General features: G+C 54.1%; 2 protein-coding genes across 3 annotated transcripts; one reads left to right on the top strand and one right to left on the bottom strand.

Moving 5' to 3' along the window:
- Positions 1–3,368: 3,368 nt before the first annotated feature.
- Positions 3,369–17,725, bottom strand: BOP1 (BOP1 ribosomal biogenesis factor; the record flags this gene model as incomplete). The annotated part of the gene is given in 14 exon segments (XM_089668002.1): positions 3,369–3,744; positions 3,821–3,840; positions 3,842–3,929; positions 6,473–6,557; positions 7,543–7,831; positions 9,851–10,031; positions 10,872–11,004; positions 11,097–11,166; positions 12,584–12,664; positions 12,743–12,904; positions 14,655–14,867; positions 16,812–16,913; positions 17,003–17,120; positions 17,502–17,725. Coding segments are annotated over 14 exon segments (1,920 nt in total), but the record flags the coding sequence as incomplete, so codon positions are not given.
- Positions 17,726–20,051: 2,326 nt separating this feature from the next.
- On the top strand, positions 20,052–38,677 carry SCX (scleraxis bHLH transcription factor). 2 transcript variants are annotated; one of them, XR_016311269.1, is made up of 3 exons: positions 20,052–20,954; positions 37,659–38,516; positions 38,583–38,677. XR_016311269.1 is itself a non-coding variant. In XM_089668001.1 (2 exons), exons 1-2 carry the CDS (start codon positions 20,442–20,444, stop codon positions 37,695–37,697), a joined length of 552 nt encoding a protein of 183 aa, XP_089524127.1. In that variant the 5' UTR covers positions 20,052–20,441; the 3' UTR covers positions 37,698–38,677. The 2 variants fall into 2 exon arrangements, 1 of the variants encoding a protein (XP_089524127.1); XM_089668001.1 differs by having other exon boundaries at positions 37,659–38,677.
- Positions 38,678–59,134: the final 20,457 nt, after the last annotated feature.

The following is a 59,134-nucleotide window of genomic DNA, read 5'->3' on the forward strand; positions in this document are numbered from 1 at the left end:
CCAAGCACTTAGGTAACGGCCTGTAACCACCCTAGCAGATGTCTATGAATACAAGTTTGTGTTGTGTATTGGAATCTGGGGTCATGTAGGTGTCTGACGTCTGGATATAGTTTATTGTAACTTTACAAATTCCTTGACCTGTGATTGGTCTTTTTGGATGAGGCAGGAAAGGAGGAGCAAAAAAAAAAAAAGTAACTGAAGAGAAAAGGAAACCCCAAATTATAAACCCAACAAAGTGTGAGAAGCCTCCAGGCAGACCCAGAATAGCTGACACAAGAGGGGAGGAGGGGGGAGGGAAGGTCAGGCCTGCAAGGAATTAGACCCAGTGTTGAAAACCCTTCCACTTGCACAATGCCTTCTGAATTACAATACCTGCCCCTAACAGAGGAGCTCTGAAAACAGCACAGTGCATGGAACTCTGACACCTCATAGAAGAAGGCAGAGCAGAGGAAGTCCTCCAATAGCAATGAGAGCAGAACCGATATCCAGCCTCATAGAAGGTGCCTGGGAAGAGGACATCTGCCAGAGATGAGAGCAAAAACAACGTCCAACCGCATAGAAGAAGGTGGGCAGAGCACATCTTCCACCAGCAAGGATAACAGAACTAACATCCAACCTCATAGAAGATGGAGCAGAAGATGTCCTCCACTAGAGATGAGAGCAGAGCCAACATCCAACCTCATAGAAGAAGGTGGAGCAGAGGACATCTTCCACAAGCAAGGAGAGCAGAACTGACATCCAACCTCATAGAAGGTGGAGCAGAAGACATCCTTCACTAGAGAATGAGAGCAGAACCGACATCCAACCTCTTTGAAGAAGGTGAGTCTTCTATCAGTGATTAGAGCAGATCCGACATCCAAACTGCATTGAAGGCGGCCGAGTAGAGGATGTCCTCCACTAGAGATGAGAGCAGAACTGACATCCAACTTCATAGAAGAAGGCGGAGCAGAGGACATCTTCCACCAGCACGAAGAGCAGAACTGACATCTAACCTCATTGAAGGTGGAGCAAGAGGATGTCCTCCACTAGAGATGAGAGCAGAACCGACATCCAACCTCTTACAGAACCTTCTGGCAGTGATTAGAACAGATCCGACATCCAAACTGCATAGAAGGCGGCTGAGCAGAGGACATCTTCCATTAGAGATGAGAGAAAAATTAACATCCAACCACATGGAAGAAGGTGGAGCAGAGGATGTCCTCTGCCAGACAGAGAGCAGCACCAACATCCAAAGAAAGGAAGAATCTAGAAGAGCTGTAGAATAGAAAGGGACTTCCAAGTCTTGGTACCCAAAAGGAGGACCTGAGTGGAAGGCCCATAGTGTGGGTGGGAGGGTATAAACTGAGTGGTGGATGGACCAATAGGACACAATGTGGAAGGACGTTATCTCTGGCCAAAGATGATGCCACCCTGACACCGGAATGTTCACTAAGTGAAATATTGATATCATATCAACCTTTCTAGAGGTTTCAGAGCCGGGCTGAGCCTCGTGTGGTGGGACATAACCATCCCTGAGGACCTTCCTGACTGCGGACAGAACTTCTCGGTCCACCAATGGCAGCAGCACCCAGAAGGGCTGGGAGACATCAGACCCAACTACCACCAGTGAACATTAGAGGACAATTACTGGAAATTATTAGATTTCAGCCTCATATCCAACCATAGAATCCCAAATCTGCAGTTTTTAGCCCCCTTGCAGACTCTGCCAGTGGAGTCACCTAATGCAGCTTCCTGTGACTAGGTGACAACAGCTGCTGCTCTGCTCCCGAATTCAGAGCAGAGTTGTCACTCGCATGGAGGCGGTGCTTGCACTACATTAGGGGTGTGGCGATCAGCATTGTCACTGTGGTTTTCACAAGGCTGTAAGCTGGCCAATCAGCACCTTGCTCCACCCACTGATTTCTGCCTAAACAACCCTAAACCTGTGAGCTGCAGTGGCTGGGAGGGGGAACACCAATGATGGAGGACTTGGCTCAGTTGAAGAGGTAAAAGGAGATTTTTTTGTTCACTTTATGAGGATTCTTCAACCCGCAGGCACTGGCTGAAGACTCGTTCTAGTACAAATGTGATTTCAGACTAGGGCCCCGGCCTCATGAGAATACAGACGGTGGGTGGGCCCCGGCCTCATGAGAATACAGACGGTGGGTGGGCCCCCGGCCTCATGAGAATACAGACGGTGGGTGGCCCCCGGCCTCATGGAGAATACAGACGGTGGGTGGGCCCCCGGCCTCATGAGAATACAGACGGTGGGTGGGCCCCCGGCCTCATGAGAATACAGACGGTGGGTGGGCCCCCGGCCTCATGAGAATACAGACGGTGGGTGGGCCCCCGGCCTCATGAGAATACAGACGGTGGGTGGGCCCCCGGCCTCATGAGAATACAGACGGTGGGTGGGCCCCCGGCCTCATGAGAATACAGACGGTGGTGGGCCCCGGCCTCATGAGAATACAGACGGTCTTCCGGGTAGAACTGGAAACCGGCCAACACAAGCAATGCTCCAATGTCTCCTAATACTGCTGACCGGCTGAGAATGCCGGGTGCCTGGCTGTCGCTGGCTTCAGTACTTCCTCAGTCATGTACTCTGAGCAAGCATGCAGTCAGTGAAGTCCTGGCCCCTGGCTGCATATACATCTGTAACTTAAAGCAATGAATCAGAATGGGAATGTTTATTCCAGAGTGCAGTCAGTAGTGCCCCCCACCACATCAGGGGCCCCTCCCATATCACCAACAGACAAGGACTCCCACAGAAATATCAAAGGCCCCCCTCCCATCACCGACAAAGACCCCTACAGCCACATTAGGGCCCCCCCCTCCCATTACTGACAGAAAAGGACCCCTACAGCCACGTTGGGGCCCCCCTCCCATCACCAACAAAGACCCCTACAGCCACGTTAAGGCCCCCCCTCCCATCACCGACAGACGAGGATCCCTACAGCCACGTTGGGGGCCCCCCCTCCCATCACCGACAGACGAGGATCCCTACAGCCACGTTGGGGGCCCCCCTCCCCATCACCGGACAGACGAGGATCCCTACAGCCACGTTGGGGGCCCCCCCTCCCATCACCGACAGACGAGGATCCCTACAGCCACGTTGGGGCCCCCCCTCCCATCACCGACAGACGAGGATCCCTACAGCCACTTGGGGCCCCCCCTCCCATCACCGACAGACGAGGATCCCTACAGCCACGTTGGGGCCCCCCCTCCCATCACCGACAGACGAGGATCCCTACAGCCACGTTGGGGCCCCCCCTCCCATCACCGACAGACGAGGATCCCTACAGCCACGTTGGGGCCCCCCCTCCCATCACCAACAGACGAGGATCCCTACAGCCACGTTGGGGCCCCCCTCCCATCACAGGTCACTTAGCTCAGACACACCATTGGCTTTATTATAAAATCTGAGGCCTCAGACAGACATCATATATACAAGGCACTGCTCAGGCCCTCATAGCGAATGTAGAACCACAAGTCCCAGCATGCTTCCACCAGAGGGTGTAGTCCATCACACTGTCCTCCAGGTTCCCGAGCGGCTCTGTCCGCCATCGCTGAATGGTCCTCGTGCTCCAAGGACGGCTCGGCGGAGGGTGGAATTACGTGAACAGCCTGATGGTGGCGTCAGCTCCTGATGAGAAGACCCAGGGCTGGGTTGGGTGAAAGACCACATCCAAAACGCCCAGATCACGCGTGATCTCATGTCCACGCAGAACCTTCACCGGCACAATCAGAGGATTCTGGAGGAGATCACTGCAGGCACAGAGGAACGTGTCAGAGGAACATACTACATACATGTGCAGAGCGTGTGCACAGACCAGTCACTTACTTGTAGACCATTCCATGGCAAAACTATAACGCTGCCATCGTCTGAACCCGAGGCAAAGAGCGGGTACTGCCTATGGAACGCCACCGACCGCAGGGCCTTCTTGTGGTGCCTGCAAGACCACGGACACAAATATCATCATCATCATCTTCACCACCACCAGACATGGACACAAATATCATCATCATCCTCCTCCTCACCACCACCACCAGACATGGACACAAATACCATCATCATCACCACCAGACATGGACACAAATATCATCATCATCATCCTCCTCCTCCTCACCACCACCAGACATGGACACAAATACCATCATCATCCTCCTCCTCCTCACCACCAGACATGGACACAAATATCATCATCATCTTCACCACCACCAGACATGGACACAAATATCATCATCATCTTCACCACCAGACATGGACACAAATATCATCATCATCATCCTCCTCACCACCAGACATGGACACAAATATCATCATCATCATCCTCCTCACCACCAGACATGGACACAAATATCATCATCATCATCCTCCTCACCACCAGACATGGACACAAATATCATCATCATCTTCACCACCAGACATGGACACAAATATCATCATCATCATCCTCCTCCTCCTCACCACCAGACATGGACACAAATATCATCATCATCCTCCTCACCACCAGACATGGACACAAATATCATCATCATCATCATCTTCACCACCACCACCAGACATGGACACAAATATCATCATCATCCTCCTCCTCCTCCTCACCACCACCAGACATGGACACAAATATCATCATCATCATCCTCCTCCTCCTCCTCCTCACCACCACCAGACATGGACACAAATATCATCATCATCATCATCATCCTCCTCCTCCTCACCACCAGACATGGACACAAATATCATCATCATCATATTCACCACCACCAGACATGGACACAAATATCATCATCATCATCATCATCCTCCTCCTCCTCACCACCAGACATGGACACAAATATCATCATCATCATCCTCCTCCTCACCACCACCAGACATGGACACAAATATCATCATCATCATCCTCCTCCTCACCACCAGACATGGACACAAATATCATCATCATCCTCCTCCTCCTCCTCCTCACCACCACCAGACATGGACACAAATATCATCATCATCTTCACCACCACCAGACATGGACACAAATATCATCATCCTCCTCCTCACCACCAGACATGGACACAAATATCATCATCATCCTCCTCACCACCAGACATGGACACAAATATCATCATCATCATCCTCCTCCTCCTCACCACCAGACATGGACACAAATATCATCATCATCATCATATTCACCACCAGACATGGACACAAATATCATCATCATCCTCCTCCTCCTCACCACCAGACATGGACACAAATATCATCATCATCCTCCTCCTCCTCACCACCAGACATGGACACAAATATCATCATCATCATCCTCCTCCTCCTCCTCACCACCAGACATGGACACAAATATCATCATCATCCTCCTCACCACCAGACATAGACACAAATATTATCATCATCCTCCTCCTCCTCCTCACCACCAGACATGGACACAAATATTATCATCATCATCCTCCTCCTCCTCCTCACCACCAGACATGGACACAAATATCATCATCCTCCTCCTCCTCACCACCAGACATGGACACAAATATCATCATCATCCTCCTCCTCACCACCAGACATGGACACAAATATCATCATCATCCTCCTCACCACCACCAGACATGGACACAAATATCATCATCATCATCCTCACCACCAGACATGGACACAAATATCATCATCATCATCCTCCTCCTCCTCACCACCAGACATGGACACAAATATCATCATCATCCTCCTCCTCACCACCACCAGACATGGACACAAATATCATCATCATCATCCTCCTCCTCACCACCAGACATGGACACAAATACCATCATCATCTTCATCATCACCTCCACACATACACAAATCCAATCACCGCCATCATGACACAGAAACACCATCACAAGCGGAGAGGGAATGGAGGGGAGGAGCAGAGTAGACGGAGTCAGGTAGGAAGGGAGGAGCACAGGAGCAGAGTAGGCGGAGTCAGGTAGGAGCACAGCACAGGAGCAGAGAGTAGGCGGAGTCAGGTAGGAGCACAGCACAGGAGCAGAGAGTAGGCGGAGTCAGGTAGGAGGAGCACAGGGGCAGAGAGTAGGCGGAGTCAGGTAGGAGGAGCACAGGGGCAGAGAGTAGGCGGAGTCAGGTAGGAGGAGCACAGGAGCAGAGAGTAGGCGGAGTCAGGTAGGAAGGGTGGAGCACAGGAGCAGAGAGTAGGCGGAGTCAGGTAGGAGGAGCACAGGAGCAGAGTAGGCGGAGTCAGGTAGCACAGCACAGGAGCAGAGAGTAGGCGGAGTCAGGTAGGAGGAGCACAGGGGCAGAGAGTAGGCGGAGTCAGGTAGGAGGAGCACAGGGGCAGAGAGTAGGCAGAGTCAAGTAGGAGCACAGCACAGGGGCAGAGAGTCAGGTAGGAGGGGAGGAGCAGAGAGTAGGCGGAGTCAGGTAGGAAGGGAGGAGCAGAGAGTAGGCGGAGTCAGGTAGGAGGAGCAGAGAGTAGGAGGAGTCAGGTGGGAGGGGTCTCACCTCAGCACTTTGTAGGGTTTGGTGGACAGGTCCATATCGAACCACGCCAGCTTGGAGTCATAACTCCCACAGATCAGGTTGTCACCTGAAGACAACAGAACAGACGGCATTAGAAGGTCCCCCACCACACCGGGGCCCCTCCAGTCCTGCAGAGACCCCCCATCCCCCCCCCATGTACATGTGTGAAGTCCCGCAGGGAATCGATGAGAGGGGGAGGGGCAAACATTTCATGTACAGTCGCCCCGCAGGACCCCAAAATCTGGGAGGTACAGCAATCCTACTCCCATCCCCCACAGTCACCCCTCACATGTTCCCTCCCCCCCGCACGGTGTACAATAACCCCTCCCCCAGACTTCCCCTGCAGGGTGTACAATAGCCCCTCCCCCGCAGGGTGTACAATAGCCCCTCCCCCGGACTCCCCCGTGCAGTGTACAATAGCCCCTCCCCCGGACTCCCCCCGCGGGGTGTACAATAGCCCCTCCCCCGGACTCCCCCGCGGGGTGTACAATAGCCCCTCCCCCGGACTCCCCCGCGGGGTGTACAATAGCCCCTCCCCCAGACTCCCCCGCGGGGTGTACAATAGCCCCTCCCCCGCGGGGTGTACAATAGCCCCTCCCCCGCGGGGTGTACAATAGCCCCTCCCCCGCGGGGTGTACAATAGCCCCTCCCCCGCGGGGTGTACAATAGCCCCTCCCCCGCGGGGTGTACAATAGCCCCTCCCCCGCGGGGTGTACAATAGCCCCTCCCCCGCGGGGTGTACAATAGCCCCTCCCCTGCGGGGTGTACAACAGCCCCTCACCCGGACTGCCCCGCTGGGTGTACAATAGCCCCTCCCCCGCGGGGTGTACAATAGCCCCTCCCCCGGACTCCCCCGCGGGGTGTACAATAGCCACTCCCCCGCGGGGTGTACAATAGCCCCTCCCCCGGACTCCCCCGCGGGGTGTACAATAGCCCCTCCCCCGCAGGGTGTACAATAGCCCCTCCCCCGGACTCACCCGCGGGGTGTACAATAACCCCCCCTCCCCCGGACTCCCCCATGAGGTGTACAACAGCCCCTCCCCCGGACTCACCCGCAGGGTGGACGGCGATGCTGGACACCCACTTGCAGTTGGCCATCAGTTTCTTGGCGAGTTCCTGTTTCAGCAGATTGTAGACGCGGACACACCTCTGGGTGGCGACGAAGAAGAAGGGGCGGGCCGGGTGAAAGAGAACCCGCTGGACCTGCCCCTTGTTCTTCCGGAACGGGTTCTGGCTCCGCCTCCGGCTCAGCTGGTGTATGAGAACCTGCGAGTTCCCGTTATCCGGGATGACAACCGCGAAGTAATCCCCCCGACCGTGCCACGTCACCTGCTTCACCGCCTGCAATGCCGAAAAACAGACTTACTGGGATCCAGAGAGCAACTTCCTCCATTACTACTACTGGCGGGTAACAGAAAGGGACATCCCCTCCATTACCAGTACTGGCGGGTAACAGAGGGGGACATCTCCTCCATTAATACTACTGGCGGGTAACAGAAAGGGACATCTCCTCCATTACCAGTACTGGCGGGTAACAGAGAGGGACATCTCCTCCATTACCAGTACTGGCGGGTAACAGAGAGGGACATCTCCTCCATTACCAGTACTGGCGGGTAACAGAGAGAGGGACATCTCCTCCATTACCAGTACTGGCGGGTAACAGAGGGGGACATCTCCTCCATTACCAGTACTGGCGGGTAACAGAGGGGGACATCTCCTCCATTACCAGTACTGGCGGGTAACAGAGGGGGACATCTCCTCCATTACCAGTACTGGCGGGTAACAGAGAGAGGGACATCTCCTCCATTACCAGTACTGGCGGGTAACAGAGGGGGACATCTCCTCCATTACCAGTACTGGCGGGTAACAGAGAGGGACATCTCCTCCATTACCAGTACTGGCGGGTAACAGAAAGGGACATCTCCTCCATTACCAGTACTGGCGGGTAACAGAAAGGGACATCTCCTCCATTACCAGTACTGGCGGGTAACAGAGGGGGACATCTCCTCCATTACCAGTACTGGCGGGTAACAGAGGGGGACATCTCCTCCATTACTACTACTGGCGGGTAACAGAGAGGGACATCTCCTCCATTACCAGTACTGGCGGGTAACAGAGAGGGGGACATCTCCTCCATTACCAGTACTGGCGGGTAACAGAGAGGGGGACATCTCCTCCATTACCAGTACTGGCGGGTAACAGAGAGGGACATCTCCTCCATTAGCGGCTGTTCTCGGGGGGTGTATTGGACGATCGGGGTATCGGTGGGGGGGGTACCTTCTCATGGTGGATATGGAGGAGAGAAGGGTGCGGCTGTTCTGGGGGGGGGGGGGGTGTATCGGGTGATCGGGGTATCGGGGGGGGTACCTTCTCATGGTGGATACGGAGGAGAGAAGGGTGCGGCTGTTCTCGGGGGGTGTATTGGGCGATCGGGGGGGGGGGTGTATTGGGCGATCGGGGGGAGAGGGGGGGGTACCTTCTCATGCTGGATACAGAGGAGAGAAGGGTGCGGCTGTTCTGGGGGGGGGGTGTATCGGGTGATCGGGGTATCGGGGGGGGTACCTTCTCATGGTGGATACGGAGGAGAGAAGGGTGCGGCTGTTCTCGGGGGGTGTATTGGGCGATCGGGGGGGGGGGGGGTGTATCGGGTGATCGGGGTATCGGGGGGGTACCTTCTCATGGTGGATACGGAGGAGAGAAGGGTGCGGCTGTTCTCGGGGGGTGTATCGGGTGATCGGGGGGGGAGGGAGTGTATCGGGTGATCGGGGGGAGAGGGGGGGGTACCTTCTCATGCTGGATACAGAGGAGAGAAGGGTGCGGCTGTTCTCGGGGGGTGTATTGGGTGATCGGGGGGGGGGGGTGTATTGGGCGATCGGGGGGAGGGGGGGGGTACCTTCTCATGCTGGATACGGAGGAGAGAAGGGTGCGGCTGTTCTCGGGGGATGTATCGGGTGATCGGGGGGGGGGGGGGGGGGTGTATCGGGTGATCGGGGGGAGAGGGGGGGGTACCTTCTCATGCTGGATACAGAGGAGAGAAGGGTGCGGCTGTTCTCGGGGGGTGTATTGGGTGATCGGGGGGGGTGTGTCGGGTGATCGGGGGGAGAGGGGGGGGTACCTTCTCATGCTGGATACAGAGGAGAGAAGGGTGCGGCTGTTCTCGGGGGGTGTATTGGGTGATCGGGGGGGGGGGGTGTATCGGGTGATCGGGGGGAGAGGGGGGGGGTACCTTCTCATGCTGGATACGGAGGAGAGAAGGGTGCGGCTGTTCTCGGGGGGTGTATTGGGCGATCGGGGGGGGGGGGTGTATTGGGCGATCGGGGGGGGGGGGTGTATCTGGTGATCGGGGGGAGGGGGGGGTACCTTCTCATGCTGGATACGTAGGCGGACTCCCTCTTCATACTGCGCTCCCTCCACTGCCTCCCACTTCACTGGCTGTGGCTTCTCCTCCTCGGGGGGTTGGTGCGCCCCCACATGCTGATCTGTAGAATTGCAGAGTAGGCGGTCTCCAAGTCCCGGGTTCACAATGATGACAGAGCGCTCCCTGTAGGAGGAGACAGAAGTTTTGGGTCACGGATGAACTCCTCCCTCACCCTGCAGTCCATACCTTCCCCCGCACACGGCCATCTCTACAACACAACCATTAGAATAGCTGCTGATATGTTAAGCCAAACTAATTTCCAGCCTGGAAGACGTCAAGCATCATCAAGCCCTCAACTCCCAATCTTTTCTGTCTCTTGCCACCACTTACAACTATTTTTTTGACTCTTCTGTCAATCTGCCCTCCCCCTCCCCCTCCCGGTCTTCCAAGCATTATATGGAAAACACATCCTTGATATCCCTTTACACATGCATACTATTCCCTGCTGGCCTCAGGCTGCTGAAGACGTTAGCTGTGCAATCTGCTGATCACTCTGTTAGCGTGTAATCAAGCAACTGGCCAGCAGATTGCACAGCTAAATTCTGCACAGCCCCATGGCCAGCAGGAAGGTGAGTGAACGTCTAAAGAAAGGTGCAGACATGTCTAAAGGGATGCCGGGGATGTGTTCTTTCACATCACACTTAGGACTCAAAGCTACCGTTGCCTTGTCCCTCCCAGCAAACCGCGATCTTTCTGAAAGCAGAGACTGGCAGAGAGACCCAGTGATGATGTCATCGAGTCCACAGAGAGATATACTTTGCAAAGGAGAATTTCTTATTGAAAAAGGCTCACTGCGTGCCGATAGGAGGGGAGAAGGGAGGGGACTCCATGCTACCATCACACTTCAGCCAATCAGGACCCATCCAGGGACAGTCATCACTATAGTACTGTGTGAGGCAGGCCGGGTGAACCTGCCCCATCTAGGAGCCAAATCCACATAAAGGGCCCCAAAGAGTCACTCACACACATGCAGCCACCAGGATCAATGTGGCGTTCGGGTTCCAGCTGACGCTCTTGATGGCCCCGTCCAGGCGGATGGTTTTCATGCAGCGTCCGGTACTGACCTCCCAGAACCTGAGGGTGCAGTCATCAGACCCTGGAGGGAGAGGGGGGAGGTAATTGTATACAGTGGATCACATGATATGACCTGGGGGGGGCATCTGTACTACAGCCAAACAGCTCACATACCTGAGACAATCCACTGCCCAGAGGGGGAGACACCGATGCAGCGTACCAGATCCGTGTGTCCGCGGTACACCTGAGGAAAGACGGACGGTGTGACTGGAGGCGGAGCTGGTGGGCTCCAAGAGACCAATAGAGGGGGAGGGGCTCTGGGGGACCTATGGAAGGGAGGCGAGGACTCTGGAAGATGCATGGAGCTGAGGGGCTTCCATACAGCTGGGGGGAGGCGGGTTCCAGAAGACCTACAGAGGGGGAGTGTCAAGGAGGGAAGGGCTCTGGGAGACCCATGGATGACCACAGAAGATCCATGGAGTGGGAGCTCCAGGAGACCCACAGAGGACCATGAAAGTCCCACATACAGAGTAGAAAGGGGGGGCTCAAGGAAGGGAAGCCTGCAAGGAACCCAAGAGACAGCCAAGAGGTTAGCAAACACCCACAGAGAGGGGGTCTAGGGGCTTCCAGAGATACCAGGAGGGGTAGCTGGGGAGGACTCCAGAGGATCCATGGCAGGAGGATGGATCTAGGAGACACATGGGAGAAGCTGGGGCTCTGGGTACCACGTGGAGGCGGAGTATGAGCTGGGAGGGGGATTCCAGAGGATCCATGGCAGGAGGATGGGTCTAGGAGACACATGGGAGAAGCTGGGGCTCTGGGTAACACGTCTGAGGTGGGTGGGGGGCTCCAGAGGATCCATGGCAGGAGGATGGGTCTAGGAGACACATCGTAGAAGCTGGGGCTCTGGGTAACACATGGAGGCGGAGTCTGAGGTGGGTGGGGGACTCCAGAGGATCCATGGCAGGAGGATGGGTCTAGGAGACACATGGGAGAAGCTGGGGCTCTGGGTAACACATGGAGGCGGAGTCTGAGGTGGGTGGGGGGCTTCAGAGGATCCATGGCAGGAGGATGGGTCTAGGAGACGCATGGGAGAAGCTGAGGCTCTGGGTAACACGTGGAGGCGGAGTCTGAGGTGGGTGGGGGACTCCAGAGGATCCATGGAAGGAGGATGGGTCTAGGAGACGCATGGGAGAAGCTGAGGCTCTGGGTAACACGTGGAGGCGGAGTCTGAGGTGGGTGGGGGACTCCAGAGGATCCATGGCAGGAGGATGGGTCTAGGAGACACATGGGAGAAGCTGGGGCTCTGGGTAACACGTGGAGGCGGAGTCTGAGGTGGGTGGGGGACTCCAGAGGATCCATGGCAGGAGGATGGGTCTAGGAGACACATGGGAGAAGCTGGGGCTCTGGGTACCACATGGAGGCGGAGTCTGAGGTGGGTGGGGGACTCCAGAGGATCCATGGCAGGAGGATGGGTCTAGGAGACACATGGGAGAAGCTGGGGCTCTGGGTACCACATGGAGGCGGAGTCTGAGGTGGGTGGGGGGCTCCAGAAGACCAGATTTCTGATATCTTGTTCCTAGTACAGTCCAGGAAAGGAAGAATCCATGTGATGGACTGTGACTGGTAACAAGACCATCGGGTAGTGCAGCGGCTCTTACCATGGACTGTGTGGTGGGGAACGGTTGCAGGTCTCGAGGTCGGGGGAGTTTGGGGATCAGATCCTCGGGATCCACATTCACCTGCGGATGAGAAGAATGAGATTTCAGAGAAGGGAGGCTCAATCTCCTCAGAAGATCGTCTCACCGGCGTCCACCTACCCTCATCTTTCTCTGCCGAGGACACAGGTACAGATCCAGGCAGCGCTCAAACCGCTCGTGGATGAAGCGGGAGTAGGCGGGCACAGCGCGCAGGCTGCCATGATGCTTGGGTAGGAACGGCAACTTCCTGTCTTCAGGGTCCTGCTGTTCCCAGGCCAGTTTCTGGGGGAGGAAAAAGAAGGGGGAACATTTATATAAATCCAGACCAATCAGAACCTCCAATCCCTGTACACTGCGCCCACAAAGCTTCTACACCCCTGGTGCCCAACACAAGGCCCGCCTTCCCTCTACATGTGGCCTGCAGGCTATTGGGCACCATAGAGACAGAGGGTACTGGAACACTCTCGCATGGTTATTATTGTACTCACTGACACCAATGCTGGGGGTTATTACTGCTTCCACTGACACCAATGCTGGGGGATATTACTGCTTCCACTGACACCAATGCTGGGGGTTATTACTGCTTCCACTGACACCAATGCTGGGGGTTATTACTGCTTCCACTGACACCAATGCTGGGGGTTATTACTGCTTCCACTGACACCAATGCTGGGGGATATTACTGCTTCCACTGACACCAATGCTGGGGGTTATTACTGCTTCCACTGACACCAATGCTGGGGGTTATTACTGCTTCCACTGACACCAATGCTGGGGGTTATTGCTTCCACTGACACCAATGCTGGGGGTTATTATTGCTTCCACTGACACCAATGCTGGGGGTTATTACTGCTTCCACTGACACCAATGCTGGGGGTTATTACTGCTTCCACTGACACCAATGCTGGGGGTTATTACTGCTTCCACTGACACCAATGCTGGGGGTTATTACTGCTTCCACTGACACCAATGCTGGGGGTTATTACTGCTTCCACTGACACCAATGCTGGGGGTTATTACTGCTTCCACTGACACCAATGCTGGGGGTTATTACTGCTTCCACTGACACCAATGCTGGGGGTTATTGCTTCCACTGACACCAATGCTGGGGGTTATTATTGCTTCCACTGACACCAATGCTGGGGGTTATTACTGCTTCCACTGACACCAATGCTGGGGGTTATTATTGCTTCCACTGACACCAATGCTGGGGGTTATTACTGCTTCCACTGACACCAATGCTGGGGGATATTACTGCTTCCACTGACACCAATGCTGGGGGATATTACTGCTTCCACTGACACCAATGCTGGGGGATATTACTGCTTCCACTGACACCAATGCTGGGGGTTATTACTGCTTCCACTGACACCAATGCTGGGGGTTATTACTGCTTCCACTGACACCAATGCTGGGGGTTATTACTGCTTCCACTGACACCAATGCTGGGGGATATTACTGCTTCCACTGACACCAATGCTGGGGGATATTACTGCTTCCACTGACACCAATGCTGGGGGATATTACTGCTTCCACTGACACCAATGCTGGGGGTTATTACTGCTTCCACTGACACCAATGCTGGGGGTTATTACTCCTGCCACTGACACCAATGCTGGGGGTTATTACTGCTTCCACTGACACCAATGCTGGGGGATATTACTGCTTCCACTGACACCAATGCTGGGGGATATTACTGCTTCCACTGACACCAATGCTGGGGGTTATTACTGCTTCCACTGACACCAATGCTGGGGGTTATTACTGCTTCCACTGACACCAATGCTGGGGGATATTACTTGAGACGGGGACACCTCTTCCTAGAATATGAGGTTTCCCCCTTCTTCTCTGTTTGGGAAAGATGTGAGAAGAACCCCCCCCCCCTCCCCCGATGGGGAAAGAGAAGAGTAATAAAAGGTTCTCTCTTCCATAATCCATCCTAAACCTGGCCGGGGATTCCCTTTATTACACTGAAGACGATGGACAAGGCGGTCATACTTGGTCCTCATCATACACTCGGCTATAGGCTCACCTCCTCCTCAGTCATCAGGTACTCCGGTGGGGGGTTATAGGACTCTTCATGGCCAGGAAGAAGCAGCTTCGGAGCCGGAACATGCATCTTGTGCCTCCCCAGGATGGCATTAGGATCTTCCTGTGCCCACAGATCATAGTAAGCGGGAGTGTCATCACGTGGCTTCCGTGGCCGAATCCAGCCCATCTTTATGGCGTGGACCAACTTGGAGACCTGGAGACGTGGAAAGAGGAGTGAGCGTGCAGAGACAGACATAGAGACACCGAGAGATACCGAGAGACAGAGAGACACCGAGAGACGGAGAGACACAGAGACACGGAGAGACACGGAGAGACGGAGAGACACAGAGAGACGGAGAGACACAGAGACACCGAGAGACGGAGAGACACAGAGACAACGAGAGACGGAGAGACACCGAGAGACACCGAGAGACACGGAAAGACACCCAGAGGCGGAGAGACACCCAGAGGCGGAGAGACACCCAGAGGCGGAGAGACACCCAGAGACGGAGAGACACCGAGAGACACGGAAAGACACCGAGAGACACGGAAAGACACCGAGAGACGGAGAGACACAGAGACACCGAGAGACACAGAGACAACGAGAGACGGAGAGACACCGAGAGACACGGAGAGACACCGAGAGACACGGAAAGACACCGAGAGACACGGAAAGACACCGAGAGACACGGAAAGACACCGAGAGACACGGAAAGACACCGAGAGACGGAGAGACACCCAGAGGCGGAGAGACACCCAGAGGCGGAGAGACACCCAGAGACGGAGAGACACCCAGAGACGGAGAGACACCCAGAGGCGGAGAGACACCCAGAGGCGGAGAGACACCCAGAGACGGAGAGACACCCAGAGACACCGAGAGACGGAGAGACACCGAGAGACGGAGAGAGACCGAGAGACGGAGAGACACCGAGAGACGGAGAGACACCGAGAGACGGAGAGACACCGAGAGACACCGAGAGACACGGAAAGACACCGAGAGACACGGAAAGACACCGAGAGACACGGAAAGACACCGAGAGACACGGAAAGACACCGAGAGGCGGAGAGACACCCAGAGGCGGAGAGACACCCAGAGGCGGAGAGACACCCAGAGGCGGAGAGACACCCAGAGACACCGAGAGACGGAGAGACACCGAGAGACACAGAGACACCGAGAGACGGAGAGACACCGAGAGACACAGAGACACCGAGAGACACAGAGACACCGAGAGACGGAGAGACACCGAGAGACGGAGAGACACCGAGAGACACCGAGAGACACGGAAAGACACCGAGAGACACGGAAAGACACCGAGAGACACGGAAAGACACCGAGAGACACGGAAAGACACCGAGAGACACGGAAAGACACCGAGAGACGGAGAGACACCCAGAGGCGGAGAGACACCCAGAGGCGGAGAGACACCCAGAGGCGGAGAGACACCGAGAGACGGAGAGACACCGAGAGACGGAGAGAGACCGAGAGACACAGAGAGACCGAGAGACACAGAGAGACCGAGAGAGACAGAGAGACCGAGAGACGGAGAGACACCGAGAGACGGAGAGACACGGAAAGACACCGAGAGACACGGAAAGACACCGAGAGACACGGAAAGACACCGAGAGACCGGGAGACACCGAGAGACACCGAGAGGCGGAGAGACACCCAGAGGCGGAGAGACACCCAGAGGCGGAGAGACACCCAGAGGCGGAGAGACACCCAGAAGCGGAGAGACACCCAGAAGCGGAAAGACACCCAGAGACGGAGAGACACCGAGAGACGGACAGACACAGAGAGACGGAGAGACACCAAGAGACGAAGAGACACCGAGAGACAAAGAGACAGAGAGACACCAAGAGACGAAGAGACACTGAGAGACACCAAGAGACGAAGAGACACAGAGAGACCAAGAGACACCGAGAGACCAAGAGACACCGAGAGACCAAGAGACACCAACAGGAAGAGTGACACCAAGAGAAGGAGAGACACCAAGAGGAAGAGAGAGACATCAAGAGACAGAGGGACACCAAGGGATGGACACCCCAAGACACACAGAGATGGAGAGACAAAGACACCAAAAGATGGGTACCCAGAAATGAGGTGAGACCAACCACCTTCTTTCATGGAAATGGCTCAGGTGGGAGGTCATCCACTTACCTTCTCCTTCTCGATCAGGGATGGGATGAAGCTGCGTTTGTCTGCTGGCCGGTTGGTCACAGGATGGATCATGGTCTCATGTGTGAAGAAATCCACATATGGCTGAGGAGAGAGGGGAGAATGAAGGGTCAGGGAGGTTCATGAATCCACCAAGCGATGTCCACCCAACATGCAGCTTTCACTGCACTCACCTCATAAGGATCATACTTGGTGTCCCCAAACTGTCCATGTTGAAGCCGTTCCACTAGGTCCACCTGCTCATCAGTCAGCTTAATGTCCTGTCCGGTCTTCTTATCATGAACGGTTCTCCTGGAGAAAGATGGACATTGTGTTTATGAAGAGTCATGGCACTTTGTATACATAAACCGGCACAATGGAGACACTATGGCAACCCATCATCAAATCACAGAGCTTCCCACCCAGAGATGGAAGGAAATAGCTGACAATGGTCACTTCACGATGAGAGAGCAGCACGGTGGCCTTGCAGCACTGGGATCCTACGTACAGTTACTGTAGGACTCAATCAGCATTGAATTTGTACATTATCCCTCTTCATGTATTATATATGTTCTCCAATCAGTCACTGGAATGTCTGGGTCAGACTCTTCGGGGAGACTCTTCGGGGTCAGACTTTTCCTCACAATATCAAACAAACAGTTCCCAGATTTCTAAGAGGCCCCACACACTCACCAATAATCGGGATTCTCCATCTTGTCTAGGAATTCCTCCAGCTGGTCCTTCGTCTGCAGAGGCTTGAAAATCTTCTTGCCATCCAGGTCATAACCGATGTGCGGGAAATCCTTGTACCACTCCATAGGGATGTTCCCCACTGTGTTCCGGATGTCCTGCCGGAGAGAAGAGCCCGAACTGAGTGCATCGACACAGATACCAGAGATACGAGGAATAGAACGTAGAGTTTAATAGCCAGTCAAGTCCAATCTAGGAGCCAGCGAGCAGTTTTAGGAAGCAGTGAACACGTGTTCTGTTCTCTGCCAAGTCAACTAGAAGCCACCTTGTGCGGCCTGGCTCTGACTCCAGCCTGGTAAGTGATGTTATTATAGGAAAGTCATGACACATTTTATTTCTGATTGTATGAAGAGATAATGGCATGTAGGGGGAGATCCTCTAGCAGTACTATAGACGTGCCCACAGCCATAGAGGGGCCCACCATCACTGAAGGCCTAGTTACCTGGTCAGATCATGACTGGTCAACCAATAATGGAGTATATGGTGCAGGAACCTCCAGCACATTACTATTAAGCATTTAAATGGTCCATCGTCCTGGTGGAACCGCACGTCTCAGATCCAGAACAGACCCATGGAAATCTCCTCTGAGCAAAGTCCTCATACAATGCTTTCCGAAAGTATTCAGACCCCCTCCACGGTTTTCAATGTTATGTTGCAGCCTGATACTACAGATGTTTAACTTCTATTTTTTTCCCATGAACCTACACTCAGCACCCCAGAATGACAACGTGAAAGCAGAAATTTAGAAACGTTTGCAAATGTATGAAAAAGGAGCAACTGAAATCTCACATTGGTATAAGTATTCAGACCCTTTGCAACAACACTTGAAATTTCGCTCAGGCAACTCCCATTTCTCGATGGTTGCTGAGATGTTTCTACACCGTGATTGGAGGCCACCTGTGGTAAATTACATTGATTGGACATTATTTGGAAAGGCACACGCCTCTCTATAAAAGGCCTCACAGCTGACAATGCATACTGTTTCAGAGCAAAAGCCACGAGGTCAAAACGAAATGCCTGCAGAGCTCAGAGACAGGATTATTGCAAGGCACAGATCTGGAGAGGGCGACCAAAAAAATTGTGTGCTGCACTGAAGGTTTCCAAGAGTACAGTGGCCTCCATAATTCTCAAATGGAAGAAGTTTGGCACAACTAGGACTCTTCCAAGAGCTGGTCTCCCAGCCAAACTAAACAAATCGGGGGAGAAGGGCCTTAGAAAAAGAGGTGACCAAGAACCTGATGGTCACTTTGACTGAATTCCAGAGATCCTGTGTGGACATGGGACAAAGTTCCAGGACAACCATCACTGCAGCCCTCCACCCACCTGGGCTTCATGGCAGAATGGCTGGACAGATGCCTCTCCTCAGTGCAAATCACATGAAAGACCACTTGGAGTTTGCAAAAAAGCACCTGAAGGACTCTCTGGGGAACAAGATTCTGTGGTCCGATGAAGCAAAGATTGAACTGTTTGGCCTGAATTCTAAATGTTATGTCTGGAGGAAATTAGGCACCACTCATCACCTGCCCAATACCATCTCAACAGTGAGGCATGATGGTGGCAGAATCAAGCTGTGGGGTGGAAATGGGGAACTGGTCAAGGTTGAGGGAAAGTTGAATGGAGCAAAGTACAGAGATATCCTCAACGAAAACCCGTTCCATAGCCGTCAGGACCTCAGACTGGGCCGAAGGTTCACCTTCCAACATGACAACCATCCTAAGCACACATCCAAGACAACACAGGAGTGGCTTTGGGACAACCCTGTAAATGTCCTGGATTGGCCCAGCCAGAGCCCTGACTTCAACCCTACTGAGATCTGAAAATGGCTGTAAACCAACGACCCCCCATCCAGCCTGACTGGTCAAAGAATGGTAGGAAATCCCCCAATCCAAGAGTGCAAAGCTTGTGGCGTCATCCCCAAAAAGAATCCAGGCTGGAATTGTGCCAAAAGGAGCTTCAACAAAGTACTGAGTAAAGGGTCTGAATACTTCTGCCAATCTGGGATTTCAGGTTTTTTTAAATTCAGACATTTCTAAATTCTGTTGTCACGTTGTCATTATTGGGGTGCCAAGTGCAGATTAATGAGAAAAAAATTAATTGAAACAACCGTAGTATCAGACTGCAACATACCCCTGAAATAAGTGAAGGGGGTCTGAATACTTTCCGAATGCCCTGTAGTTGTCTATATAGGACACTGACAGCACGGCTCAGTCTACCATGATGCCCACGGTTCCCGGAAGAATGGCTGGGTCAGAATAGTGGGCTATGGCCCGTATGGCCCGTAGGCTGACCAGAGCCTGGCATCATGTGTTGGTCACCCAGCAGGAGGAGGTTCTGTTCTCTGGCCCCGTGGCAGGTTTCTGGTAAGTCACCCCATATAGGAATAGACTGCTGAACAGAAACTTCGTGGCCTGGATTTCCTTTCCCGATACACAAGCGTTAAGTCTCCTCCTGGATGCAGATGTTGGGGAAGAGTTAAGGCTGCGTCTCGTTAGGCAGCACAGGCCAGTCTAGGCTGTTAAATCCCACAGCCGTCTGGGGACTCCCTCCCCCTTCATCCAGCTTCCGATGGAGCCCCCCCTACCCGTGTCTGCTGCCGGCTGAGGGAGGACCAGACTCACTCTCAAGGGTCACTATAAAAAGTCAATCACAGTTGCAGCCCCGCCAGACGCACTCCACACGTGTGAGAGACGAGGACACGGACAGGCAGAGACGGCGCTTAGGCAAGGATGCTGACACAAGGCTGGGACAACCCAGGGTCACCACAGTGGTCACCATAGTGGTCACATGAGAAGGTCACTGAAGACAGACGTGGACAACGCGAGACGACGCGACAGCAAAGGGTCAGCAACTTGAAGAATATTTGGTGGTCATTGCATCATCACCATGTCCTTTGCGATGCTGCGCCATGCCCCACCTGCCCGCTTCCTATACCCCGACATCAGTATGCTTTCCGACGACGATGACAGCGGCAGCGACAGTTCAGAGTGCGGCGATAAAGCTTTTCATCACTCGATGGACAGGGGCATCAAGACAGGAGACAAGAAGTGTTCACGACTGCATCGGGAACCGCGACAACGCCACACGGCCAACGCCCGCGAAAGGGACAGGACGAACAGCGTCAACAACGCCTTCACAGCCCTGCGCACGCTTATTCCCACGGAGCCCGCAGACCGCAAGCTGAGCAAAATAGAGACTCTACGCCTGGCATCGAGCTACATCTCCCACCTAGGAAATGTATTACTACTGGGAGAAACTTGTGGAGACGGCCAGCCTTGCCACACCAGCGCTCCCTACTACCAGCATCACCCAACCACTACCAGCACCAAACACCGAGACACCGAGCCAGGCCAGCCCAAGCAGATCTGCACCTTCTGCCTCAGCAACCAAAGGAAGCTGGTGAGTAACATCCATCGTAAAATACTGCGCTCAAATTACAGCGCTAATAATTAGCCGACAGGTATCAGAACAAGTTACAGTCTGAGCAAACACTTCATAAAAAACAGATGTCGGAAAATTATTTCCAGGCCACAGACCAGTGTGCTCTGCAGGATAGACCGTAAAAAACACAAAGCGCTACCATAACAGTATATCATCGCAAGGGGAACAACCCCCGTCCTCCTCACATCGCATCTCAAAGGGTTCTGACCTTAAAAGCTCTGCCCCGAAATCCAAGACCCAGACTTGGACACCTGGTATCACTCCAGGTGAGGGATAGGAAGCGCTATCACCCCAGGGGAGGGATAGGAAGCGGTATCACCCCAGGGGAGGGATAGGAAGCGCTATCACCCCAGGGGAGGGTTAGGAAGCGCTAACACTCCAGGGGAGGGATAGGAAGCGCTATCACTCCAGGGGAGGGATAGGAAGCGCTATCACTCCAGGTGAAGGATAGGAAGCGCTATCACTCCAGGTGAGGGATAGGAAGCGGTATCACTCCAGGTGAGGGATAGGAAGCGCAATCACTCCAGGTGAGGGATAGGAAGCGCAATCACTCCAGGGGAGGGATAGGAAGCGCTATCGCTCCAGGTGAAGGATAGGAAGCGCTATCACTCCAGGTGAGGGATAGGAAGCGCTATCGCTCCAGGGGAGGGATAGGAAGCGCTATCGCTCCAGGGGAGGGATAGGAAGCGCTATCACTCCAGGGGAGGGATAGGAAGCGCTATCACTCCAGGGGAGGGATAGGAAGCGCTATCACTCCAGGGGAGGGATAGGAAGCGCTATCACTCCAGGGGAGGGATAGGAAGCGCTATCACTCCAGGGGAGGGATAGGAAGCGCTATCACTCCAGGGGAGGGATAGGAAGCGCTATCACTCCAGGGGAGGGATAGGAAGCGCTATCACTCCAGGGGAGGGATAGGAAGCGAAATCACTCCAGGGGAGGGATAGGAAGCGAAATCACTCCAGGGGAGGGATAGGAAGCGGTATCACTCCAGGGGAGGGATAGGAAGCGGTATCACTCCAGGTGAGGGATAGGGAGCGGTATCACTCCAGGTGAGGGATAGGGAGCGGTATCACTCCAGGGGAGGGATAGGGAGCAGTATCACTCCAGGGGAGGGTTAGGAAGCGGTATCACTCCAGGGGAGGGTTAGGAAGCGGTATCACTCCAGGTGACGGATAGGAAGCGCTATCACTCCAGGTGAGGGATAGGAAGCGCTATCACTCCAGGGGAGGGATAGGAAGCGGTATCACTCCAGGTGAGGGATAGGGAGCGGTATCACTCCAGGGGAGGGATAGGGAGCGGTATCACTCCAGGGGAGGGTTAGGAAGCGGTATCACTCCAGGGGAGGGTTAGGAAGCGGTATCACTCCAGGTGAGGGATAGGAAGCGCTATCACTCCAGGTGAGGGATAGGAAGCGCTATCACTCCAGGTGAGGGATAGGAAGCGCTATCACTCCAGGTGAGGGATAGGAAGCGCTATCACTCCAGGTGAGGGATAGGAAGCGCTATCACTCCAGGTGAGGGATAGGAAGCGCTATCACTCCAGGTGAGGGATAGGAAGCGCTATCACTCCAGGTGAGGGATAGGAAGCGCTATCACTCCAGGTGAGGGATAGGAAGTGGTATCTCCTCCCCAGAGATCTGACCTGAATGATGGACACATGACTCCAGGTGAGGGCTAGAAAGTAGGATGTCCTCCCCGGAGATCTGACCTGAATGATGTCAGGTGAGGGATAGGAAGGGATACGAAGTGGTATCTCCTCTCGGAGATCTGACCTGAATGATGTCAGGTGAGGGATAGGAAGTGGTATCTCCTCTACAGAGATCTGACCTGAATGGTGGACACATGACTGCAGGTTAGGAATGGAGGTATCTCCTCCTCAAGGATCTGACCTCAGAGCTGGGCACCTGACTACAGGTGAGAGATAGGAAATGGTATCTCCTCCCCGGAGATCTGACCTGAATGATGTCAGGTGAGGGATAGGAAGTGGTATCTCCTCTACAGAGATCTGACCTGAATGATGGACACATGACTCCAGGTGAGGGATAGGAAGTAGTATGTTCTCCCCAGAGATCTGACCTGAATGATGGACACATGACTCCAGGTGAGGGATAGGAAGTAGTATGTTCTCCCCAGAGATCTGACCTGAATGATGTCCGGTGAGGGATAGTTAGTGGTATCTCCTCCCGGAGATCTGACCTGAATGGTGGACACATGACTCCAGGTTAGGGATTGGAGATATCTCTTCCCCAAGGATCTGACCTCAGAGCTGGGCACCTGACTACAGGTGAGAGATAGGAAATGGTATCTCCTCCACAGAGATTTGACCTGAATGATGGACACATGACTCCAGGTGAGGGATAGGAAGTAGTATGTCCTCCCCAGAGATCTGACCTGAATGATGTCAGGTGAGGGATAGGAAGTAGTATGTCCTCCCGGAGATCTGACCTGAATGATGGACACCAGACTCAGATGAAGGATAGTTAGTGCCATCTCCTCCCAGAGATCTGACCTGAATGGTGGACACATGACTGCAGGTGAGGGATAGGAAGTAGTATGTTCTCCCCAGAGATCTGACCTGAATGATGTCCGGTGAGGGATAGTTAGTGGTATCTCCTCCCGGAGATCTGACCTGAATGGTGGACACATGACTCCAGGTTAGGGATTGGAGATATCTCTTCCCCAAGGATCTGACCTCAGAGCTGGGCACCTGACTACTGACAGGTGAGGGATAGTAAGCGGTATCACTCCAGGAGGGATAGGAAGCGGTATCGCTCCAGGTGAGGGATAGGAAGCGCTATCGCTCCAGGTGAGGGATAGGAAGCGCTATCGCTCCAGGTGAGGGATAGGAAGCGCTATCGCTCCAGGTGAGGGATAGGAAGCGCTGTCGCTCCAGGTGAGGGATAGGAAGCGCTATCGCTCCAGGGGAGTGATAGGAAGCGGTATCACTCCACGTGAGGGATAGGAAGCGGTATCACTCCAGGTGAGGGATAGGAAGCGGTATCACACCAGGTGAGGGATAGGAAGCGCTATCACTCCTGGTGAGGGATAGGAAGCGGTATCACTCCTGGTGAGGGATAGGAAGCGGTATCACTCCTGGTGAGGGATAGGAAGCGGTATCACTCCAGGGGAGGGATAGGAAGCGGCATCACTCCAGGTGAGGGATAGGAAGCGCTATCGCTCCAGGAGAGATAGGAAGCGGTATCACTCCTGGTGAGGGATAGGAAGCGGTATCACTCCTGGTGAGGGATAGGAAGCGGTATCACTCCTGGTGAGGGATAGGAAGCGGTATCACTCCTGGTGAGGGATAGGAAGCGGTATCACTCCAGGTGAGGGATAGGAAGCGGTATCACTCCAGGTGAGGGATAGGAAGCGGTATCACTCCAGGTGAGGGATAGGAAGCGGTATCACTCCAGGTGAGGGATAGGAAGCGGTATCACTCCAGGTGAGGGATAGGAAGCGGTATCACTCCAGGTGAGGGATAGGAAGCGGTATCACTCCAGGTGAGGGATAGGAAGCGGTATCACTCCAGGTGAGGGATAGGAAGCGGTATCACTCCAGGTGAGGGATAGGAAGCGGTATCACTCCAGGTGAGGGATAGGAAGCGGTATCACTCCAGGTGAGGGATAGGAAGCGGTATCACTCCAGGTGAGGGATAGGAAGCGGTATCACTCCAGGTGAGGGATAGGAAGCGGTATCACTCCAGGTGAGGGATAGGAAGCGGTATCACTCCAGGTGAGGGATAGGAAGCGCTATCACTCCAGGTGAGGGATAGGAAGCGGTATCACTCCAGGTGAGGGATAGGAAGCGCTATCACTCCAGGGGAGGGATAGGAAGCGCTATCACTCCTGGTGAGGGATAGGAAGCGCTATCACTCCTGGTGAGGGATAGGAAGCGCTATCACTCCTGGTGAGGGATAGGAAGCGCTATCACTCCTGGTGAGGGATAGGAAGCGCTATCACTCCTGGTGAGGGATAGGAAGCGCTATCACTCCTGGTGAGGGATAGGAAGCGCTATCACTCCTGGTGAGGGATAGGAAGCGCTATCACTCCTGGTGAGGGATAGGAAGCGCTATCACTCCTGGTGAGGGATAGGAAGCGCTATCACTCCTGGTGAGGGATAGGAAGCGCTATCACTCCTGGTGAGGGATAGGAAGTGGTTATCACACCCTGAGATGCTCATTGTGACTCTTACTGCATGACCAGCTCAAAGAAAAAAAATGAAAACCGATTCCTCTGCCACACATTTGAGGTGGATGGGGGAATCCTCTCCACACCTGTATTCTGACAGCGGCGAGACTCCCCCACCATCGGAATACACAGATCATCATCCCAGCCGCTGATCGAGTGACTTTTACCTGAAAGAGAAGTTCAACAGAAGTCGATCGGTAGAAGTGGCCACACATGATCTAAACTCACGGGTTCCCACTGAACCGGCTGAATTTCTATCCATCTATGGCCAAGGGATGGGAGGGTGACACACCAAAACTGATACATTTTGGACTCTCTCTTTTCCAATAAGGCGGCTCAGGGTTTGGGGTGCTTTAATGTGCCATAAACATGCATGCTCAGATGAAAACAACTGCGCATGAGAATGTCAGGAGTATTCTACGTATCTTCTGACCTCCATCTATTGTCAGGTCTCTCTTCTATAAGTGAGGTCAGGGAGGTGGACATCTCCCCTTCCTGGAGATCTGATCTCAGACCCAAGCACATTAGGTGAGGTCTATGAAGTGGTGTCATTCTTCTCACTGTAGAGAGGACCACAGACCTGTACAGGACACTAGAAGAGGTGACCACAGACCTGTACAGGACACTAGAAGAGGTGACCACAGACCTGTACAGGACACTAGAAGAAGAGGTGACCACAGACCTGTACAGGACACTAGAAGAAGAGGTGACCACAGACCTGTACAGGACACTAGAAGAGAACCACAGACCTGTACAGGACACTAGAAGAGAACCACAGACCTGTACAGGACACTAGAAGAGGTGACCACAGACCTGTACAGGACACTAGAAGAGGTGACCACAGACCTGTACAGGACACTAGAAGAGGTGACCACAGACCTGTACAGGACACTAGAAGAAGAGGTGACCACAGACCTGTACAGGACACTAGAAGAGGTGACCACAGACCTGTACAGGACACTAGAAGAGGTGACCACAGACCTGTACAGGACACTAGAAGAAGAGGTGACCACAGACCTGTACAGGACACTAGAAGAGGTGACCACAGACCTGTACAGGACACTAGAAGAAGAGGTGACCACAGACCTGTACAGGACACTAGAAGAGGTGACCACAGACCTGTACAGGACACTAGAAGAGGTGACCACAGACCTGTACAGGACACTAGAAGAGGTGACCACACACCTGTACAGGACACTAGAAGAAGAGGTGACCACAGACCTGTACAGGACACTAGAAGAAGAGGTGACCACAGACCTGTACAGGACACTAGAAGAGGTGACCACACACCTGTACAGGACACTAGAAGAAGAGGTGACCACAGACCTGTACAGGACACTAGAAGAAGAGGTGACCACAGACCTGTACAGGACACTAGAAGAGGTGACCACAGACCTGTACAGGACACTAGAAGAGGTATCCTCATTACTCACCCCCGCCCAGAGGTGTCTACACCATCCTACATCTAGACCTGTATAGGTTCAGAAGAGCCACAATCTCCGGAGATCTCTCTGCAGAAATTCCCATAAAACAGACTAAAGGGTGACACATCCCCCACCCCAGATCTGCAATTGGCACCCCTTTACCATCCCCACCCCAGATCTGCACTCGGTCCCCCTTTACCATCCCAACCCCAGATCTGCACTCGGCACCCCTTTACCATCCCCACCCCAGATCTGCACTCGGCACCCCTTTACCATCCCCACCCCAGATCTGCACTCGGCACCCCTTTACCATCCCAACCCCAGATCTACACTCGGCACCCCTTTACCATCCCCACCCCAGATCTGCACTCGGCACCCTTTTACCATCCCCACCCCAGATCTGCACTCGGCCCCCCTTTACCATCCCCACCCCAGATCTACACTCGGCCCCCCTTTACCATCCCCACCCCAGATCTACACTCGGCCCCCCTTTACCATCCCCATCCCAGATCTACACTCGGCCCCCCTTTACCATCCCCACCCCAGATCTGCACTCGGCCCCCCTTTACCATCCCCACCCCAGATCTACACTCGGCTCCCCTTTACCATCCCCACCCCAGATCTACACTCGGCTCCCCTTTACCATCCCCACCCCAGATCTACACTCGGCTCCCCTTTACCATCCCCACCCCAGATCTACACTCGGCTCCCCTTTACCATCCCCACCCCAGATCTGCACCCCCCTTTACCATCCCAAGCCCAGATCTGCATTCGGCCCCCCTTTACCATCCCCACCCCAGATCTACACTCGGCTCCCCTTTACCATCCCCACCCCAGATCTGCACCCCCCTTTACCATCCCAAGCCCAGATCTGCATTCGGCCCCCCTTTACCATCCCCTGTGCTGAGGTGAAGTTGACATGAATGTTGATCACGTGACATAGATCATACAAAGCAGTGGAAACCAGCGATGTCATTAAGTAGCAGCCAATCATGTGATTGCTTTTGATTTGTGATCCCACCGCAGAGAACTGCCATCTGGTTCTCAATTCAAACCGTTTACCACCCCAATGACCTTCACACCGGAGTCATGTACTGATGGGGGATGGGGAAGGGGGGTGTCACCTGCCGAGTCATGTACTGATGGGGGAGGGGGGGTGTCACCTGCCGGGTCATGTACTGATGGGGGAGGGGCTGATGGGGGAGGGGGTGTACACCCCTGGGGGATCCTCCAAGGAGGCTACAGGACATCTTCCTACACACACCAACCAAAATCTGGGAACACCTAGAATAGTTCTCGGAGACGTTCTATGTATTGTGAGCCGGACCCTCCCCCACCTCTGTGACCACACTACGAGGACAGATCTCCAAACATTTCACTTTTCAGTGTTGTCAGAGTAGTAACGGTCAATCAGCCGAGTGTAGAATCCGGCACCATCTGTCCCAACCAGGGTCTGACCTCCTACAGACCCTAATCTGTCCCAACCAGGGCCCTGACCTCCTACAGACCCTAATCTGTCCCAACCAGGGCCCTGACCTCCTACAGACCGTAATCTATCCCAACCAGGGTCTGACCTCCTACAGACCCTAATCTGTCCCAACCAGGGCCCTGACCTCCTACAGACCCTAATCTGTCCCAACCAGGGCCCTGACCTCCTACAGACCCTAATCTGTCCCAACCAGGGTCTGACCTCCTACATACCCTAATCTGTCCCAACCAGGGTCTGACCTCCTACATACCCTAATCTGTCCCAACCAGGGTCTGACCTCCTACAGACCCTAATCTGTCCCAACCAGGGGTCTGACCTCCTACAGACCGTAATCTGTCCCAACCAGGGCCCTGACCTCCTACAGACCCTAATCTGTCCCAACCAGGGTCTGACCTCCTACAGACCGTAATCTGTCCCAACCAGGGCCCTGACCTCCTACAGACCGTAATCTGTCCCAACCAGGGCCCTGACCTCCTACATACCCTAATCTGTCCCAACCAGGGCCCTGACCTCCTACAGACCATACTCTGTCCCAGCCAGGGCCCTGACCTCCTACATACCCTAATCTGTCCCAACCAGGACCTCTGACGTCCTACATACCCTAATCTGTCCCAACCAGGACCTCTGACCTCCTACATACCCTAATCTGTCCCAGCCAGGGCCCTGAACTCCTACAGACCATAATCTGTCCCAACTAGGGCCCTGACCTCCTACAGACCCTAATCTGTCCCAACCAGGGTCTGACCTCCTACAGACCGTAATCTGTCCCAACTAGGGCCCTGACCTCCAACAGACCTGGACCTGTTCCCAACCAGGGCCCTGACTTCCTACAGACCTTAATCTGTCCCAACTAGGGTCTCTGACCTGCTACAGACCCTAATCTGTCCCAACCAGGTCCCTGATCTCCTACAGAATCTGTCCTCAACCAAGCATCAGACCTCCCAAAATCAGTTCACTATTTATATACCTCCATATGATGGATGACAGCCACGTACTCCACTGTTTTTTTTTTTCCAGTAAATGTTCTGATCTGTCCCTGTGTTTCTCAATAATTCGTCTGCTTCACTGTGCAGACAATTCTCTACATTGGATCTCATACAGTGCCTGGAAAAAGTCCCTCCCTGAAATGTGATAGACCGACACAAAGTGGCACATAAATGTGAAGTGGAAGGAAAATGAGAAATGGTTTCCAACATTTGTGACCAATAAATCTGTGAGAAGTGTGGTGGGATTTGTATTCGGCCCCCCGGAGTCAGTACTTTGTAGGACCCCCTTTGGCTGCCATTCCAGCTGCAAGTCTTTTTGGGGATGTCTCTTTGCACATCTAGAGAGGGACATTTCTGCCCGTTCTGCTTTGCAGAATCCCTCAAGCTGTCAGATTGGATGGAGGGCGTCTGGGAACAGCAATTTTCAGGTCTGGCCACAGATCCTCCATTGGATTTGGGTCTGGACTGTGACTGGGCCATTCTAACACATGAAGATGCTTTGATCGGAACCATTCCATTGTAGGTCTGGCTGGATGTTTCGGGTCGTTGTCCTGCTGGAAGGGGAACCTCCGCCCCGGTTTCAAGTCTTCTGCAGACTCTAACAGGTTTTCTTCTAAGATTGCCCTGTATTTGGCTCCATCCATCTTCCCATCAACTCTGACCAGCTTCTCTGTCCCTGCTGAAGAAAAGCATGCCCACCACATGATACTGCCACCACCATGTTTCACAGTGGGGATGCTGTGTGCAGGGGGATGGGCAGTGTTAAGTTTTCTGCCACACATAGCATTTTGCTTTTAGGTCATAAAGTCCCATGTTGGTCTCCTCTGACCAGAGCCCCTTCTTCCACATGTTTGCTGTGTCCCCCACATGGCTTCTCACAACCTGCAAACGGGACTTCTTATGGCTTTCCTCCAACAATGGCTTCTTCTTGTCACTCTTCCATAAAGGCAGATTTGTGGAGTGAAGACTAATAGTCCTCCTGAGGACAGATCCTCCCCCCTGAGCTGTGATCTCTGCAGCTCCTCCAGAGTTCCCATGATCCTCTTGGCTGCTTCTCTGATGAATGCTCTCCTTGCCCGGCCAGTCAGTTTAGGTGGACGGCCATGTCTTGGTAGGTTGGCAGTTGTGCCGTACTCTTCCCATTTTCGGATGATGGATTGAACAGTGCTCCGGGAGATGGGCAAAGCTTGGGAGATTTATTAATAACCTGACCCTGCTTTACACTTCTCCACAACTTTATCCCTGACCTGTCTGGTGTGTTCCTTGGCCTTTATGATGCTGTTTGTTCACTAATGTCCTCTAACAAACCTCTGAGGGCTTCACAGAACAGCTGGATTTATACTGAGATCACATGACACACAGGGGGACTCTATGTACTAATCAGGTGACTTCTGAAGGCAATTGGTTCCACTAGATTTTAGTTAGGGGTATCAGAGTAAAGGGGGCTGAATACAAATGCCGCCACACTTCTCACAGATTTATTGGTCACAAATGTTGGAAACCATTTCTCATTTACCTTCCACTTCACAATTATGTGCCCCTTGTGTTGGTCCATCACTTCCAATCCCGATACAATACATTGTAACATGACAACATGGGGGGGGGGGGATACATTGTAACATGACAACATGGGGGGGGATACATTGTAACATGACAACATGGGGGGGGATACATTGTAACATGCCAACATGGAGGACATTTCAGGGGGGGGGGGGGGGGGGAATACATTGTAACATGACAACATGGGGGACATTTCAGGGGGCGGGGGAATACATTGTAACATGACAACATGAAGGACATTTTAGGGGGGGAATACATTGTAACATGACAACATGGGGAACATTTCGGGGGGAGGGGGAAAAGATTGTAACATGACAACATGGGGAACATTTCGGGGGGAGGGGGACTTCTGCAAGCCACTGTACATCCTTCAATCCTCACCTCAGCCTCCAATATTAGACAGAATAATCCTCACCAGACACCAAAGAGCTCAACGTCAATCACCAACCCTCCATCCAACACCAGCCACACGGTACATATATATGCCACCTGATCAGAATTAGTTATTTTCACACACAAATTTTTCGTCAGTTTGATTTTTTTCCCTTGAAAAATATATATTGGGCCCCAGACACAACCAATGAAGAACAACCAACCCACAGACACTACAATCTCTAACTCCAAAAACATTGATTTACTGCATTGGTCTACAAGATGTTCTCCATCAGAAATAAAATGAGGGGGGAATCTTATGAGGAGGATGTAATGAGTGTGGGCTCTTCAATGTGACCTCCTCAGTGGGACTTACTGCTGCTGGAGTTCATGCTGGGAGTTGTAGTGTCCCCTTGGAGGTGAAGACCCCAAGAAGGATAAACAGCACCGGTTGTGGTCAGATCACACTGATTTTGGATATGGGAAAGCTGAGGGAGATATCAGGGAGGTGATGGAGCAGAGGGACAATATGGAGTCTGGAGATGAGAAGGCTGAGTGAGATATCAGGGGGGTGAGGGAGTAGAGGGACAATATCAATTCTGGAGATGCTGATATTTGGAAGCACCGAGATGGGACAATATTCCACTAATGGAGAGACAGATCAGATCTGGAATATTCCAGATGACGGCAGCAGGGAAGGGAATAACAAGAATGATGACCAGCTCTGGGAGGTGGAGCAGAGGGACAATATGAAGTCTGGAAATGGGAAGGCTGAGGGAGATATCAGGGCGGTGACGGAACCGAGGGGCAATATGGCGTTAGAAAGGCTGAAGACGATATCAGGGAGGTGATGGAACTGAGGGACAATACAGAGTCTGGAAATGGGAAGGCCGAGGGAGATATCAAGGAGGTGACAGAGCAGAGGGACAATATGGAGTCTGGAGAGGAGAAGGCTGAAGGAGATATCAGGGAGGTGACAGAGTAGAGGGACAATATCGAGTCTGGAGATGGGAAGGCTGAGGGAGATGTGAGGGAGGTGACGGCATAGAAGGAAATCGAGTCTGGAAATGCTGATATTTGGAAGCACTGAGATGGGACAATATTCCACTGATGGAGAGACAGGTCAGATCTGGAATATTCCAGATGACGGCAGCAGGGAAGGGAATAACAAGAATGATGACCGGCTCTGGGAGGTGGAGCAGAGGGACAATATGAAGTCTGGAAATTGGAAGGCTGAGGGAGATATCAGAGTCAAGGGACAATATGGAATCTGTAGATGGGAAGGCCGAGGGAGATATCAGAGCCAAGGGACAATATGGAGTCTTGAAATGGGAAGGCTGAGGGAGATATCAGGGAAGTGACGGAGCAGAGGGACAATATGGAGTCTGGAGATGGGAAGGCTAAGGGAGATATCAAGTGACGGAACCGAGGAGCAATACGGAGTCTGGAGATGGGAAAACTGAGGGAGCTTTCAGGAGGTAACAGAACAAAGGGACAATATGTAGTTAGAAAGACTGAAGACGATATCAGGGAGGTGACGGAACCAAGGGGCAATATGGAGTATGGAGATGGGAAAGCTGAGGGAGATATCAGGGAGGTGACGGAACAGAGGGACAATATGGAGTCTGGAGTTAGAAAAGCCAAAGACGATATCAAGGAGGTGACGGAACCGAGGGGCAATATGGAGTATGGAGATGGGAAAGCTAAGGGAGATATCAGGGAGGTGACGGAACAGAGGGACAATACAGAGCCTGGAGATGGGAAGGCTGAGGGATATATCAGGGAGTTAACAGAACAGAGGGACAATATGGAGTTAGAAAAACCAAAGACGATATCAAGGAGGTGATGGAACCGAGGGGCAATATGGAGTATGGAGATGGGAAAGCTGAGGGAGATATCAGAGAGGTAATGGAACAGAAGGACAATATGGAGTCTGGAGTTAGAAAAGCTGAAGACGATATCAAGGAGGTGACGGAACAGATGGACAATATAGAGTCTGGAGATGAGAAGGCTGATAGAGATATCAGGGGTGTGACGGAGTAAAGGGACAATATCGAGTCTGGAAATTCTGATATTTGGAAGCACCGAGATGGGACAATATTCCACTAATGGAGAGACAGATCTGGAACATTCCAGATGACGGCAGCAGGGAAGGGAATAACGGGAAGGATGACCAGCTCGGGGAGGTGGAATTCTTCCTCACATTTACTGGATGATGTTGCAATGTTTGCAGTCATAACAGGTCCATAATGGCCAAAACAGTCCTTCAGTGACAGGTTGGTAAGCATTACCCAGAATGCCTCATTACAGGGGGACTTCATGACAGGCACCTCCATGTTCTCCAGAGATCATCATTATGGTGATAGATATTAGATGACACTCGGCATAACACTGAACCACCTCAATAAAACAGACAGTCAGGTGGGGCCATGTTAGGGAAGGAGCACACAGCTCCATCCGATCTATCACTAGGGTCCCCCAGGACAACCCCTTTCAACCTACCCCTTTCCCTGCCCTTCTGGAACATCACTTTCTGATCTACCCCACAACACTCTTCAGGGCAGCCACTTCCAATCTTATACCCTATGGCCCTCCAGAACAGCCCCTTCCAATCTTACCCCCATTACCATCCAAGACAGCCCCATCCAATTAACCACTCTGCAGGAGAGGCCATTCTGATTAAGTCCCCATGGCCCTCCAGGTCAACTTCTTCCAATTAACCCCTCTATGGCCCTCCAAGAGAGAACCTTCCAAATAACCCTCAACAGCCCTCAGGGACAGCCCCTTCCAATAAACCTTTCAGTGGCCCTACAGGACAGCCCCTTCCAGTAAGCCCCACTATAGCCCTACAGGACAGCCTCTTCAAATTAAACACCAGCACAGGCCGTTCCAATGAATCCCCCACAGTCTCCAGGACAGCCTCTTCCATTTAACCTCACACGACCTCCAGGACAGTGCCTTCTGATTACCTCCCTGTGGCCCTACAGGACAGCCCCTTCCAATAAACTCCTCTGTAGCCCCCAGGACAGCATCTTTCAATTAAGCACTCCCCAGGAAAGCCCCTTCCAATTAACCCACCGTGACCCTCCAGGACAGCCTCTTCCAGTTAACCTCCCATAGCCTCCAGGACAGTCCCTTCTGATTAACCCCCACTGACCCTCCAGGACAGCCTCTTCTAATTAACCCTCCACGACCCTCCAGGACAACCTCTCCTAATTAACCCCCCACAACCCTGCAGGACAGCCTCTCCTAATTAACCCCCCACAACCCTGCAGGACAGCCTCTTCCAGTTAACCCCCTACAGCCTCCACAACAGACCCTTCAGATTAACCCCCCACGGCCCTGGAGGACAGCCCTTACCAATCTACCCCTGTAGCCCTCCAGGACAACCTTTGCAGCCTGAGCCACAAGCCAGCTCTGGGCAGAACAAGGGGCAATACTGGAAGGTTTCATTTTGTGTGTGACCCTCAGAAGGAGCGGGGTTCCGTTATAGCTGGCTGTTTTCGGGCGAGTTTGCTGCAGGAGTCGGGTCCATGACTTTAGGGGTATTTACCAAGCGGAGAGGGGTGAGGAAGGCTGAATGGATTCGATGTCCTCCATATCTTACTGTGCTACTGAATATGGTGGTGATATAGAGAGATTTACAAACACCTCCATCTGCTAGATTTAGCTGAAGAATGAAGCAAGATGGGCATTTATCCAGAGCCACCAATCACAAGCCATGTCTGAACTGAGGAAACCCGGTTGCTATGGGTGATGGCGGACGTTTGTGGCAGTAAGCCAGCGGGCCGTGCGTAGAGCAGGTGTGGAAATCTGAGCCGTGTCCTCTGGAGATCTGGGTGCCACCTGCTCCTGGTTTGGGGGTCAGCGCCCGCCCTCCCCTCTCTGCGGCAGCCCCGGTGTTTGCGCTGGCTTGGGGATTGTTATGATTTGGGGTTGGCGGGAGGCGCTGCGTATTTTCTGTTTGACTATTCTCCGCTCTGTGTAATTTGCTGTACTTTTTGCCTTTATATATTTATTCTAGAAGCCCAGAAAAACCTCATAAAATGGAAATAAATGCTGGCAGTCCACCGTCAGCCGGAGCCTCGGGAGGGATCCTGGACGCGGGGCTCGCCTGCCGCACTCAGACAAAACGGCTTTGTGGACAGGCGGAGACTTTTGCCCAAATTTTCCATTTTTAAGTAGATTGTAAAAAAAGTTCTTCTCCAGAGTGAGTTAGTGGAAATAGAGCGAATACCAGAGGCGTCACGTAAACATCCCGGTGAGGAATGTGGGGATTTAGTGTGTCAGTACAGACAGCAGCCCCACACCGACACTCTCATCCAGGGCCAACTGCTTAAAGGGCCAACAAAGCCGTCACTGCGGAGCCACTCAGCCGCCTCGAATACTGCCACATGTCAAGACGGCTCTTAGACTACCAGCTGGTGACGTGGATCCGTAATGGATTAGTCCCGGACAAAAATGGGAACGAGGGGACACGGTGCTCCTATCAGAAGATGGGACAGTGGTGGGGTAGAAACGGTGCTCCTATCAGAAGATGGGACAGTGGTGGGGTAGAAACGGTGCTCCTATCAGAAGATGGGACAGTGGTGGGGTAGAAACGGTGCTCCTATCAGAAGATGGGACAGTGGTGGGGTAGAAACGGTGCTCCTATCAGAAGATGGGATAGTGGTGGGGTAGAAATGCTGCTCCTATCAGAAGATGGGACAGTGGGTGACACAAAAATGGTGCTCTTATTAGAAGATGGGACAGTAGTTGGGCACAAACGGTGCTCCTATCAGAAGATGGGACGGTGGTGGGGTACAAATGGTGCTCCTATCAGAAGATGGGACGGTGGTGGGGTACAAATGGTGCTCCTATCAGAAGATGGGACGGTGGTGGGGTACAAATGGTGCTCCTATCAGAAGATGGGACGGTGGTGGGGTACAAATGGTGCTCCTATCAGAAGATGGGACGGTGGTGGGGTACAAATGGTGCTCCTATCAGAAGATGGGACGGTGGTGGGGTACAATTGGTGCTCCTATCAGAAGATGGGACGGTGGTGGGGTACAAATGGTGCTCCTATCAGAAGATGGGACGGTGGTGGGGTACAAATGGTGCTCATATCAGAAGATGGGACGATGGTGGGGAACAAATGGTGCTCCTATCAGAAGATGAGACAGTGGTGGGGTAGAAATGGTGCTCCTATCAGAAGATGTGACAGTGGTGGGGTAGAAACGGTGCTCCTATCAGAAGATGGGATAGTGGTGGGGTAGAAATGCTGCTCCTATCAAGATGGGACAGTGGTGGGGTAGAAATGCTGCTCCTATCAGAAGATGTGACGGTGGTTGGATACAGATGGTGCTCCTATCAGAAGTAGGGAGGATGGTGGGACACACATTTTGATCCTATCAAAAGATGGGACAGTGGTGGGGTACAAACAGTGCTCTTATCAGAAGATGGGACGATGGTGGGGTACAAATGGTGCTCCTATAAGATGAGACAGTGGTGGGGTAGAAATGGTGCTCCTATCAGAAGATGGGATAGTGGTGGGGTAGAAATGGTGCTCCTATCAGAAGATGGGACAGTGGTGGGGTAGAAATGGTGCTCCTATAAGATGAGACAGTGGTGGGGTAGAAATGGTGCTCCTATCAGAAGTTGGGATGGTGGTGGGACACAAATGGTGATCCTATCAGAAGTTGGGATGGCGGTGAGACACAAATGGTGATCCTATCAGAAAAAGGGATGGCGGTGAGACACAAATGGTGATCCTATCACAGGATGGGACGGTGGTGGGACACACATGGTGCTCCAATCTGGAGATGGGACAGTGATGGGATACAAATGGTGCTCCTATCAGAAGATGGGATGGCGGGGGGACAGTGGTGAGACACACATGGTGTTCCTATCAGGAGATGGGACGGTGATGGGATGATGATGATGGGACAGTGGTGGGACACAAATGGTGCTCCTATCAGAAGATGGGATGGCGGGGGGACAGTGGTGAGACACACATGGAGTTCCTATGAGGAAATGGGACGGCGGTGGGACACAAATGATGCTCCTATCAGGAGATGGGACGGTGGTGGGACACACATGGTGTTCCTATCAGGAGATTGGACGGTGATGGGATGATGATGGGACAGTTATTCATGCAGATCTGTAAAGTTTTACTTTCTTGGGTCTATCATGGGTTGAATGTCTCGCCTTCCCTCAAGGTTCTAGATTCTGCAAAGCCTGATGCTTCTCTGGCTTCCATCCAATTAAAATGCTGGATCACACCAGGTCAGAGGCACACAAGTTTTTGTATTGAGCCAGGAGATCCCCCAGAGCAGCCTTCACCCCCAGGAAGAGAATTTTGCAGAAAAAGAGTGAAATCTTCATCCCAACCTTCCATCCAGCCCTTCCCTACAATATGAATCTCACACATCCCTCACCTAGAACTCCCTGTAACAAAGCCCTTTCTGAAAGATCCTCATAGTAAAGTAGAATTTGTAGGCTCCAGGGAATGAATTTCCCCCAGGGTGACAGTATGGGGACAATGGGATAAAACAGTCCGGGTCAAAGGTCATGATAGGAGGCCTCAGGCCCAGCCCCTGATATCACCTAAGGGCTGCACTGAATACTCAATGAATAAGAATTACGTATCTTTTCTTGTCTTGGCAGGGAAAGGACAGAGAGAGGAAGACAGCGATCAGAACCTAATGACGGCTCCGGGGGACCCCCACAGACACCCCCAGACCACAGCCTGAAGGCACAACAACTAGAAGCCTGAAAAAGAACTCCGGCCAATCACGGGGGAGAGGAGATCACCACAGTTCCGAGAGAGGGAGAAGATTGAACAGAACGCATGTATCTTTAGGCCTCATTTTCAGCTCCAACCAAAGCCTCCAACAGGGGCCCGAATTCTTTCTATGAGGACTGATCAGTATGTGCAGGGAGGGGGTGGGGACATGTCTGACCACCAATTGTAGCCTGCATGGCCTCTCGGAGATCTTCCATTGGTCTACAGCAAGCACTATGACTGAAATAAAGGCGTTGTCCATTCCATACATCTGCCATTTATATCATATTCTGCAGCCCGATGTAAGGTACCTCGTGGGCGGGTCTACTTCCTCTGCATCTTACTCCCTTGTGTCAGAGATAGCGAGGAGCTTGCAGTGGGTGGGACTGGGAACACCTGGCCTTCTATTTCAAATGTCTAAATAAATGGGGATCTCAGAATACCAACAAAAAGGATCCGGGAGACTCGTGAGGAAAACAAAGTCCAATCCAAAGACATCTACTCCACCCATCACCCGCCCACGCTGGGCGCACACGGCCGGATCAGAAGTACAGAACATGCTGCCTGTGTGAATGAAGGCGTTATGGCATATATATGTGCCATGGCTGCATACAATCCTCCTGAAGGTGTGTTTACTGTCATCGAACTTTCCTGAAGCTCCAGAAACTGGCTGAGCGATGTGTAAGCGGAGTGACACCTTATTTTATAATCCAGAGTACAATGTATGGGGGGCGAGGAAGGTGAGCGGACTGACAGATGTGATATTCGGGGTTCCTGGCCTCCACAATGTATGGGGGGCGAGGAAGGTGAGCGGACTGACAGATGTGATATTTGGGGTTCCTGGCCTCCACAATGTATCTATGTGTATTATTTATCAATAAAGAGATCAAGGTGATTATCAGTGCGGCCCCAGCTCATCAATGGTGGACACTACTACATCATACACCTACTACACCCAATACTACCCCTGTCATAGAACACCCAATACTACCCCCGTCATCGTACACCCAATACTACCCCCAATACTACCCCCGTCATAGTACACCCAATACTACCCCCCTCATAGAACACCCAATACTACCCCCCTCATAGAACACCCAATACTACCCCCATCATAGAACACCCAATACTACCCCCATCATAGTACACCCAATACTACCCCCCATCATAGTATACCCAATACTACCCCCATCATAGTACACCCAATACTACCCCCAATCATAGTACACCCAACACTACCCCCCTCATAGTACACCCAACACTACCCCCGTCATAGAACACCCAACACTACCCCCCTCATAGTACACCCAACACTACTCCCATCATAGTACACCCAACACTACCCCCATCATAGAACACCCAACACTACCCCCATCATAGAACACCCAACACTACCCCCCTCATAGAACACCCGACACTACCCCCCTCATAGTACACCCGACACTACTCCCGTCATAGTACACCCGATACTACCCCCCTCATAGAACACCCAACACTACCCCCCTCATAGTACACCCAACACTACCCCCGTCATAGTACACCCGATACTACCCCCCTCATAGAACACCCAATACTACCCCCATCATAGAACACCCAATACTACCCCCATCATAGTACACCCGATACTACCCCCATCATAGAACACCCGATACTACCCCCCTCATAGAACACCCAATACTACCCCCATCATAGAACACCCAATACTACCCCCATCATAGTACACCCAATACTACCCCCATCATAGAACACCCAATACTACCCCCCTCATAGTACACCCAACACTACCCCCCTCATAGTACACCCAACACTACCCCCCTCATAGTACACCCAACACTACTCCCGTCATAGTACACCCAACACTACCCCCCCCGTCATAGTACACCCAATACTACCCCCCTCATAGTACACCCAACACTACTCCCGTCATAGTACACCCAACACTACCCCCGTCATAGTACACCCAACACTACCCCCATCATAGTACACCCAACACTACCCCCATCATAGTACACCCAATACTACCCCCCTCATAGTACACCCAATACTACCCCCCTCATAGTACACCCAATACTACCCCCGTCATAGTACACCCAACACTACCCCCCTCATAGTACACCCAACACTACTCCCGTCATAGTACACCCAACACTACCCCCCTCATAGTACACCCAACACTACCCCCGTCATAGAACACCCAACACTACCCCCGTCATAGAACACCCAATACTACCCCCGTCACAGTACACCCAATACTACCCCCATCATAGAACACCCAACACTACCCCCCTCATAGAACACCCAACACTACCCCCATCATAGTACACCCAACACTACCCCCATCATAGAACACCCAACACTACCCCCGTCATAGTACACCCAATACTACCCCCGTCATAGTACACCCAATACTACCCCCATCATAGAACACCCAACACTACCCCCATCATAGTACACCCAATACTACCCCCATCATAGAACACCCAACACTACCCCCATCATAGAACACCCAATACTACCCCCATCACAGTACACCCAATACTACCCCCATCATAGTACATCCAACACTACCCCCGTCATAGTACACCCAACACTACTCCCGTCATAGTACACCCAATACTACCCCCGTCATAGTACACCCAATACTACCCCCATCATAGAACACCCAACACTACCCCCATCATAGAACACCCAATACTACCCCCATCACAGTACACCCAATACTACCCCCATCATAGTACATCCAACACTACCCCCGTCATAGTACACCCAACACTACCCCCCTCATAGTACACCCAATACTACCCCCCTCATAGTACACCCAACACTACCCCCTCATAGTACACCCAACACTACCCCCGTCATAGTACACCCAACACTACCCCCGTCATAGTACACCCAACACTACCCCCGTCATAGTACACCCAACACTACCCCCCTCATAGTACACCCAACACTACCCCCCTCATAGTACACCCAACACTACCCCCCCTCATAGTACACCAAACACTACCCCCATCATAGTACACCCAACACTACCCCCCTCATAGAACACCCAACACTACCCCCATCATAGTACACCCAACACTACCCCCCCCTCATAGTACACCCAACACTACCCCCCCCTCATAGTACACCCAACACTACCCACCCCTCATAGTACACCCAACACTACCCCCCCCTCATAGTACACCCAACACTACCCCCCCCTCATAGTACACCCAACACTACCCCCCCCCTCATAGTACACCCAACACTACCCCCCCTCATAGTACACCCAACACTACCCCCCCCCCCGTCATAGTATACCCAACACTACCCCCCCCCCGTCATAGTACACCCAACACTACCCCCCCCCCATAGTACACCCAATACTACCCCCCTCATAGTACACCCAACACTACCCCCCCCCCGTCATAGTACACCCAACACTACCCCCCTCATAGTACACCCAACACTACCCCCCTCATAGTACACCCAACACTACCCCCGTCATAAGTGTACTCCTCATCTCCTGCCCCTTCTTCCAGTACACAGACTATGGGGGGTGAATGCAGATAGTGCTTCTCTGTGTTCCTCTCCTCATTATATGGGGGAGGTTTCATGAGTCGGCCCCTCCCATTGCAGGGTGACACGGTCAGATGTTGGTTGGGGTGTCAGGAGTGAGCTGTGTGGAATGGAGAGGGTTAAGAGATGGAAGAGAAGAAGAGGGTTGTAGGAAAATCCTCCTCAGATCCGCTGGGGTTTGGCAGCTTCACCTTCATTCCACCCCGAACTCCGCCAACTGCACCCTTCCATCCCTGCGCCGCTCCCCCCGCCACTTCCCCCACCTTCCATCCCCGTGCCGCTCCCCCCGCCACTTCCCTCACCTTCCATCCCCGCGCCGCTCCCCCCGCCACTTCCCTCACCTTCCATCCCCGCGCCACTTCCCCCGCCACTTCCCCCACCTTCCATCCCCGCGCCGCTCCCCCCGCCACTTCCCCCACCTTCCATCCCCGCGCCGCTCCCCCCGCCACTTCCCTCACCTTCCATCCCCCCGCCACTCCCCCCACCTTCCATCCCCGCGCCGCTCCCCTCGCCACTTCCATCCCCGCGCCGCTCCCCCTGCCACTTCCCCCACCTTCCATCCCCGTGCCGCTCCCCCCGCCACTTCCCCCACCTTCCATCCCCGCGCCGCTCCCCCCCGCCACTTCCCTCACCTTCCATCCCCGCGCCGCTCCCCCCACCTTCCATCCCCGCGCCGCTCCCCTTGCCACTTCCATCCCCCTGCCACTTCCCCCACCTTCCATCCCCGCGTCGCTCCCCCCGCCACTTCCCTCACCTTCCATCCCCCCGCCACTGCCCTCACCTTCCATCCCCGCGCCGCTCCCCCCGCCACTTCCCTCACCTTCCATCCCCCCGCCACTTCCCTCACCTTCCATCCCCGCGCCGCTCCCCCCGCCACTTCCCTCACCTTCCATCCCCCCGCCAATTCCCTCACCTTCCATCCCCCCGCCGCTTCCCCCACCTTCCATCCCCGCGCCGCTCCCCCCGCCACTTCCCTCACCTTCCATCCCCCCGCCACTTCCCTCACCGCGCCGCTCCCCCCGCCACTTTCCTCGCCTTCCATCCCCGCGCCGCTCCCCCCGCCACTTTCCTCGCCTTCCATCCCCGCGCCGCTCCCCCCGCCACTTTCCTCGCCTTCCATCCCCGCGCCGCTCCCCCCGCCACTTTCCTCGCCTTCCATCCCCGCGCCGCTCCCCCCGCCACTTTCCTCGCCTTCCATCCCCGCGCCGCTCCCCCCGCCACTTTCCTCGCGCCGCTCCCCCCGCCACTTTCCTCGCCTTCCATCCCCGCGCCGCTCCCCCCGCCACTTTCCTCGCCTTCCATCCCCGCGCCGCTCCCCCCGCCACTTTCCTCGCCTTCCATCCCCCCGCCACTTTCCTCGCCTTCCATCCCCGCGCCGCTCCCCCCGCCACTTTCCTCGCCTTCCATCCCCGCGCCGCTCCCCCCGCCACTTTCCTCGCCTTCCATCCCCGCGCCGCTCCCCCCGCCACTTTCCTCGCCTTCCATCCCCGCGCCGCTCCCCCCGCCACTTCCCTCGCCTTCCATCCCCGCGCCGCTCCCCCCGCCTTCCATCCCCCCGCCACTTCCCTCACCCTCCATCCCCGTGCCGCTCCCCCCGCCACTTCCATTCCCTGCGCTGCTCCCCCCGCCACTTCCATCCTCGCGCCGCTCCCCCCGCCGTCCCCTCCCCCCCCCCTTCCATCCCCGCGCCGCTCCCCCCGCCACTTCCATCCCCGCGCCGCTCCCCCCGCCACTTCCATCCCCGCGCCGCTCCCCTCGCCGCTCCCCCCCTCTTCCATCCCCGCGCCGCCCCCCCACCACTTCCATCCCCGCGCCGCTCCCCCCGCCACTTCCATCCCCGCGCCGCTCCCCCCGCCACTTCCATCCCCGCGCCGCTCCCCCCGCCCCTTTCCATCCCCCTGCCGCTCCCCCCTCTTCCATCCATGCTCTGCTTCCCCCCCCCAAACCTTCCATCCCCGCGCCGCACCCTCCTCCAACCTTCCATCCCTATATACCACACCCTCCCAACCTTTCATCACCGCAGTGTACCTCCCACCCCTATATCCTTCAGTCCCCACGACGCACCCCCCCCCCCCACACACACTTCCATACCTGCACCGCATCCCCCCCCACACTGCAACCCCCCCAAGGCAAGAATTAACCCCCAGACTGCTGGAAGCTTCCTCAGGCAGGAATTAACATGGTAGTTAATCCCCTCCATTCCTCTCCCTGATGCACATGTGACCCCCCCAGGGAAGAGGAAGATGGTGTCAGTCCTTCTCAGCAAAGTGACCTTTAACCCCGCACACCCAACACAGTGGCAGTTGGGCAGAGGGGTGAGGACAGGAAGGGGCCCCCAATGTCACTTTAACCCTCGTGGTTCCAGCCAGCGCAATGGAGCTGGAATACGGCAAGATTCCCCCACACTGATATCAATACCGGCTGTGCTGCAGACAGGACGCAGCAAGAGAACGGAGACTCATGTGGGGGCTCTGCGAGGGGGGGGACTGTACACAGGAGGGGTCCCCAAACTATGGCCCATGGACAGATCCATGTGCACAGGATTCTGACGGGGACCCTGCTGGAAGGGGGGATTCCGACGGGGACCCTGCTGCAAAGGGGGGATTCCGACGGGGACCCTGCTGCAAAGGGGGGATTCCGACGGGGACCCTGCTGCAAAGGGGGGATTCCGACGGGGACCCTGCTGCAAAGGGGGGATTCCGACGGGGACCCTGCTGCAAAGGGGGGATTCCGACGGGGACCCTGCTGCAAAGGGGGGATTCCGACGGGGACCCTGCTGCAAAGGGGATTTGGACGGGGACCCTGCTGCAAAGGGGGATTCCGACGGGGACCCTGCTGCAAAGGGGGAGTCCGACGGGGACCCTGCTGCAAAGGGGGATTCCGACGGGGACCTTGCTGGAAAAGGGATTTGGACGGGGACCTTGCTGGAAGGGGGATTTGGACGGGGACCCTGCTGCAAGGGGGATTCCGACGGGGGCCCTGCTGCAAGGGGGATTCCGACGGGGACCCTGCTGCAAAGGGGGATTCCGACGGGGACCTTGCTGGAAAAGGGATTTGGACGGGGACCTTGCTGGAAGGGGGATTTGGACGGGGACCCTGCTGCAAGGGGGATTCCGACGGGGGCCCTGCTGCAAGGGGGATTCCGACGGGGACCCTGCTGCAAGGGGGATTCCGACGGGGACCCTGCTGCAAGGGGGATTCCGACGGGGGCCCTGCTGCAAGGGGGATTCGGACGGGGGCCCTGCTGCAAGGGGGATTCCGACGGGGACCTTGCTGGAAGGGGGATTTGGACGGGGACCCTGCTGCAAAGGGGGATTCCGACGGGGACCCTGCTGCAAAGGGGGATTCGGACGGGGACCCTGCTGCAAAGGGGGATTCGGACGGGGACCCTGCTGCAAAGGGGGATTCCGACGGGGACCCTGCTGCAAAGGGGGATTCCGACGGGGACCCTGCTGCAAAGGGGGATTCCGACGGGGACCCTGCTGGAAGGGGGGATTCCGACGGGGACCTTGCTGGAAGGGGGATTCCGACGGGGGCCCTGCTGCAAGGGGGATTCGGACGGGGGCCCTGCTGCAAGGGGGATTCGGACGGGGGCCCTGCTGCAAGGGGGATTCCGACGGGGACCCTGCTGGAAGGGGGATTTGGACGGGGACCCTGCTGCAAAGGGGGATTCGGACGGGGACCCTGCTGCAAAGGGGGATTCCGACGGGGACCCTGCTGCAAAGGGGGATTCGGACGGGGACCCTGCTGCAAAGGGGGATTCCGACGGGGACCCTGCTGGAAGGGGGGATTCCGACGGGGACCTTGCTGGAAGGGGGATTCCGACGGGGACCCTGCTGCAAGGGGGATTCGGATGGGGACCCTGCTGCAAAGGGTGGGTATCATATAGAGGAACAGTTGGGGGGTGTTTTCTATGTTGGAATAATTAGGGGCTCTTGTATATTGGAACAGTTGGGGGGGGTCTGTATAGGGGAACAGTTGGGGGGGGTCCGTATAGGGGAACAGTTGGGGGGGTCCATATAGGGGAACAGTTGGGGGGGTCCGTATAGGGGAACAGTTGGGGGGGGTCTGTATAGCGGAACAGTTGGGGGGGGTCCGTATAGGGGAACAGTTGGGGGGGGTCCGTATAGGGGAACAGTTGGGGGGGGTCTGTATAGCGGAACAGTTGGGGGGGGTCCGTATAGGGGAACAGTTGGGGGGGGTCCGTATAGGGGAACAGTTGGAGGGGGTCTGTATAGCGGAACAGTTGGGGGGGGTCCGTATAGGGGAACAGTTGGGGGGGTCTGTATAGGGGAACAGTTGGGGGGGGTCCGTATAGGGGAACAGTTGGGGGGGTCTGTATAGGGGAACAGTTGGGGGGGGTCCGTATAGGGGAACAGTTGGGGGGGGTCCGTATAGGGGAACAGTTGGGGGGGGTCCGTATAGGGGAACAGTTGGAGGGGGTCTGTATAGCGGAACAGTTGGGGGGGTCCGTATAGGGGAACAGTTGGGGGGGGTCCGTATAGGGGAACAGTTGGGGGGGGTCTGTATAGGGGAACAGTTGGGGGGGGTCTGTATTAGTCAATGGGACGTTAAGCTCCTCCAGCTGCGGTGGCGGTGGGGGGGGGGGGGATCCCTGTCTGCGGCAGAGGAAGGAGGAAGCCAGCTCACCTCTGGAACACTTCACTCTCTCCTCATCTCCCCCCTCCCGGGACAATAACCCCCCCCCCCTTCCTGAGCCCCCGGATCACTTTACAGCCAGCCTCCCCCGCTGCAGGTGACTCTTTAACCCCGTGTGCTCCGCTCACACGTCAGGACCGTCTGCAGACTCCCCGCTGGATTAACCCCCCGACTGCCGGGCTGGAAGCGCTCACCGAGACTGGATGGACATTGGAGTGTCTCTCTGTACGAGATTTTACAGTGCGGAGCACACGGATGGCCCCACATACACCCCGTGTAACGGTCATACAAATCCGGGATTATACAGTGCGGAGCACACGGATGGCCCCACATACACCCCGTGTAACGGTCATACCAATCCGGGATTATACAGTGCGGAGCACACGGATGGCCCCACATACACCCCGTGTAACGGTCATACAAATCCGGGATTATACAGTGCGGAGCACACGTATGGCCCCACATACACCCCGTGTAATGGTCATACCAATCCGGGATTATACAGTGCGGAGCACACGGATGGCCCCACATACACCCCGTGTAACGGTCATACAAATCCGGGATTATACAGTGCGGAGCACACGGATGGCCCCACATACACCCCGTGTAACGGTCATACAAATCCGGGATTATACAGTGCGGAGCACACGGATGGCCCCACATACACCCCGTGTAATGGTCATACAAATCCGAGATTATACAGTGCGGAGCACACGGATGGCCCCCACATACACCCCGTGTAATGGTCATACAAATCCGGGATTAGAATAATAAAAATAACCAGAAAATAAAAATATTTACTATTGACATTCTGGGGGAATGAAACCCCCCCAACTGTCCCCCCCCCCCAGGAAGGAGACCCCCTCAACCGCCCCCCCCCCAGGAAGGAGACCCCCCCTAACCGCCCCCCCATTCCATGTATAAAAGAAGGGAGGAATTCACCAACGCCATCAGATAGAACACGCAGAGGAGATCTGTACATCACCCCCAGAGAGGGGACCCCGCTCCTGCCGGGCCCCTATACACCTCCACATTACATCACCCAGCAGAGGGGCGATCGGTCAGAAAATCATTTTGTACAGATCACAGCACAGACTCCAGAGGAGGAAGCCGAACATGCTGACATGCCGATCAGACACAAGGTCCAGGGCACCAGAAGATCTCTCTCGGGTGTTGCCGCCACTTCTCCATGACTGATCACAGGTCTACGATGTCAAGTCTCCATTTCCTCCCCACAATATGACATCACAAAGTGGCCGATGAGGTCAGATGAGGAGCCACACGAGGGAGAACTCTGAGGGGAGACTGGAGGGCACCTCTCAGGGAGAATTGTAGACACGGCCAGGACATCCACCCATCAGGGAACCAAGACCTACATTGTGTGTGGAACCTTCACCTTCCTCATCTCACATCTCAATCTACATTGTCCCGGGGACTCGGATGAGGAAGGTGAAGGTCCCATACACAATCTACATTCTCCCGGGGACTCGGGGAGATGGATGAGGAAGGTGAAGGTCCCATACACAATCTACATTCTCCCGGGGACTCAGGGAGATGGATGAGGAAGGTGAAGGTCCCATACACACAATCTACATTCTCCTGGGGACTCAGGGAGATGGATGAGGAAGGTGAAGGTCCCATACACAATCTACATTCTCCCGGGGACTCAGGGAGATGGATGAGGAAGGTGAAGGTCCCACACACAATCTACATTCTCCTGGGGACTCGGATGAGGAAGGTGAAGGTCCCATACACAATCTACATTCTCTCGGGGACTCGGATGAGGAAGGTGAAGGTCCCATACACAATCTACATTCTCCCGGGGACTCGGAGATGGATGAGGAAGGTGAAGGTCCCATACACAATCTACATTCTCCTGGGGACTCGGAGAGATGGATGAGGAAGGTGAAGGTCCCATACACAATCTACATTCTCCCGGGGACTCGGGGAGATGGGATGAGGAAGGTGAAGGTCCCATACACAATCTACATTCTCCCGGGGACTCGGAGATGGATGAGGAAGGTGAAGGTCCCACACACAATCTACATTCTCCCGGGGACTCGGGGAGATGGGATGAGGAAGGTGAAGGTCCCATACACAATCTACATTCTCCTGGGGACTCAGGGAGATGGATGAGGAAGGTGAAGGTCCCACACACAATCTACATTCTCCCGGGGACTCAGGGAGGTGGATGAGGAAGGTGAAGGTCCCATACACAATCTACATTCTCCTGGGGACTCGGGGAGATGGATGAGGAAGGTGAAGGTCCCATACACACAATCTACATTCTCCCGGGGACTCAGGGAGATGGATGAGGAAGGTGAAGGTCCCATACACAATCTACATTCTCCCGGGGACTCGGGGAGATGGATGAGGAAGGTGAAGGTCCCATACACAATCTACATTCTCCTGGGGACTCGGGGACTCGGATGAGGAAGGTGAAGGTCCCATACACAATCTACATTCTCCTGGGGACTCGGGGACTCGGATGAGGAAGGTGAAGGTCCCATACACAATCTACATTCTCCCGGGGACTCGGGGAGATGGATGAGGAAGGTGAAGGTCCCATACACAATCTACATTCTCCCGGGGACTCGGGGACTCGGATGAGGAAGGTGAAGGTCCCATACACAATCTACATTCTCCCGGGGACTCGGGGAGATGGATGAGGAAGGTGAAGGTCCCATACACAATCTACATTCTCCCGGGGACTCGGGGACTCGGATGAGGAAGGTGAAGGTCCCATACACAATCTACATTCTCCTGGGGACTCAGGGAGATGGATGAGGAAGGTGAAGGTCCCACACACAATCTACATTCTCCCGGGGACTCAGGGAGATGGATGAGGAAGGTGAAGGTCCCATACACAATCTACATTCTCCCGGGGACTCGGGGAGACGAATGAGGAAGGTGAAGGTCCCATACACAGTCTACATTCTCCCGGGGACTCGGGGAGATGGATGAGGAAGGTGAAGGTCCCATACACAATCTACATTGTCCCGGGGACTCAGGGAGATGGATGAGGAAGGTGAAGGTCCCATACACAATCTACATTGTCCCGGGGACTCAGGGAGATGGATGAGGAAGGTGAAGGTCCCATACACAATCTACATTCTCCCGGGGAGATGGATGAGGAAGGTGAAGGTCCCATACACAATCTACATTGTCCCGGGGACTCGGGAAGATGGATGATGAAGGTGAAGGTCCCACACACAATCTACATTCTCCTGGGGACTCGGGGAGATGGGATGAGGAAGGTGAAGGTCCCATACACACAATCTACATTCTCCCGGGGACTCGGGGAGATGGATGAGGAAGGTGAAGGTCCCATACACAATCTACATTCTCCCGGGGACTCGGGGAGATGGATGAGGAAGGTGAAGGTCCCATACACAATCTACATTCTCCCGGGGACTCGGGGAGACGGATGAGGAAGGTGAAGGTCCCATACACAATCTACATTCTCCCGGGGACTCGGGGAGATGGATGAGGAAGGTGAAGGTCCCATACACAATCTACATTCTCCCGGGGACTCTGGGAGATGGATGAGGAAGGTGAAGGTCCCATACACACAATCTACATTCTCCCGGGGACTCGGGGATGGATGAGGAAGGTGAAGGTCCCATACACAATCTACATTCTCCCGGGGACTCAGGGAGATGGATGAGGAAGGTGAAGGTCCCATACACAATCTACATTCTCCCGGGGACTCAGGGAGATGGATGAGGAAGGTGAAGGTCCCATACACAATCTACATTCTCCCGGGGACTCGGGGAGATGGATGAGGAAGGTGAAGGTCCCATACACAATCTACATTCTCCCGGGGACTCGGGGAGATGGATGAGGAAGGTGAAGGTCCCATACACAATCTACATTCTCCCGGGGACTCGGGGAGATGGATGAGGAAGGTGAAGGTCCCATACACAATCTACATTCTCCTGGGGACTCGGGGAGACGGATGAGGAAGGTGAAGGTCCCATACACAGTCTACATTCTCCTGGGGACTCGGGGAGACGGATGAGGAAGGTGAAGGTCCCATACACAGTCTATATTCTCCCGGAGACTCAGGGAGATGGATGAGGAAGGTGAAGGTCCCATACACAATCTACATTCTCCCGGGGACTCGGGGAGATGGATGAGGAAGGTGAAGGTCCCATACACAATCTACATTCTCCCGGGGACTCGGGGAGATGGATGAGGAAGGTGAAGGTCCCATACACACAATCTACATTCTCCCGGGGACTCGGAGATGGGATGAGGAAGGTGAAGGTCCCATACACAATCTACATTCTCCCGGGGACTCGGGGAGATGGATGAGGAAGGTGAAGGTCCCATACACAGTCTACATTCTCCCGGGGACTCGGAGATGGGATGAGGAAGGTGGAGGTCCCATACACAATCTACATTCTCCCGGGGACTCGGGGAGATGGATGAGGGAGGTGAAGGTCCCATATACAATCTACATTCTCCCGGGGAGATGGATGAGGAAGGTGAAGGTCCCATACACAATCTACATTCTCCCGGGGACTCGGGGAGATGGATGAGGAAGGTGAAGGTCCCATACACAATCTACATTGTCCTGGGGACTCGGGGAGACGGATGAGGAAGGTGAAGGTCCCATACACAATCTACATTCTCCCGGGGACTCAGGGAGGTGGATGAGGAAGGTGAAGGTCCCATACACAATCTACATTCTCCCGGGGACTCGGGGAGATGGGATGAGGAAGGTGAAGGTCCCATACACAATCTACATTCTCCCGGGGACTCGGGGAGACGGATGAGGAAGGTGAAGGTCCCATACACAATCTACATTCTCCCGGGGACTCGGAGAGATGGATGAGGAAGGTGAAGGTCCCATACACAATCTACATTCTCCCGGGGACTCGGGGAGATGGGATGAGGAAGGTGAAGGTCCCATACACAATCTACATTCTCCCGGGGACTCAGGGAGATGGATGAGGAAGGTGAAGGTCCCACACACAATCTACATTCTCCTGGGGACTCGGGGAGACGGATGAGGAAGGTGAAGGTCCCATACGCAATCTACATTCTCCTGGGGACTCGGGGAGATGGGATGAGGAAGGTGAAGGTCCCATACACACAATCTATATTCTCCTGGGGACTCGGGGAGACGGATGAGGAAGGTGAAGGCCCCATACACAATCTACATTCTCCCGTAGACTCGGGGAGATGGATGAGGAAGGTGAAGGTCCCATACACAATCTACATTCTCCCGGGGACTTGGGGAGATGGATGAGGAAGGTGAAGGTCCCATACACACAATCTACATTCTCCCGGGGACTCGGAGATGGGATGAGGAAGGTGAAGGTCCCATACACAATCTACATTCTCCCGGGGACTCGGGGAGATAGAATGAGGAAGGTGAAGGTCCCATACACAATCTACATTCTCCCGGGGACTCGGAGATGGATGAGGAAGGTGAAGGTCCCATACACAATCTACATTCTCCCGAGGACTCGGGGAGATGGATGAGGAAGGTGAAGGTCCCATACACAATCTACATTCTCCTGGGGACTCGGGAAGATGGATGAGGAAGGTGAAGGTCCCATACACAATCTACATTCTCCCGGGGACTCGGGGAGACGGATGAGGAAGGTGAAGGTCCCATACACAATCTACATTCTCCCGGGGACTCGGAGAGATGGATGAGGAAGGTGAAGGTCCCATACACAATCTACATTCTCCCGGGGACTCGGGGAGATGGGATGAGGAAGGTGAAGGTCCCATACACAATCTACATTCTCCCGGGGACTCAGGGAGATGGATGAGGAAGGTGAAGGTCCCACACACAATCTACATTCTCCTGGGGACTCGGGGAGACGGATGAGGAAGGTGAAGGTCCCATACGCAATCTACATTCTCCTGGGGACTCGGGGAGATGGGATGAGGAAGGTGAAGGTCCCATACACACAATCTATATTCTCCTGGGGACTCGGGGAGACGGATGAGGAAGGTGAAGGTCCCATACACAATCTACATTCTCCCGTAGACTCGGGGAGATGGATGAGGAAGGTGAAGGTCCCATACACAATCTACATTCTCCCGGGACTTGGGGAGATGGATGAGGAAGGTGAAGGTCCCATACACACAATCTACATTCTCCCGGGGACTCGGAGATGGGATGAGGAAGGTGAAGGTCCCATACACAATCTACATTCTCCCGGGGACTCGGGGAGATAGAATGAGGAAGGTGAAGGTCCCATACACAATCTACATTCTCCCGGGGACTCGGAGATGGATGAGGAAGGTGAAGGTCCCATACACAATCTACATTCTCCCGAGGACTCGGGGAGATGGATGAGGAAGGTGAAGGTCCCATATACAATCTACATTCTCCCGGGGAGATGGATGAGGAAGGTGAAGGTCCCATACATAATCTACATTCTCCCGGGGACTCGGGGATGGGATGAGGAAGGTTAAGGTCCCATACACAGTCTACATTGTCCCGGGGACTCGGGGAGACGGATGAGGAAGGTGAAGGTCCCATACACAATCTACATTCTCCTGGGGACTCGGGGAGACGGATGAGGAAGGTGAAGGTCCCACACACAATCTACATTCTCCTGGGGACTCGGGGAGATGGATGAGGAAGGTGAAGGTCCCATACACAATCTACATTCTCCCGGGGACTCGGGGGGATGGATGAGGAAGGTGAAGGTCCCATACACAATCTACATTGTCCCGGGGACTCGGGGAGACGGATGAGGAAGGTGAAGGTCCCATACACAATCTACATTCTCCCGGGGACTCGGAGAGATGGATGAGGAAGGTGAAGGTCCCATACACAATCTACATTCTCCCGGGGACTCGGGGAGATGGATGAGGAAGGTGAAGGTCCCATACACAATCTACATTGTCCTGGGGACTCGGGGAGATGGATGAGGAAGGTGAAGGTCCCATACACAGTCTACATTCTCCCGGGGACTCGGGGAGACGGATGAGGAAGGTGAAGGTCCCATACACACAATCTACATTCTCCTGGGGAGATGGATGAGGAAGGTGAAGGTCCCATACACAATCTACATTCTCCCGGGGACTTGGAGATGGGATGAGGAAGGTGAAGGTCCCATACACAATCTACATTCTCCCGGGGACTCGGGGAGATGGATGAGGAAGGTGAAGGTCCCATACACACAATCTACATTCTCCTGGGAAGATGGATGAGGAAGGTGAAGGTCCCATACACAATCTACATTCTCCCGGGGACTCGGGGAGATGGATGAGGAAGGTGAAGGTCCCACACACAATCTACATTCTCCCGGGGACTCGGGGAGATGGATGAGGAAGGTGAAGGTCCCATACACAATCTACATTCTCCTGGGGACTCGGAGATGGGATGAGGAAGGTGAAGGTCCCATACACAATCTACATTCTCCCGAGGACTCGGAGACGGATGAGGAAGGTGAAGGTCCCACACACAATCTACATTCTCCTGGGGACTCGGGGAGATGGATGAGGAAGGTGAAGGTCCCCTACACAATCTACATTGTCCCGGGGACTCGGGGGGATGGATGAGGAAGGTGAAGGTCCCATACACAATCTACATTCTCCCGGGGACTCGGAGATGGATGAGGAAGGTGAAGGTCCCACACACACACACAATCTACATTCTCCCGGGGACTCGGGGAGATGGATGAGGAAGGTGAAGGTCCCATACACAATCTACATTCTCCTGGGGACTCGGGGAGATGGATGAGGAAGGTGAAGGTCCCATACACAATCTACATTCTCCCGGGAGATGGATGAGGAAGGTGAAGGTCCCATACACAATCTACATTGTCCCGGGGACTCGGGGAGACGGATGAGGAAGGTGAAGGTCCCATACACAATCTACATTCTCCCGGGGACTCGGAGAGATGGATGAGGAAGGTGAAGGTCCCATACACAATCTACATTCTCCCGGGGACTCGGGGAGATGGATGAGGAAGGTGAAGGTCCCATACACAATCTACATTGTCCTGGGGACTCGGGGAGATGGATGAGGAAGGTGAAGGTCCCATACACAGTCTACATTCTCCCGGGGACTCGGGGAGACGGATGAGGAAGGTGAAGGTCCCATACACACAATCTACATTCTCCTGGGGAGATGGATGAGGAAGGTGAAGGTCCCATACACAATCTACATTCTCCCGGGGACTTGGAGATGGGATGAGGAAGGTGAAGGTCCCACACACAATCTACATTCTCCCGGGGACTTGGAGATGGGATGAGGAAGGTGAAGGTCCCATACACAATCTACATTCTCCCGGGGACTCGGGGAGATGGATGAGGAAGGTGAAGGTCCCATACACACAATCTACATTCTCCTGGGAAGATGGATGAGGAAGGTGAAGGTCCCATACACAATCTACATTCTCCCGGGGACTCGGGGAGATGGATGAGGAAGGTGAAGGTCCCACACACAATCTACATTCTCCCGGGGACTCGGGGAGATGGATGAGGAAGGTGAAGGTCCCATACACAATCTACATTCTCCTGGGGACTCGGAGATGGGATGAGGAAGGTGAAGGTCCCATACACAATCTACATTCTCCCGAGGACTCGGAGACGGATGAGGAAGGTGAAGGTCCCACACACAATCTACATTCTCCTGGGGACTCGGGGAGATGGATGAGGAAGGTGAAGGTCCCATACACAATCTACATTGTCCCGGGGACTCGGGGGGATGGATGAGGAAGGTGAAGGTCCCATACACAATCTACATTCTCCCGGGGACTCGGAGATGGATGAGGAAGGTGAAGGTCCCACACACACACACAATCTACATTCTCCCGGGGACTCGGGGAGATGGATGAGGAAGGTGAAGGTCCCATACACAATCTACATTCTCCTGGGGACTCGGGGAGATGGATGAGGAAGGTGAAGGTCCCATACACAATCTACATTCTCCCGGGGACTCGGGGAGATGGATGAGGAAGGTGAAGGTCCCACACACACAATCTACATTCTCCTGGGGAGATGGATGAGGAAGGTGAAGGTCCCATACACAATCTACATTTTCCCGGGGACTTGGAGATGGGATGAGGAAGGTGAAGGTCCCATACACAATCTACATTCTCCCGGGGACTCGGGGAGATGGATGAGGAAGGTGAAGGTCCCATACACACAATCTACATTCTCCTGGGAAGATGGATGAGGAAGGTGAAGGTCCCATACACAATCTACATTCTCCCGGGGACTCGGGGAGATGGATGAGGAAGGTGAAGGTCCCACACACAATCTACATTCTCCCGGGGACTCGGGGAGATGGATGAGGAAGGTGAAGGTCCCATACACAATCTACATTCTCCTGGGGACTCGGAGATGGGATGAGGAAGGTGAAGGTCCCATACACAATCTACATTCTCCCGAGGACTCGGAGACGGATGAGGAAGGTGAAGGTCCCACACACAATCTACATTCTCCTGGGGACTCGGGGAGATGGATGAGGAAGGTGAAGGTCCCATACACAATCTACATTGTCTTGGGGACTCGGGGGGATGGATGAGGAAGGTGAAGGTCCCATACACAATCTACATTCTCCCGGGGACTCGGAGATGGATGAGGAAGGTGAAGGTCCCACACACACACACAATCTACATTCTCCCGGGGACTCGGGGAGATGGATGAGGAAGGTGAAGGTCCCATACACAATCTACATTCTCCCTGGGGACTCGGGGAGATGGATGAGGAAGGTGAAGGTCCCATACACAATCTACATTCTCCCGGGGAGATGGATGAGGAAGGTGAAGGTCCCATACACAATCTACATTGTCCCGGGGACTCGGGGAGACGGATGAGGAAGGTGAAGGTCCCATACACAATCTACATTCTCCCGGGGACTCGGGGAGATGGATGAGGAAGGTGAAGGTCCCATACACAATCTACATTGTCCTGGGGACTCGGGGAGATGGATGAGGAAGGTGAAGGTCCCATACACAGTCTACATTCTCCCGGGGACTCGGGGAGACGGATGAGGAAGGTGAAGGTCCCATACACACAATCTACATTCTCCTGGGGAGATGGATGAGGAAGGTGAAGGTCCCATACACAATCTACATTCTCCCGGGGACTTGGAGATGGGATGAGGAAGGTGAAGGTCCCACACACAATCTACATTCTCCCGGGGACTTGGAGATGGGATGAGGAAGGTGAAGGTCCCATACACAATCTACATTCTCCCGGGGACTCGGGGAGATGGATGAGGAAGGTGAAGGTCCCATACACACAATCTACATTCTCCTGGGAAGATGGATGAGGAAGGTGAAGGTCCCATACACAATCTACATTCTCCCGGGGACTCGGGGAGATGGATGAGGAAGGTGAAGGTCCCACACACAATCTACATTCTCCCGGGGACTCGGGGAGATGGATGAGGAAGGTGAAGGTCCCATACACAATCTACATTCTCCTGGGGACTCGGAGATGGGATGAGGAAGGTGAAGGTCCCATACACAATCTACATTCTCCCGAGGACTCGGAGACGGATGAGGAAGGTGAAGGTCCCACACACAATCTACATTCTCCTGGGGACTTGGGGAGATGGATGAGGAAGGTGAAGGTCCCATACACAATCTACATTGTCCCGGGGACTCGGGGGGATGGATGAGGAAGGTGAAGGTCCCATACACAATCTACATTCTCCCGGGGACTCGGAGATGGATGAGGAAGGTGAAGGTCCCACACACACACACAATCTACATTCTCCCGGGGACTCGGGGAGATGGATGAGGAAGGTGAAGGTCCCATACACAATCTACATTCTCCTGGGGACTCGGGGAGATGGATGAGGAAGGTGAAGGTCCCATACACAATCTACATTCTCCCGGGGACTCGGGGAGATGGATGAGGAAGGTGAAGGTCCCATACACAATCTACATTCTCCTGGGGACTCGGGAAGATGGATGAGGAAGGTGAAGGTCCCATACACAATCTACATTCTCCTGGGGACTCGGGGAGATGGATGAGGAAGGTGAAGGTCCCATACACAATCTACATTGTCCCGGGGACTCGGAGAGATGGATGAGGAAGGTGAAGGTCCCATACACAATCTACATTCTCCCGGGGACTCGGATGAGGAAGGTGAAGGTCCCATACACAATCTACATTCTCCCGGGGACTCGGGGAGACGGATGAGGAAGGTGAAGGTCCCATACACAATCTACATTCTCCTGGGGAGATGGATGAGGAAGGTGAAGGTCCCATACGCAATCTACATTCTCCTGGGGACTCGGGGAGATGGATGAGGAAGGTGAAGGTCCCATACACAATCTACATTCTCCCGGGGACTCGGAGATGGATGAGGAAGGTGAAGGTCCCACACACAATCTACATTCTCCCGGGGAGATGGATGAGGAAGGTGAAGGTCCCATACACAATCTACATTCTCCCGGGGACTCGGAGATGGATGAGGAAGGTGAAGGTCCCATACACAATCTACATTGTCCCGGGGACTCGGAGAGATGGATGAGGAAGGTGAAGGTCCCATACACAATCTACATTCTCCCGGGGACTCGGATGAGGAAGGTGAAGGTCCCATACACAATCTACATTCTCCCGGGGACTCGGATGAGGAAGGTGAAGGTCCCATACACAATCTACATTCTCCTGGGGAGATGGATGAGGAAGGTGAAGGTCCCATACGCAATCTACATTCTCCTGGGGACTCGGGGAGATGGATGAGGAAGGTGAAGGTCCCATACACACAATCTACATTCTCCTGGGGACTCGGGAAGATGGATGAGGAAGGTGAAGGTCCCATACACAATCTACATTCTCCCGGGCACTCGGGGAGATGGGATGAGGAAGGTGAAGGTCCCACACACAATCTACATTCTCCCGGGGACTCGGAGATGGATGAGGAAGGTGAAGGTCCCACACACAATCTACATTCTCCCGGGGACTCGGAGATGGATGAGGAAGGTGAAGGTCCCATACACAATCTACATTCTCCCGGGGACTCGGAGATGGATGAGGAAGGTGAAGGTCCCATACACAATCTACATTCTCCCGGGGACTCGGGGAGATGGATGAGGAAGGTGAAGGTCCCACACACAATCTACATTCTCCCGGGGACTCGGAGATGGATGAGGAAGGTGAAGGTCCCACACACAATCTACATTCTCCCGGGGAGATGGATGAGGAAGGTGAAGGTCCCATACACAATCTACATTCTCCCGGGGACTCGGAGATGGATGAGGAAGGTGAAGGTCCCACACACAATCTACATTCTCCTGGGGACTCGGGGAGATGGATGAGGAAGGTGAAGGTCCCATACACAATCTACATTCTCCCGGGGAGATGGATGAGGAAGGTGAAGGTCCCATACACAATCTACATTCTCCCGAGGACTGAACACAGAGGAAGGAACCATTATCGGGAAAGTTTCACACTCACTGTCAGTCACAGGGTCAGCAACGCTCTGATTGGACAGAGATGATTGCTGACGCCAGTAGTGCTCCCTGAGGAATTTTCCGAACTCTCTGAGGGCTATAAATCCCCCCCCCCTCCCCCGACAGATCCAAACACAAACCTGCACCCACATAAATCCCAACTCACAGCTGATCCACAGGAGGTCCTTCTGGTCCCCATTACAATCGGCTCCTCCTGGGATCAGATTTATTCCACTGTCTGCACACTGCACAGCTCTTACTGTAAAGAATCCTTTCCATATACCAGGGTTCTCCTTTCCCAAGCAGGTACTCCTTGTATGTGTTGTCTGGATAAATAAAGTTGACAAGTTTGAATCCCTGCGGAGCGCAGCCACAGCAGGGGAGAAGGGCCGGTTATCATTTATGCGCACAGCGCCCGGCGCTCCTTGGGGCCCGCCTACAAATGAACCGAGACCAAAAGACTGATGATACCAGAGTGCAAAGGCAGTGATGGAAGCTGCACACAGGCCCCGCTCTGAGCACGCCGTCCCATCCGGGACACGCGGGGTTAATGGAAGTTGGAGCGGCCGGCGCGCGGTCTGCCCAGAATTCCGTCCACTTTTATTAGAAGTTTTGGGGAAGGAGGACGCCTGCCAAGTGCTGGAGAGGAGGGGGGGGGGGGCACCGCACAACGAGCAGCTACTGAACGCCGGAGCTCCTCCACTCCCCGCTCTCCGGGGGCCCAACCGGTCAGACGCTACCAG

Source organism: Staurois parvus, unplaced genomic scaffold (assembly GCF_062004578.1).
Source record: "Staurois parvus isolate SC_StPar_1 unplaced genomic scaffold, SC_StPar_1.0 ptg003736l, whole genome shotgun sequence".
Classification (NCBI taxonomy): domain Eukaryota; kingdom Metazoa; phylum Chordata; class Amphibia; order Anura; family Ranidae; genus Staurois; species Staurois parvus.

What these genes read in the sequence shown, in the direction of transcription:
- SCX (XM_089668001.1), top strand. Translation starts at nt 20,442, where the DNA reads ATGTCCTTTGCGATGCTGCGCCATGCCCCACCTGCCCGCTTCCTATAC. An exon ending in TCAGCAACCAAAGGAAGCTG is followed by an intron (nt 20,955 to 37,658) that starts GTGAGTAACATC and finishes TTGTCTTGGCAG; the next exon opens with GGAAAGGACAGAGAGAGGAA.